The 71,821-nt window shown below is 48.2% G+C and overlaps 1 protein-coding gene and 2 non-coding genes across 4 annotated transcripts; 2 read left to right on the forward strand and 1 right to left on the reverse strand.

Annotated features, from left to right (window-relative positions):
* Positions 1-3,332: 3,332 nt before the first annotated feature.
* On the forward strand, positions 3,333-54,476 carry foxred2 (FAD-dependent oxidoreductase domain containing 2). 2 transcript variants are annotated; one of them, XM_078237562.1, is made up of 10 exons: positions 3,333-3,433; positions 5,616-5,759; positions 6,643-7,197; positions 9,861-10,112; positions 12,638-12,922; positions 16,983-17,149; positions 27,345-27,510; positions 29,537-29,778; positions 38,186-38,356; positions 40,500-43,491. In XM_078237562.1, the coding sequence occupies exons 3-10, from the start codon at positions 6,665-6,667 to the stop codon at positions 40,652-40,654; spliced, it is 1,971 nt and encodes a 656-aa protein (XP_078093688.1). In that variant the 5' UTR covers positions 3,333-3,433; positions 5,616-5,759; positions 6,643-6,664; the 3' UTR covers positions 40,655-43,491. The 2 variants fall into 2 exon arrangements, with proteins under 2 accessions (XP_078093688.1, XP_078093689.1); XM_078237563.1 differs by lacking the exon at positions 5,616-5,759 and adding an exon at positions 53,066-54,476 and having other exon boundaries at positions 3,354-3,433; positions 40,500-43,468.
* Positions 13,172-13,244, forward strand: trnar-ccu (transfer RNA arginine (anticodon CCU)). Its single transcript has one exon. It is a non-coding gene; the product is annotated as a tRNA-Arg (tRNA).
* A 4,953-nt stretch (positions 54,477-59,429) lies between the features above and the next one.
* Positions 59,430-59,502, reverse strand: trnar-ccu (transfer RNA arginine (anticodon CCU)). The gene has a single exon. It is a non-coding gene; the product is annotated as a tRNA-Arg (tRNA).
* Between the last annotated feature and the right edge of the window lie 12,319 nt (positions 59,503-71,821).

The following is a 71,821-nucleotide window of genomic DNA, read 5'->3' on the forward strand; positions in this document are numbered from 1 at the left end:
GTTTTGCTGATTCAACATTTGATTAACCGTCAGTTCAATCTAGTTCTTACTCTGCTGAGTCAATAGAGGCCAAGCAAACTTTGCTGTGTCACGATAGACCGAGGTTCCAACAACAGGGGAACTGCTGACTAACCCTTGGCTCTGGTTTTGTGCTGAGTCACGTTGTGAGCTCAGATTTTATTACTGTTCCAATCACGAGCTGCTGCTGGCCAATTTCAACAGAGGTTGGATCATATTACAGGCACTAACTCTCCCCAACGCTCTCACTACTACAACAACAACATTTAAATAGTAGCTTTAACGCAGCAACAAGTCTCAAAGCATTTCTCAGGGGAGGGAGAAAATACAATCTGAGATTGTAATGTGCTCATCAAATTCTTCATCAAAGACGTGGGTTTTAAGTTTAAAGTTTATTTATTAGTGTCACAAGTAGGCGTACATTAACACTGCAACGAAGGTGCAAAGGTAAAGGTAGGGGAGTCTAATACGAGAGGGCATAGGTTTAAGGTGAGAGGGGAGAGATCAAAAGGGTCTAGAGAGGGGCAATTTTTTCACACAGAGGGTGGTGAGTGTCTGGAACAAGCTGCCAGAGATAGTAGTAGAGGAAGGTACAATTTTGTCTTTTAAAAAGACAAAAAAAGGTTGATTGGCCATGCCATGATAAATTGACCCTAGTGTCAGGGGGATTAATCGGGTGGGGTTACGGGATAGGGCCTGGGTGGGATTGCAGCCAGTACAGACTTGATGGGCCGAATGGCCTTCTTCTGTACTGTCGAGATTCTATGAAAAAGTATTTGGACAGTTACATGGGTAAGATGGGTATAGAGGGATATGGGCCAAGCGCGGGCAATTGGGACAAACTTAGTGGTTTAAAAAAGGGCGGCATGGACAAGTTGGGCCGAAGGGCCTGTTTCCATGCTGTAAATCTCTATACTCTGAATCTAAGTTACTGTGAAAATCCCTTAGTCGCCACACTCCGGCGCCTGTTCGGGGACACTGAGGGAGAATTTAGCATGGTCAATGCACCCTAACCAGCACGTCTTTCAGACTGCGGGAGGAAACTGGACCACCCGGAGGAAACCCATACAGACATGGGGAGAACGTGCAGGCTCCGCACAGTGACCCAAGCTGGGAATCGAACTCGGGTCCCTGGCGCTGTGAGGCAGCAGTGCTAACCATTGTGCCACCTATGTGCATGTATATATTAATATGTTTGTGCGTATAATAGTGTATGTGTTTGTACATACATCTGTACCAAACATGGACCCTCAGTAGGCAAATATCGAGTGCTGAGAATCTACTTGACCTCGGTGTAAGAAGAATGGGTCTGGCCAACTTACCACCAAATGCTCCAAGCAGTCGGTCCGTGCTGTACCACCTGTCTCTTGTGGAAAAGTTTGTGCAGAATAACGTCTTTGACCGCAAGCCCATCAGGAGATGGTCTGCATATAACATCCTCGATGCCCTGAGGGAAAAGGAGACGGCAGATTCTGTCGGATGGTTCCCTGAGCAGGCTGTCAAAGCCATTTGGCAGAATACTTAATCGCTGGAATTTTCAAACAAGCACCAAGATGTAACTCGGCTGGGGGGGAGAAAGGCACTCCCCATCAGATCCTTCCTACACGCCTGGAGTCTCCTTCATCCGCACGCTGCCCTCGTGGTGGCTGTGGTAGGGAAGAAACTGTTATCCACCTCTTTTCGGGAATGTACCTTTGCAAAGAAGTTCGGAAGAGAGATGCACGGGTTTTTGTCAAAATTCATCCTGAGCAGCTCTGTTGATGACCTTTCATCAGTTCTGAAACGTTAACTCTGTTTCTCTCTCCGCATGAACTCCCTGATCTGCTGATTATTTGCAGCATTTTCTGTTATAGTTCGGATTGACACCATTTGCAATATTCTGCTTCTGGATTGTATAAAATGTCTCAGCTGGAGGACTGCATCCAGTTCTGGGCACCACACTTTTGGAAAGATGTGAAGGTGTTAGAGAGAGCGCAGAAAAGATTAATCAGAATGGTCCCAGGGATCAGCTATGTAGATAGATTGCAGAGGTTGGGATATTTTTTCTCGGAGAAGACAAGGTCGGGAAGATATTTGATAGGGATATCCACAATCATAAGGGGTTGTAAATAATAATCCAGGAGAAATTGTTCCAATTAGCGAAAGAATTCCCCCACAGTCCAAAGATGTGCAGGTCAGATAGATTGGCCATGCTAAATTGCCCCTTAGTGTCCAAAAAATGTGTAGATTAGATGGATTAGCCATGAGAAATGTGTGGGATTACAGGGATACAGGGGAGAGGGCCTGAGTAAGATGCTCTGTTAGAGAGTCACTGCAGATGCGATGGGCCAAATGGCCTTCTGCACTGTGGAGAATCTATTATTCAATGAAGCAGAAGGCACAGATTTACCAAGCTGATTGAGGATAAGGGGTAGAACTGAGGTGAGGAGAAATTCTCTTCACCCAGAGGGTGTGGAATTCATTCCCACAGAAAGTAGTTGAGGCCAAAACATCGTCTGATTTCAAGAAGAAATTAGATATGGCTCTTGGGGCGAAAGGGAACAAGGAATATGGGAGAAAGGGGGAATCAGGATATTGAATTGGATGATCAGCCATGATCAAAATGACTGGCTGAGCAGGCTCGAAGGGCCGAATGGTCTACTCCCGCTTCTCGTTTCTGTGCTTCCCTCACAGAAAACATGCAACCATTCTGGTTCTCTGTCAGAGAGCTAGCATGGATGCGATGGGCCGAATGCTCTGTGATTCTCCAGTGGCTGCAATAACGACCCCGACACTAGGGGGCGCGCGAGGCCGCCATCCTGATGCACCACAACAGCCTGATACACATGATGGGAGACAGGGGCGGCGCCCTGGAGAGAGGGCGGAGCTCTGGGTGGAGAGGGCGGGGCCCAGGGGAAAAGAGGGCGTGGCCCAGGGGAAGAGGGCGGGGCCCGGGGGAAGGGGCGGGGCCAGGGGGGAGAGGGGCGGACCCGGGGGAGAGGGGAAGGGCCCGGGGGAAGAGGGGCGGGGCCCGGGGAGGGAGGGGCGGGGCCCGGGGAGGGAGGGGCGGGGCCCGGAGAGGGAGGGGCGGGGCCCGGGGGGAGGGGCGGGGCCCGGGGGGAGAGGGGCGGGGCCGGGGGGAGAGGGGCGGGGCCGGGGGGAGAGGGGCGGGGCCGGGGGGGAGAGGGGCGGGGCCGGGGGGGAGAGGGGCGGGGCCCGTGGGAGAGGGGTGGGGCCCGTGGGAGAGGGGTGGGGCCCGGGGGAGAGAGGCGGGGCCGGGGGAGAGGGGCGGGGCCGGGGGAGAGGGGCGGGGCCGGTGGTAGAGGGGCGGGGCCGGGGGGGAGAGGGGCGGTGATGGCGGCGGCTCCGGGGCCGATGAGTACCGGTGCCGAGAGCAAAGGCCGGGGACAGGAGTTGCGCTGCGGCCTGGAGTGTGGTATGGATTTTTACACGGGCAGCGCTGTAAATTTACACCCGGGATTCAGGGCCTGGATAAAGGCGGCGCTGACAGCAAATAATCCCCCCCATCCCCCCCTCGCCACCCCATCCCCCCCCCCGACCGCCCCATCCCCCCCCCCGACCGCCCCATCCCCCCCCCGACCGCCCCATCCCCCCCTCACCACCCCATCCCCCCCCCTCGCCACCCCATCCCCCCCCTCGCCACCCCATCCCCCCCCTCGCCACCCCATCCCCCCCTCGCCACCCCATCCCCCCCTCGCCACCCCATCCCCCCCTCGCCACCCCATCCCCCCCTCGCCACCCCATCCCCCCCTCGCCACCCCATCCCCCCCTCGCCACCCCACCCCCCCTCGCCACCCCACCCCCCCCTCGCCACTCCACCCCCCCCTCGCCACTCCACCCCCCCTCGCCACCCCACCCCCCCCCTCGCCACCCCACCCCCCCCTCGCCACCCCACCCCCCCCTCGCCACCCCACCCCCCCCTCGCCACCCCACCCCCCCTCGCCACCCCACCCCCCCCTCGCCACCCCACCCCCCCTCGCCACCCCACCCCCCCCTCGCCACCCCATCCCCCCCTCGCCACCCCATCCCCCCCATCGCCACCCCATCCCCCCCTCGCCACCCCATCCCCCCCTCGCCACCCCATAGATAGATTAGAGGGTAAAATATGTAGGGATATGGGGGTAGGGCCTGGGTGGGATTGTGGTCGGTGCAGATTCGATGGGCCGAATGGCCTCTTTCTGTACTGTAGGGTTTCTATGATTTCTATGATCGAGGGTTGTTTTTCAAACTGGAGGCCTGTGACCAGCGGTGTGCCTCAGGGATCCGTGCTGGGTCCACTGTTATTTGTCATTTATATTAATGATTTGGATGAGAATATAGGAGGCATGGTTAGTAAGTTTGCAGATGACACCAAGATTGGTGGCATAGTGGACAGTGAAGAAAGTTATCTCCAATTGCAACGGGATCTTGATCAATTGGGCCAGTGGGCTGATGAATGGCAGATGGAGTTTAATTTAGATAAATGTGAGGTGATGCATTTTGGTAGATTAACTGAGTAAGTCCTGCCCTGGTGCAATGTTAGGGTGTTGAGGAGAGTTACAGAACAAAGAGATCTAGGGGTACAAGTTCATAGCTTCTTGAACGTGGAGTCACAGGTGGACAGAGTGGTGAAGAAGGCATTCATCATGCTTGATTTCATCGGTCAGAACATTGAATACAGGAGTTGGGACATCTTGTTGAATTTGTACAAGACATTGGTAAGGCCACACTTGGAATACTGTTTACAGTTCTGGTCACCCTATTATAGAAAGGATATTATTAAACTAGAAAGAGTGCAGAAAAGATTTACTAGGATGCTACCGGGACTTGATGGTTTGAGTTATAAGGAGAGGCTGGCTCGACTGGGACTTTTTTCTCTGGAGCGTAGGAGGCTGAGGGCTGATCTTATAGAGGTCTATAAAATAATGAGGGGCATAGATCAGTAGATAGTCAATATATTTTCCCAAAGGTAAGGGAGTCTAAAATTAGAGGGCATAGGTTTAAGGTGAGAGGGGAGAGATACAAAAGGGTCCAGAGGGGGAAATCTTTTCACACAGAGGGTGGTGTGTCTGGAACAAGCTGCCAGAGGTAGTAGTAGAGGTGGGTACAATTTTGTCATTTAAAAAGCATTTAGACAGTTACGTGGGTAAGATGGGTATAGAGAGATATGGGCCAAATGTGGGCAATTATGATTAGCTTAGGGGTTTAAAATAAAAAAGGGCGGCATGGACAAGTTGGGCTGAAGGGCCTGTTTCCATGCTGTAAACCTCTATGACTCTATGATTCTATCTCTGGTTGCCTCAAGTGCGTGGTGGTGTGCCACCTTCCTCTATCGCTGCAGTCGTTCTGGTATGCATCCACAGTGCTGCTAAGTAGGGAATTCCAGGACTTGGGCCCAGAGACAGTGAAGGCACAGTGATACAGTTCCAAGTTAAGATATGTGACTTGCAGGAGAGCTTGCAGGTGTTGTGTTTCCGCTGCCCTTGTCCTCCTCGGTGGTAGAGGTCGTAGGTTTGAAGGTTGAGATCCCCGCAAGTTTTAACGTGTTGTGATAGAACATTTGGAAATCCTAAGTGAAAAGAGATCGAGGTCCATCATTTTTATTTCTCTTCTTACAGGGGATGTGGGTGTCACTGGCTGGCCAGCATCTGTTGCCCATCCTGAATTGCCCTTGAACAAAATGGCTTGCTGGGTCATTTCAGAGGACAATTAAGAGTCAACCACGTTGCTGTGGATCTGGAGTCACATGTAGGCCTGACTGGGTAAGGAGAGCACTAAATGACATTAGTGAACCAGATCGGTTTTTATGCGATCAATGATAACTTCATTGTGTTCATTCGGGAGACTGGCTGCCATGGTGGGATTTGAACCCAACTTCCCAGACCATTAGCATGGATCACTGGTGTACTCGTCCAATGACCCTATCATTACGTTACCATTATGGGGAGGCCTCACAGTGTCAGGGACCTGGGTTCAATTCTAGCCTCAGGTGGCTGTCTGTGTGGAGTTTGCACGTTCTCCCTGTGTCTGTGCGAGTTTCCTCCGGGTGCTCCGGTTTCCTCCCATACTCCAAAGATGTACAAGTTAGGTGCATTGGCCACAGTAAATTGCCCCTTAGTTTATAAAGATGTGTAAATTAGGGGAAAGGGCGGGGGAGAGGGCCTGGGTAAGATACTCTGTCAGAGATTCGGTGCAGACCAAATGCACTGTAGGGATTCTATGATTTCCCCCATCTCCTTTGTCTTGTATCATTCTAGAAGTTACAAAACACAGAAATAATACAGTTGTTGAATAGTTGTGGCAATCAACCACTTGTGATTTGTCTACAACAGGCCCAGACATGAAGTGAGAAATAGCTGTGGTGCAAAGCTTCATTCCAATGTCACCTGTTTCCCTCGAACACATTACCCCCTTCACAGGGCGTGCCTCAAATTAATCTCATCCTCCGACAGCTGTGCTCTCTCTGAACTGCCCCTCCGTCGGAACTATGTTCCCTCTGAACTGCTGCTCCGACAGAGCTGTACTCCAACAGAGCAACGGTCCCTCTCAGCAACCTTCCCAACAGAGTGCCACTCCTTGTGAACTGCCCTGGGAGTACAATTATATTGCTTCACAGTGAATATTTATCTCTATTTATTTGGCTAGGGATCGATGTTCCGGGAGCAACATGCCAAAACCATCAGTGGGTTGTACCTTCGCCACACTTGTGGCATGGATCACCTTTACCTCTGCCTATGGAGCTGTGCCAACGGACTACCTGCACCTTGACTACTGTGTAATTGGAGCGGGTCCAGGCGGCCTGCAGATTGCTTACTTCCTGCAGCGATCCCAGAGACACTACCTGGTCTTTGAGCGCAGCAACCTCTCCGGCAGTTTCTTTGTTCATTATCCTCGCCATCGGAAGCTCATCAGCATTAACAAGCGATTCACTGGGAAGCAGAACAAAGAGTTCAACCTCCGCCACGACTGGAACTCGCTCCTCAGCCACGACGACGAGCTGCTCTACAAAAACTACGCCAAAGATTTCTTTCCTCACGCTGACACCATGGTGCACTACTTAAACAACTTCACAAAGAGGTTTGATCTGAAGATTCGGTACAACACTGCGATAATGTGGATCGAAGCCGAGAGGGACCCCGCAGCCTGGAGTGGGCACTATTTCTTCCTGGCAGATCAGAATGACAACCATTACAGATGTAGGTACGTCCCATAGCCTTACCCCTGCTGATACCCGTTCATGCTGCTAGCAGTCAGTTTCAGGAAGGCGATGGAGTGTGACGATACTGTGCCTTTGAGAAATGTATTTCTGCACAGGATGTTTCTAGCAGTCCCTTCCATTTTATCGGAGCCGTTGTGTCGACGGGCATCCTGTATTGTTGCTGCAGCAGCATAATTGCTTCTATTGTCTAGAATGTTGGTTTCAATCTGAACTAATGCTGTTTTGCTGTTTTCCCCAGGGCTTTTGCAGAGTGGGGCTTGATTGGGATAATTGGCAGGTACAGCCATGTGACGGGGAAGCTGGGCTTACACAGAATATTCAAGCTTAGATGCTGCTTTTGGAGTTGAGGGGGAGCAGTTACTCTCTTTTTCCCTCTCTGATGTTGGAAACTGGAATCTGCCAAGAGATAAACGTCTTTCTTGGAGATTCAGCTGTATGAAAGTGGATCTTTCTCTGAGAGTTGCTGTTGTGGAATCTGCAGAGAGAGAGGTAGCCTTTTCCGTCTCGGGTCTGGGAGCTGCTGGAGGTTGGATTCACTTCTCTGAGGTTTTGGTAGTTTGAAGATATATCCCTCCCTGAAGATTGCTGTTTGGATCTCTGTCCAGAAGTGTCGAGGAGTTGAGAGTCTGGCATCATGTGGGCAGCTTTGGTTTCTGTGCTGACTGGTTCTACAGAAGGGACTTATGTGTATACCTATTGCTTTAAATTGGATCAACAGAGAAGCTAGCTGTTAAGGATTATACTTTGCCAGGTCTAAATATTATAATCAGTAAAAATTATGCTAATTTTTGCTATACTCTAAGCGCGTTCTTGAATAAAGTTTGTTTTGATAAAAGCTTCACTTGAATCATACCTGGAGTGAAACACCTTGTGCTCACCCTAATGCCAAAATCAAATGTAAAAGTTAAGGTCTAGGCTAACTGCATAATATACCTTGGAGATTCTGGTCTGGGCCTGCATTGGAGAGGATGCAGAACAGCTTCACAAGAATGCTTCCAGGGATTGAAGGGGCGTAAGTTAGGCAAAAAGATTGGAAAAGCTCGGATTGTTCGTGTGAAGAGAAGGTTTAGGGCGGACATGATTGAGCTGTTGGAAAGTGTGGGGTGTATGGACAGAGCAGGAAGGGAGAACCTGTTCCCATTGGGGGAGGGAGGGGGGTGGGGGGAGCTGGAGAACCAGAGTATACTGGTTTATGATGAATGGCAAAAAGAACCAAAGGGGATGTGAGGAAAAACTGCTTTATTGCAACAAAAATGTTAGGATCTAGTCTGCACGTTCTCCCCGTGTCTGCGTAGGTTTCCTCCCACAGTCCAAAGATGCGTGGGTTAGGTTAATTGGCCATGCTAAATTGCCCCTTAGTGCCCAAAAGATGTGTAGGTATGGGGGATTAGCAGGGTAAATACATAATGTTATGGGGTTGGGGCCTGGATGGGATGCTCTGTTGGAGAGTAGTGTGTACTCGATGGGCCGAATGGCCTCTTGCTGGCCTGTAAGGATTCTATGATTGGAAACACTTCTTAATGAAAAAGATGGTGGAAATTTGGAACACATTCCTAGAAAGAGCAGTGGATGACAACTCAAAATCTGTCCTGGAGGAAGAGAGAATGTCCAGGGTGCGTGGGATCCTTAATTATGCTGGCTGTTTTTCCGAGGCAGCGGGAAGTGTAGATAGAGTCAATGGATGGGAGGTTGGTTTGCGTGATGGATTGGGCTACATTCACAAACTTTTGTAGTTTCTTGCAGTCTTGGGCAGAGCAGGAGCCATACCAAGCTGTGATACAACCAGAAAGAATGCTTTCTATGGTGTATCTGTAAAAGCTGGTGAGAGTCGTAGCTGACATGCCAAATTTCCTTAGTCTTCTGAGAAGGTAGAAGCATTGGTGGGCTTTCTTAACTATAGTGTCGGCATAGAGGGACCAGGACAGGCTCTTGGTGATCTGGACAACTGAAAGCTTGAAGCTTTTGACCATTTCTACTTTGTCCCCGTTGATGTAGACAGGGACATGTTCTCCACTACGCTTCCTGAAGTTGATGACAATCTCCTTCGTTTTGTTAACATTGAGGGAGAGATTACTGCCGTTGCACCAGTTCACCAGATTCTCTGTCTCATTCCTGTACTCTGCCTCATTACGGGCTGTTGAATCAAAGCAGCTCCAAGTGTTCCACAAATTGAATAGTACTGAGTGTTTTAAAAAAACAGCTTTCATATCTGTGGTTCATGTACCGACTCGTAATGTGCAGGCTATGTTCAAAGCCGAAAAATCCCACCCAAGGTCAACAGACCTTGCCCCCCCCCCCCCCACGCCCCTGCCCGCTACGATTCCCATGACGGGTGGGACAGGAAAATTTCCCCCCCCAAGTGTCTGCTAACCTGACCTCATTAAAATAAAATAAAAATACTGTGGATGCTGGAATCTGAAACAAAAACAGAAAATGTTGAAAAATCTCAGCAGGTCTGACAGCATCTGTGGGGAGAGAATAAAGCCTATGTTTCGAGTCTGGCTGACCCTTTGACATTTTCCAGCATTTTCTGACCTGATTTCATTGTTTGCCTGCTCTGGTAACACTGGGCAGAGGATTAAAGAGCCCCTTAGAGGTTAATGGCGAGCTGACTTTCTGTTTTTCTCTCTCTCTCTCCCTCCAGTGTCCTGTTAGTTGCGACTGGGATCTGGGTGCCCAACGTGCCTGATTTTCCAGGTTCAGAGCACACCGAGGGCTACGAGAGCATCTCCGTGGACCCTGACCACTTTGTCGGACAGACGGTCCTCATCCTGGGCCGGGGCAATGCAGCGTTTGAGACAGCTGACAATATTGTTGGAGTGACAAACTTCATCCACATGCTGAGTCGGTCCCGGGTGCGGCTGGCATGGGCCACTCACTATGTTGGAGACATCCGGTAAGTCAGGTGTGGCCTTCAACCCGGCCACTTGTGATTAGCTTCAACAGTGCAGGGTGACGGGGTTGAGATCCCCAGGAATCCCTTTCTGCTTTCGGTGCTGAGCATTTTCACCACCGGTAACAGTTCAACTGAGACCAGCACCTTTAGCAAAAAGATAGATAACCACAGGGAAATGATTATCTCTCTAACCTCTTCCAGCCTTTACAACTCAGTGATTCCTCTAACTTGTGTTTGCTGTGTGCAGCCTGCTTATGGCATAACTCCTTAAAGATTGCCGTGCGACTGTGTGTCTTAAAAGGAACAGTAGCTGTGTATGTCATAGAATTGTAGAATCCTTGCAGATTCAGGCCATTTGGCCCACCAGTCTGCACCGATTCTCCGAAAGAGCATTTTACCCAGGCCTACTCCTTGCTCTATCCCCCATAAACCCGTGCATTTTACCATGGCCAACCCACCTAACCTGCACATCCAGTGCAGCGTGTCCCAGTTGCAGTCCTGCAGTGCACTCGTACACCTTAGTAACATTCAACCCTTCAAGATCTCGATATTCTTCCAATTCTGGTGTCTTGCCCACCCCCGATATTTACCATTCTACCATCGGTGATTCTGCCTTTTGTTGTGTAGCCTCAGCTTTGAAACTGTCTCCTTAAACCTCGCTGCCTCTCTACCTGCCTCCCTCCAGACTCTCAAAGCCCACAATCCTTGACCGAGCTTTTGGCTCTTGATATAAGACCCTGTGCCAAATGTTGGGCCATGAGATGTTTTACTAGGTTGAGGATGCCATTTGTCCCAGCATTCACAGCCTTTAAGGGGGAGCAAGCTTAAGATTTCCACTACCCTTTATGTGAAGGATTGCTTCACTCTGCAATGACTGAGTGCGAATTGTTAGATGGTATTCCCCATCTTATGGATTCTCCCACCAGCTAAAAGCAGTATTTACTCTATTGAATCCTATTTAACATTTTAAACACCTCGATTAGATTAGCCTCTCACCCTGCTAAATTCAAAGGAACGCAAGTCAAGTGTTTCTGCAGTAACTGTTTATATAGATGAATATTTTTGTTTAAAGTTTATTTTAAAATTTATTTATTAGTATCACAAGTAGGCTTACATTAACACTGCAATGGAGTCACTGTGAAAATCCCCTAGTCGCCACACTCCAGTTGCCTGTTCGGGTGCACTGAGGGAGAATTTAGCATGGACAATGCACCTAACCAACACGTCTTTCAGACTGTGCAAGGAAAACGGAGCACCTGGAGGAAACCCACGCAGACACGGGGAGAACGTGCAGTCTCGGCACAGTCAGTGACCCAAGCTGGGAACTGAACCCGGGTCTCTGGCACTGTGAGGCACAGTAAGAAGTCTCACAACACCAGGTTAAAGTCCAACAGATTTATTTGGTAGCACGAGCTTTCAGAGTGTCACTCCTTCAGGTGTGTGAAGAGTTGTGTTCACAAACAGGGCACACATAGATACAGACTCAATTTACAAGATAATGGTTGGAATGCAAGTCTTTACAGGTAATCAAGTCTTAAAGGTAAGGCACCGATGCTAACCACTGTGCCACCATTTGAGTTTAAAGAGGATTTTACCCCATTAGCCCATTATTTCTTAAGCACACTAGTTTTTCCAAGTTCTCTACCCACTGATCTTCGAGGAATGGTACAGATAATAACCGGCTCTGTTTCACAAGTCTTGGTGAAGTTGTCTGCCTGTCCTGACCGATACCTTTGGTGTTAACTCTTTCCATCCCATGCTCCGCCTCCTTGAAGCCTGCAGGTTTGGAAGTTGCTGAGCGGTTAACCACACTTTAGCACTGGTTGGTCAAGGGAAGCGGTTGCTTGGAGGCAGTAAAGAAGCTAAATGGTATGTTGGCCTTCATCGTGAGAGGATTTGAGTATAGAGATAGGGATGTTTTGCTGCAATTGTATAGAGAGTTGGTGAGGCCACACCTGGAGTATTGTGTGCAATTCTGGTGTCCTCATCTGAGGAAGGAAATCCTTGCTATAGAGGGAGTACAGTGAAGGTTTACCAGGCTGATTCCTGGGATGGCAGGTCTGTCATGACGAGAGACTTCAGTTGGTTAGGATTGTATTCATTGGAGTTTAGAAGAGTGAGAGGGGATCTCATGGAAACTTATACAATTCTAACATGGTAGATTCAGAAAGAATGTTCCCAATGGTGGGGGGAGTCCAGAACTAGGGGTCATAGTTTAAAGATAAAGAGTAAACCTTTTAGGACTGAGGTGAGGGGAAATTTCTTCACCCAGAGGGTGGTGAATGTGTGGAATTCACTACCACAGAAAGTAGTTGAGGCCAAAACGTTGTCTGATTTCAAGAAGGAATTAGATATCGCTCTTGGCGCTAAAGGGATCAAGGGATGGGGGGGGGAAGAGCAGGATCAGGATGTTGAGTTTGATGATCAGCCATGATCAAAATGAATGGCGGAGCAGGGTGGAAGGGCCGAATGGCCTCCTCCTCCTATTCTCTATGTTAGCTCATGTTTCTGTTCATTCTCCTCAGGGCTGTGAACAATGCTATGCTGGACACCTACCAGCTGAAATCACTGGACGGCCTGCTGGAAGGAGACCTGGAGAACATCGCCATCATCCAAGACAAAAAGGGAAAGCTGCACCTAAGACTGAGGTACCAGTTTAACGAGAGCAAAGCCTCCCAGGACGGGTGGTCAAACGGTACCAATCAGCACCTCCTGTATGAAGATGAGATTGATAACTTTTCTGTGCGTGAGCCTTACGACCGTGTCATCCGTTGCTTGGGATGGAAATTCGACTTTTCCATTTTTAACAAGTAAGCGCAGTCACACTGCCCTTTGAACTGTCAGACTGTGTTGAGTGGTAGCTTTCGCGCTGCCTCCCACTTCTCGCTTTTGCCGACCACTTGTGAAACGTTCTGGGATATTATGTGAAGAGGATGGTTTTCCTTTCCAAAAGCCACCTTCAACCTTTCTGTTCAGCAGCATTACTCTCCTTTATTTCAGAGCTTTCTTGATCTTCTGTTCCATTTCACCCTTTGCCTTGTCCGACACTTTAACATTTAGCCCCAGTGGCCGAATGGATAAGGCACTGGCCTCCTAAGCCAGGGATTGTGGGTTCGAGTCCCATCTGGGGTGATGTGTATTTTTTAACCTTCATGCTGATTGGGTTAATCAAGTTGGAAAGGGTAGCTACAACAAACTCATGGAGTGCACTAGTGATAGTTTCCATAAGATATAGGAGCAGAATTAGGCCATTTGGCCCATCGAGTCTGCTCTGCCATTCAATCATGGCTGATATATTTCTCAACCCCATTCTCTCGCTTTTTCCCCATAACCTTTGATCCCCTTACCAATCAAGAACCTCTGTCTTAAATACACTCAATGACCTGCCCTCCCCAGCCTTCTGTGGCAATGAATCCACAGATTCACCACCCTCTGGCTGAAGAAATTCCTCCTCATCTCGGTTCTAAAGGATCATCTCTTTATTCTGAGGCTGTGCCCTTGGATCCTAGTCTCTCCCACTAATGGAAACATCTTCCCCACGTCCACTCTATCCAGGCATTTCAATATTCTGTAAGTTTCAATGAGATCCCCCCCCCCCCCTCATCCTTCTAAACTCCATCGAGTACAGACCCAGAATCCTCAAACGCTGCTCATATGTCAAGCCATTCATCCCCGGGATCATTCTCGTGAACCTCCTCTGGACCCTCTCCAAGGCCAGCACATCCTTCCTTCGATACAGGGCCCAAAATTGCTCACAATATTCCAAATGTAGTCTCACCAGAACCTTTTAAAGCCTCAGCAGTCCTGCTTTTGTATTCTAGTCCTCTTGAAATTGCATTTGCCTTTTAACTACCAACTCAATCTGCAAGTTAACCTTAAAAGAACTGAACTAGGACTCCCAAGTCCCTTTGTGCTTCCGATTTCTGAATTCTCTCCCATTTAGAAAATAGTCTGCGCCTCTATTCTTCCTACCAAAGTGCATAACCTCACACTTTTCCATGTTGTATTCCATCTGCCACTTCCTTGCCCACTCTCTTAACCTGTCCAAGTCCTTCTGCAGCCTCCCTGCCTCCTCAAGACGAAATGTTCCTTTACCTATCTTTTGTATCATCTGCAAACTTAGCCACAATGCCCTCAGTTCCTTCATCTGGATCATTGATGTATAAAGTGAAAAGTTGTAGTCCCAATGCTGTGCTATTCCTAGGGCAATATGTTATCAAGCCAACCAGGGAACAGGCTATCTTGGATCTGACAATGGGTAATGAGACAGGTTTAATAAATGAACTCCGAGTGAAAGATCCCCTAGGAAGTAGTGATCATAACAGGATAGAATTTAATATTCAGTTTGAGAGTGAGAAACGTGGGTTGGAAACAACTGTGTTAACTTAAATAAAGGGAATTACAATGGAATGAGGATAGTGTTAGCTAAATTGAACTGGGTGGATAGATTAGCAAGAAAGACAGTAAACAAGCAGTAGCAGACATTTAAGGAGGTAACTATGACTCCCAGCAAAAATATATCCCAGTAAGGAGGAAAGAATCTAAGAGAAGGATAAACCAACCATGACTAACCAACGAAGTTAAAGAGGGTATTAAGTTGAAAGAAAAAACATATAATGAGACAGAAGTTAGTGATAGCCTGAACACTGATAAATTTAGAATCTAGCAAAGAAGGACTAAAAAGGTAAATAAAGAAAATAAAGAGGGCAAACTAACGAGGAACTGACAAGAACTTCTTTAAATATATAAAAAAGAAGAGAGAGGTCAAAGTGAACATAGGCCCCTTAGAAAATGAATCAGGGGAGATAGTTATGGGGAACAAGGACATGGCAGAGGACTTAAACATGTTTTTTTGATTTGATTTGATTTATTATTGTCACGTATTAACATACAGTGAAAAGTATTGTTTCTTGCGCGCTATACAGACAAAACATACTGTTCATAGAGAAGGAAACGAGAGAGTGCAGAAAGTAGTGTTGCAGTCATAGCTAAGGTATAGAGAAAGATCAGCTTAATGCAAGGTAAGTCCATTCAAAAGTCTGACAGCAGCAGACACTGTATTGACTGGAAGAAACTGTTCTTGACTCGGTTGGTACGTGACCTCAGACTTTTGTATCTTTTTCCAGAAGGAAGAAGGTGGAAGAGAGAATTTCCGGGGTGCGTGGGGTGCTTAATTATGCTGGCTGCTTTGCCGAGGCAGCGGGAAGTGTAGATAGAGTCAATGGATGGGAGGCTGGTTTGCGTGATGGATTGGGCTACATTCACGACCTTTTGATTCCGTCTTTATGGTGAAAGATACTTAGAACATTACATTAATGCTAAAGAATACAAGCGAGAAATTAAGTATCATCACCATCACTGGAGAAGTAGTATGAGACAAACTAATGGGGCTAAAGGCAGACAAGTCCCCTGGCCCTGATGGCTTGTATCCTGGGATCCTAAAAGAAGTAGATACAGAGACAGTGGATGCATCGGTTGTAACTTTTCAAAACCCTTGGATTTTGGCCAAGTACCGAAGGATTGGAAAACTGCCAATGTGATATCTCTATTCAAAAAGGGAGGGAAGCAAAAAATGTGTAACTATTAGGCTCATTAGCCTAACATCTATTGTTGGAAACATTTTGGAATCAATTATTAGGGAAGTAATGGCAGCTGTTAGGATCCTGGACCAGAACCCAAGGCACTGTGGTCTGGATAGCATGGTAGCACTGCTGCCTTAGAGCGCCACGGACCCAGGTTCGATTCTTGGATTGGATCACCGTCGGTGCAAAATTTGCTCATCCTCCCTTGTCTGCGTTGGTTTCCTCCGGGTGCTCCGGTTTCCTCCTACATTCTGAAAGACCTGCTGGTTAGGTGTATTGACCCGGACTGTGGCGACTAAGGGAATTTCACAGTAACTTCATTGTAGTGTTGATGTAAGCCTTACTTGTGACTAATAAATAAACTTTAGATATTTCTATCGCTCCTGTCTATGATTCAGCTATATCGTTACCCAGGATAAACTGTACCCTTGGAAAAGGCAATTTCTCTGATACCTCTACCACCACTTGTCACCGGACTCATTAACTTTACCTTACGTGATGGAACACGACTCCCTTCACGATTAATTGATGGGTGGGTGGAGGGGGGAATGTGTGTGGGGGGGAGGGGGGGGGGGGTTGTTGGTGGGACAGCAGGTGCCATCAGCCAGGACCTCTGCTCCTCGTCGCTCTTCCAGCAGTCATTGGATCCTACAGTGCAGAAGGAGGCCATTCAGCCCATCGAGTCTGCACCGACCAAAACCCCACCCAGGTCCTATTCCCATAACCCCGTGCATCTACCCTAGCTTGTACCTTTGACACAAAGGGGCAATTTAGCATCATCAATCCACCTAACCCGCGTATCTTTGGACTGTGGGAGGACCCGGCGGAAACCCACACGGGGAGAATGTGCAAACTGCACACACACACTGACCTGAAGCCGGAATTGAATCCGGGTTCCTAGCACTGTGAGGCAGCAGTGCTAACCACTGTGCCACCCAGTCCTAGCGAGAAAGTGATTCGAATGAACATTGGCTATGTGAGTGATGCCCTCCCTGCCCAAGCGACTAGGGGGATTAGCAGGGTAAATGTGTGGTGTTACAGGAATAGAGCCTGGGTGGTCGGTACAGACTCGATGGGCTGAATGGTCTCCTGTACTGTAGGGATTCTATGACTTGCCAAGGCATCCTCTCAATGGCTCCCTGCTGGAGAGCTGCGGATGCCCACTGGGCGCAACTCCAGCGAGCGGTCACCACCTTCAGGCTGGGGGGCGGGACAAAAATAAACTGTTGCGGAGGAGGATAAAAGCATGCCTTCCTTCATCCCCCTCTCTCTCTTTTTAATTCAACAGTATTACCAAACCTCTGAGGAACCGAGGCCGTATGAGTAAGTACCCACTGGTCAAAGCCACGTATGAATCAGCGAGCCTGCCTGGGATGTTTATCATTGGGGCAGCCAGTCATTCTGTCGATTACAGGAAATCAGCTGGTGGATTCATTCACGGATTCCGCTATACAGGTGAGCATCAGGACTAATCAGACACCCGACAGACAAATCATAGGTAGAATTGCAATGAACTTTCAACAGAGAAACAAGACATTCGACCCACTGATCTATTCCAGGTATTTATGCTCCACACGAACCCCTTTCACCTCACTTAATCTCACATGTTAATACATCCTCCTATTCCATATGGGAGTCAGATTTGATTTGATTTATTATTGTCACGTATTTGTATACAGTGAAAAGTATTGTTTCTCGCGCGCTATACAGACAAAGCATACCATTCGTAGAGAAGGAAATGAGAGAGTGCAGAATGTAGTGTTACAGTCATAGCAAGGGTGTAGAGAAAGATCAACTTAACGCAAGGTAGGTCCATTTATCATTGGGGCATCTGTAGGTCCATTCAAAAGTCTGACAGCAGCAGGGAAGAGGCTGTTCTTAAGTCGGTTGGTATGTGGCCTTAGACTTTTGTATCTCTTTCCCGACGGAAGAAGGTGGAAGAGAGAATGTCCGGGGTGCATAGGGGCCTTAATTATGCTGGCTGCTTTGCCGAGGCAGTGGGAAGTGTAGACAGAGTCAATGGATGGGAGGCTGATTTGCATGACGGATTGGGCTACATTCATGACCTTTTGTAGTTTCTTGCGGTCTTGAGCAGAGCAGGAGCCATACCAAGCTGTGATACAACCAGAAAGAATGCTTTCTATGGTGCACGATGGTGAGAGTCTTAGCTGACATGTCAAATTTCCTTAGTCTTCTGAGAATATCAGGATAACAAGTGAAAATGCGCGAGCAGGTGCACACATAGGATTGTCCCTATTAATATGATAAATCACATATAGGATCAATTAAGAGATGAAATTGCAGGAGATACATTCAAGGAACAGGATAATCAGCAAAATTTGCTTCGGAGCTCAGTACAGTATTGCGCTTATCAATATGCAAAAAGTACAATCCAGGATGAATGCAAGAATATAGTTTTAGGGGGTAGAATCCAGGATTAACACAGTGTTAGAGAATAATAGACGACAAATGCTTCTGTGCTCATATATTATACACCCTTGTCAAGATAAAAGGATAATCACAAAATCAGGAGTGTAATCACAAGGGAACAAAGTTCCGGCTTCATGATGAACTGCAGAGGAATATCACCATCTACTGAGCTTGAAAAGTCATGACAGTAACATACAGAGTTTCACCAAAGCCTTTGCACCTCTGCCAGGTCATCGCCCTGAAGCCCTGGTAAAGAAAAACCTAGGCCCCGGTGGGTGATCATAGGAACCCTACAGGGCAGAAGGAGGCCATTCAGCCAATCGAGCCTGCACCAACAACAATCCCATCCAGTCCCTATCCCCATAACCCCATGTATTTACCATGTTAGTCCCCCTGACACTAAGGGTCAATTTAGCATGGACAATCCACCTAACCCACACATCTTTGGACTGTGGGAGGAAACTGGAGCACCCAGAGGAAACCCACGCAGATAATGGGAGAACGTGCAGACTCCACACAGACAGTCATTGAGGCTGGAATCAAACCTGGGTCACTGGCGCTGTGAGGCCACCCTGCCACCGGGTGGTGAAGACCCACTGCACCGGGTGGTGAAGACCCACTGCACCCAGCTGCCTCCTGCCCTTCTTGACAAACACCGAGGACAGGACACCGTGAGACCAGTGTTGGAGTCTTCGACCGACCCCTGGCCTTGAAGACAGGACACAATGTGCCCCATTGAACTCGAAACAACCAGCCTTCAAACTGAGATTGTGAAAGCATGGCGGCCGGGATTTCATCCTTGGTTCCCTTCGGGAGACTGGGCGCACGGATACTCCTCCTCTGGCCACGTTCACATACCACACAACAGGATTTCCAAGGATGGAAGACGTACCCTGACGAGGAAACTGCCGTCCCGACTGACAGGATTCTCCTCTCCGTTTCATCCGTTCTCTTTAGGATATCTCACAGTTCATCACTGTGAGCACCAATAGCCTGTGCCGGAATGCAGAGACCATCATCCACAACTTCATTCACAAGGGCAGCCATCGTCTCGATGCCCACAGCACTGCCGAAGCATAGGCCCACTCACCAGAGAAACCGCCATGGCAAACTAGGCTCCACCCAGGCTGTCTCCCACTGCCTCAATCAAACGAGGATTTTCTTGACTTAACCCCGCCACCAAAGTTTAGCCAGGATCGTTCAGGAACATGGCACAGTTTTGATACATCAAGATTAAATGTTTATAGGTTATGCATCAGGATTTTAAAAAAAGGGTTAAAATATGAGTAGCGCCAGTGCTTGCGAAAACACTGCTGCTCCCGTGTTTAAATCACGTAACCACCCCCCCCCCCCTCCCCCAAAACCAATTTTTAAAATCCAATTCTGCCCACTCTTTGGATAAAGACGTTTCTCCTGAATTTCTTATTGGTGATTTTCTTATATTATTCCTTAGCTTTGGTCTCCCCAAAGTGGAAACATCTCTACTTTCTTTAAACTAAAATTAAATTGATCTAAAGAGATGAGATTTTGGGACAGATGGCAGCAGCAGTAGTTTTCCACAGGGGGTTGTGAGGCTTTCCAAACCCACGACCCCTACCATCTAGAAAGACAAGAGTAGCCATAGAACCATAGAACCATAGAAAATTACAGCTCAGAAACAGGCCTTTTGGCCCTTCTTGTCTGTGCCGAACCATTTTATGCCTAGTCCCACTGACCTGCACTTGGACCATATCCCTCCACACCCCTCTCATCCATGAACCCGTCCAAGTTTTTCTTAAATGTTAAAAGTGACCCCGCATTTACCACTTTATCCGGCAGCTCATTCCACACTCCCACCACTCTCTGCGTGAAGAAGCCCCCCCTAATATTCCCTTTAAACTTTTCTCCTTTCACCCTTAACCCATGCCCTCTGGTTTTTTTTCCCCTAGCCTCAGCGGAAAAAGCCTGCTTGCATTCACTCTATCTATACCCATCAAAATCTTATACACCTCTATCAAATCTCCCCTCAATCTTCTACGCTCCAGGGAATAAAGTCCCAACCTATTCAATCTCTCTCTGTAACTCAGCTTCTCAAGTCCCGGCAACATCCTGGTGAACCTTCTCTGCGCTCTTTCAATCTTATTTACATCCTTCCTGTAACTAGGTGACCAAAACTGTACACAATACTCCAAATTCGGCTTCACCAATGCCTTATATAACCTTACCATAACACTCCAACTTTTATACTCGATACTCCGATTTATAAAGGCCAGTGTACCAAAGGCACTCTTTACGACCCTATCCACCTGTGACGTCACTTTTAGGGAATTCTGTACCTGTATTCCCAGATCTCTCTGTTCAACTGCACTCTTCAGAGTCCTACCATTTACCCTGTACGTTCTACTTTGATTTGTCCTTCCAAAGTGCAATATCTCACACTTGTCTGCGTTAAATTCCATTTGCCATTTTTCAGCCCATTTTTCTAGTTGGTCCAAATCCCTCTGCAAGCTTTGAAAACCTTCCTCACTGTCCACTACACCTCCAATCTTTGTATCATCAGCAAACTTGCTGATCCAATTGACCACATTATCATCCAGATCATTGACATAGATGACAAACAACAATGGACCCAACACCGATCCCTGCGGCACACCACTAGTCACAGGCCTCCACTCAGAGAAGCAATCCCCCACAACCACTCTCTGGCTTCTTCCATTGAGCCAGTGTCTTATCCAATTTACTACCTCCCCATGTATACCTAGCGACTGAACCTTCCTAACTAACCTCCCATGAGGGACCTTGTCAAAGGCCTTGCTGAAATCCAGGTAGACAACATCCACCGCCTTCCCTTCATCCACTTTCCTGGTAACCTCCTCGAAAAACTCTTAATAGATTGGTCAAACATGACCTACCACGCACAAAGCCATGTTGACTCTCCCTAATAAGTCCCTGTCTATCCAAATATTTGTAGATCCTATCCCGTATCACACCTTCCAATAACTTGCCCACCACCGACGTCAAACTTACTGGCCGATAATTTCCCGGATTTCTTTTGGAACCTTTTTTAAACAACGGAACAACATGAGCCACCCTCCAATCATCCGGCACCTCCCCCGTGAATACTGACATTTTAAATATGTCTGCCAGGGCCCCTGCAAGTTCAACACTAGCTTCCCTCAAGGTCCGTGGGAATACCCTGTCCGGTCCTGGGGATTTATCCACTCTGATTTGCCTCAAGACAGCGAGTACCTCCTCCCCTTTAATCTGTAAAGGTTCCATGGCCTCCCTACCAGTTTGCCCTATTTCCGTAGACTCCATGCCCGTTTCCTCAGTAAATACGGATGCAAAAAAACCATTTAGTATCTCCCCCATCTCTTTTGGTTCCATACACAGTGTACCACTCTGGTCTTCAAGAGGACCAATTTTATCCCTCACTATCCTTTTGCTCCTAACATACCTATAGAAGCTCTTTGGATTTTCCTTCACTCTGTCTGCCAAAGCAACCTCATGTCTTCTTTTAGCCCTCCTGATTTCCCTCTTAAGTAGCTTCTTGCACTTTTTATACTCCTCGAGCATCTGATGTGTTCCTTGCTGCCTGTACATTTCATACAACTCTCTCTTCCTCTTAATCAGTGTTACAATCTCCCTTGAGAACCAAGGTTCCTTATTCCTATTTACTTTGCCTTTAATCCTGACAGGAACATACAAACTCTGCACTCTCAAAATTTCTCCTTTGAAGGCCTCCCACTTTCCATTTACATCCTTACCAGAGAACAGCCTGTGCCAATCCACACTTCCCAGATCCCTTCTCATTTCATCAAATTTGGCCTTTTTCCAGTTCAGAACTTCAACCCGAGGACCAGATCTATCCTTATCCACGATCAGGTTGAAACTAATGGCATTATGATCACTGGATCCAAAGTGTTCCCTCACACTCACATCCATCACCTGCCCTAACTCATTTCCCAATAGGAGATCCAATATCGCATCCTCTCTAGTTGGCACCTCTATATACTGATGTAGAAAATTCTCCTGAACACATTTTACAAACTCTACCCCGTCTAAACCTTTAACAGTATGCGAGTCCCAATCTATATGTGGAAAATTAAAATCCCCTACTATCACAACTTTGTGTTTCTTGCAGTTGTCAGCTATCTCTCCGCTGATTTGCTCCTCCAATTCTCGCTGACTATTGGGTGGTCTATAATACAAGCCCATTAATGTGGTCATACCTTTCCTGTTTCTCAGCTCCACCCATAGGGCCTCTGTAGACAAGCTCCCTAATCTATCCTGCCTGAGTACCGCTGTAACATTTTCCCTGACCAACAATGCCACCCCCCCACCTTTTATCCCTCTGCCTCTATCCCGCCTGAAACATTGGAACCCTGGAACATTGAGCTGCCAGTCCTGCCCCTCCTGTAGCCAAGTTTCACTAATGGCTATAATGTCATATTTCCACGTGTCTATCCACGCCTTCAGCTCATCTGCCTTCCCCACAATACTCCTGGCATTGAAATAGACACACCTCAAAAAATTATTTCCACCACACTCTACCCTTCCATTTGTGATTTTGCTTGAACTAACCTGTCTTTTTACCCCTGCTCCACTATCTGCTCTGGCACTCTGGTTCCCACCCCCCTGCAAATCTAGTTTAAACGCTCCCCAATAACACTAGCAAATCTCCCTGCAAGTATATTGGTCCCCTTGTAGTTTAGGTGTAACCCGTCTCTCTTGTACAGGTCCCACCTGCCCCAAAAGAGGTCCCAATGATCCAAGAATTGGAAACCCTGCCCCAGTTCCTCAGCCATGTGTTTATCCGTCCAAGCATCCTACTCCTGCCCTCACTGGCATGTGGCTCAGGTAGCAATCCTGAGATTACTACCCTCGGGGTCCTGCTTTTTAACTTCCTTCCAAGCTCTTTGTACTCACTCTTTAGGACCTCCTCACTCTTCCTTCCCACGTCATTGGTACCGACGTGTACCATGACATCTGGCTGATCACCTTCCCACTTTAGAACGCTGTGCACGCGATCAGAGACATCGCTGACCTTGGCACCTGGGAGGCAACAAACCATGCGGGAGTCTCTGTCCCGACCACAGAACCTCCGGTCTGTACCTCTGACCATTGAGTCCCCTATCACTACTGCTCTCCTCTTCTTCATCCCACCCTTTTGCGCTGTAGAACCAGACGCAGTATCAGAGTTCCGGCTGTCGCAGCTTGTCCCAGGTAAAGCATCTCCCACAACAGTATCCAATTCAGTATACCTGTTGTGGAGGGGTATGGCCACAGGGGAACCCTGCTCTGCCTGTCCTTTCACACTGCCATTTCCTCTCCTTACAGTAACCCAATTTCCTGTGCTCTGCTGCTTAGGTGTAACTATCTCCCTAAAGCTACTGTCTATAAACTTCTCATTCTCCCGAATTAGATGGAGGTCATCAAGCTCCTTCTCCAGTTCCCTAACACGCTTTGCTAGCAGCTGCAGCTGAATGCATCTTTTGCAGGTGCTGTCGTCAGGGATACCGGAGGTCTCCCTGATCTCCCACATCCTGCAAGAGGGGCATTCCAACATCCTGCCTGGCATTTTCTTTTTAGTCTGGGGAAAAACAAGAATAAACTTTCTGGGAAAGAAAAAACCTACTCTCACCTCTGCCTGTTCTCGCCAAAGCCCGTTTTGAGCCGAAGCCCTTCAGCTCTCACTCTGCCCCCTGCTCACTCTGCTGCCCGCTCAAAGGTGCGGCCTACTTTTAAACCCTCCAAAACCTTCCCAGGCTGCTGCTGGGCCTACTTCCTGTTTTGAAAAAAACCTCCGATTTTTTTCACTAATTTAACTGAAAAATAAATAAATAAATAAAATGCACAAACAGCTCCCTTGCCCTCAGCCTGCTCCTGTGGAACAAAGAGCCGACACATAGGAATATCACCACCTACCAGGAAGTTTCCCTCGAAGCCACTCACCATCCTGACTTGGAAATATATCCACCATCCTTCACTGTCGCAGGATCAAATTCCTGCATCTCTCTCCATGACAACACTGTGGGTGTACCTATGTCACATGGATTGCAGCGGTTCAAGAAGGCAGCTCTGAAGGGGGAATTAGGGATAGGCAATAAGTGTTGACCTAGCCAGCGACACCCCACATCCTATGAATGAATAAACAAAATGCACGTAATTGTCAGGCGAGTGTAGAATCAGCTTTGGGCATGATGCCCCATGTAGCCGAATAGCTATCTGATTCTCACTGTACAGGACCGTCCAGAACAATGTGAGGATATGATGTTTAACTCCAGGCGCGATTTTAACTCTCGCACTGGGAAACTTTTAAGAAAACAAATTTTATTTAACAACATAGTTTAACTATAACAAATGAATTAGCTTAACTTTTAACATTTGCACAATACTTAAATATGACTAGGTACAATTCTTAACTTAGGATTTCAATGTTGTCTCGAAACAAGTCTAGAAAATCTCACAGATGTGGTGGTTAGGTGCATTGGCCATGCTAAATTCTCCCTCAGTGTACCCGAACAGGTGCCGGAGTGTGGCGACTAGGGGATTTTCACACTAACTTCATTGCAGTGTTAATGTGAGCCTACTTGTGACATTAATAAATAAACTTAAACTATCCTTGTGATAACCTTTCCAATGGTAGTAAGCTTAAGATCAGAGAAGACTTTGTGATATAGGGTAGCGGGATGCAGAGGAGCAAAAGACAGATAATCTCCCTCATTGAGAGCCCTGTGTTTGATCAATTTAGCTACCTTGGAACATTTGGCTGAGGCACATGGTAATGAAGACTAGGAACCTGACCTCGGCCTTCAGCAGTCTCCAGATTCATAGAACCCCAATAGTGCTGGAGGAGGCTATTAAGTCCATCGAGGCTGCACCGACCACAATCCCACCCAGGCCCTATCCCTGTAACCCCACATATTTACCCTGCTAATCCCCTGACACTAGGATCAATTTAGCACGGCCAATCCACCTAACCCGCACATCTTTGGACTGTGGGAGGAAACGGGAGCACCCGGAGGAAACCCACGCAGACACGGGGAGAATGTGCAAACCCCACACAGACAGTGACCCAAGGCCGGGACTCGAACCCGGGTCCCTGGCGCTGTGAGGCAGCAGTGCTAACCACTGTGCCACCGTGCCGCCGCTGCAGTCCACAAGAGATATTTCTCTTGATTGGAGCTGAATCGGTGTGCTTCTAACTAGCACTAATTCTGCTCTGTACTTCATTTCCTGTGGCTGCTGCAGCTCTCAAAGCTCCTGAAACTGCCCTGTTTGTAATTCTCAAGAACTTAGGTGAAGCTGAGGACATTTCATGTTGCTGTCTTGGCCTAACTTTTACTCTCTGCAAACTTGAGCTGATTGAAAGCTCTGCTGCCCGTATCCTAACAAGTCAACTGTGCTTGTTGACTTAAATTGATTCCCAGTCTGGGAAAATCTAATTTTCAAATTCTCATCCTTGTGTACATGACCTTGCCCCTCTCTCTCTCCCTCTGTAACCACTTCATGCCCTGCAAACCATAATATTTTTTCATGTGAAAGTACAGAGGACAAAGAACAAAGAAAATTACAGAACAGGAACAGGCCCTTCGGCCCTCCAAGCCTGCACCGACCATGCTGCCCGATTGAACTAAAACCCTCTACCCTTCTGGGGACCACATCCCTCTATTCCCATCCTATGAGAATTAAGAACTTAAGCAATAGGAGTAGGCCATACGGGCCCTTGAGCCCACTGCACCATCATGGGCGGCACGGTAGGTAGCACAGTGGTTAGCACTGTTGCCTCACAGCGCCAGGAACCCGGGTTCAATTCCGGCCTCGGGTCACTGTCTGTGTGGAGTTTGCACGTTCTCCCTATGTCTGCATGGGTTTCCTCCGGTATCCTCCCACAGTCCAAAGATGTGCGGGTTAGGTGGATTGGCTGTGCTAAATTGCCCCTTAGTGTCAGGAGGATTAACAGGGTAAATATATGGGGTTACGGGAATAGGGTCTGGGTGGGATTGTGGTTGGTGCAGACTCGATGGGCCGAATGGCCTCCTTCTGCACTGTAGGGATTCTGTGATGATTCAGTACGTTCATGGTGATACTCAACCTATCCCTGGCAATTAGTCTTGCTGTGGAGATGCCATCGTTGGACTGGGGTAAACACAGTAAGAGTTTTAACAGCACCAGGTTAAAGTCCCAACAGGTTTATTTGGTAGCAAATGCCATTAGCTTTCGGAGCGCTGCCCCTTCGACAGATTGAGTGGACACGAAGGGGCAGCGCTCCGAAAGCTAATGGCATTTGCTACCAAATAAACCTGTTGGACTTTAACCTGGTGTTGTTAAAACTCTTACTGAATTAGTCTTGCTCCAGACTGTACCTATCAAGTGAATATCGCCAGCTTTCTGTGGCAGAGAAGCCCAAAGATTCACAACCGCATAACTTTCACACCTCAGTCCCTAAAGTTCGACTGTTTATTCTGACACTGTCATCCCTAGGTTTGGACTCCAGTCAGGGGTGGGGGTGAATTTCAACATGTAGCATAAGATTTGGGAGCCATTTAGCCCCTCGAGCCTGCTCCACTGTTCAATATGATGATGGCTGATCTGCTATTCTTCAAGCCCACTTTCCTGCCCTTTCCCTGTAATGGTGGTTAGCACTGCTGCCTCGCAGCGCCAGGGACCCGGGTTCGATTCCCGGCTTGGGTCACTGCCTGTGCGCAGTCTGCACATCCTCCGGTTTTCTCCCACAGTCTGAAAGACGTGCTGGTTAGATGCATTGGCTGTGCTAAATTCTCCCTCAGTGTATCCGAACAGGTGCCGGAGTGTGGCGACTAGGGGATTATCACAGTAAGTTCATTGCAGTGTTAATGTAAGCCTACTTGTGACTAATAGATAAACTTTAAACTTTGAAGGCTCAGCAGAATGATTAAAAGTGGGAACCTACAAACGATTAGAATTGGCAAAGAGCTGATATCTCTGTGGGATGGAAATGATTGTAGAGATAGGAAAGAGCGAGGTGATGGAGGGATTTGTTAACAGGAGTGAGAGTTTTTAAATCAAGTCTTTGTCAGATCAGGAGCCAGTGTGAATGGGTGAATAGGAGACAGGCAGCTGGTCCGGGTGAGTTTCAGTTTCCAGGAGAGTGGAGGATAGGAGGCCAGCCATGTCCGACCCCAGATATCATGTTTGACTTGTGCATGGTTTGCTACACCGCTGTTGTAACCAGCGGTTTCTGGTTGTCTCTTACCAGCCCGTGCTGTTCACCGCCTGATGGAGCGTCGCTACCACGGCATTCCCTGGCCGGCCACCACCCTGCCCATCACTCATTTGACCAACGCGATAATCAAGCGCATCAACGAGGCCTCTGGTCTTTATCAGATGTTCACTGTCCTCGCTGACGTTGTACTGCTGAGGAAGTGAGTGAACCTCCACTGTAAGAAATGCAATGTGGCGCGGGGCAGTCTTCACAACCTCCAACACCCACAGCAAGTTGTTTCCTTAATGCCCAATAAAAGCTCCTGTCACTGTCGCTTCGATCACCCTGGATGACCTTCGCTTGTGATCTGATGCCCTTCTAAAGTTAAAGTTTATTTATTAGTGTCACGTGTAAGGCTTGCATTAACACTGCAATGAAGTTACTGTGAAATTCCCCGAGCCGGCGCCTGTTCGGGTCAATGCACCCTGATCACGCCTTTCAGAATGTGGGGGGAAACCGGAGCACCCGGAGGAAACCCACGTAGACACGGGGAGAACGTGCAAGCTCCGCACAGACAGTGACCCGAGGCTGGAATTGAACCCAGGTCTCTGGAACTGTGAGGCAGCAGCGCTAACCACTGTGCCACCATGCCGCACCGTGCCGCCCCTTCTTTAAGTTGAACCTAACCCACTGTTTCTTCCCCCCCCACTGCCATGTACTTTCTTCATATATTCCTGATCCTGGAGTGCCGGAGTGTGGCGACTAGGAGATTTTCACTGTAACTTCATTGCGGTGTTAATGTAAACCTACTTGTGACACTAATAAATAAACTTTTAAAAAACTGATCGTAGAATCCCTACAGTGCAGAAGGAGCCCATTGAGTCTACATCGACTATCCGACAGAGCATCTTACCCAGGCCTTGTTCCCGTAATCCCACGTATTTATCCGTCTAAACCCCCTAACCTACACATCTTTAAACACTTAAGGGGCAATTTAGCGTGGCCAATCCACCTAACCCACATATTTTTGGTCTGTGGGAGGAAACCGGAGCACCCAGAGGAAACCCACGCAGACACGGGGAGAACGTGCAAACTCCACACAGACAGTGACCCGAGACCGGAATTGAACCCGGGTCCCTGGTGCTGAGAGGCAGCAGTGCTAACCACAGTGTTGCCCAGAGCAAAAACTGGCTGATGTTAACCTAATGATACTGAGTTCTCTACAGCTTCTAGGCTGAGATCAGTAATGTGACACAAGCACAGCTAATAATTGAGCTGTTGAGCTCAATTCCCCAAAGCATCTGGATCTGTTGGGTTCAGTATTAAAATAAGCACATTTACCGGCCATTTATATTCTCTCTGAGTTGGATATTATTATTGTCCCACGGGCTATTGTATCAGTGATCTCAATGCTGTAGTGTGAAGCTAAGACAGGTGTTACTGCAGCCAGTGGGCAGCTCCCACGGAGGAGTAGAGTCACAGAGGTTTACAGCATGGAAACAGGCCCTTCGGCCCAACTTGTCCATGCCACCTTTTTTTTTACCACTAAGCTGGTCCCAATTGCCCGTGTTTGACCCATATCCCTCTATACCCATCTTACCCATGTAACTGTCCAAATGCTTTTCAAAAGACAAAATTGTACCCGCCTCTACTACTACCTCTGGCAGTTCCAAACACTCATCACCCTCTGTGTGAAAAAGTTGCCCCTTTGGACCCTTTTGTATCTCTCCCCTCTCACCTTATCCTATGCCCTCCAGTTTTAGACTCCCCTACCTTTGGGAAAAGATATTGACTATCTAGCTGATCTATGCCCCTCATTATTTTATAGACCCCCTATACTAGTCCCCCTGTGTTAAATTGTCCATTCATGTCAGTGTCAGCATACGCCAACGTGAATCACGACAGGTTCCCCCACGATGTGCGCTTGGCGAGCAGAACCTACCGGAGGCGCACAAGTGAGTACAGCCTCCAAGGGGAGAGGGTCATGCCTGAGAAGTATCCTGGCACTGCCCCTTGGCATTACGTGGGTACTGCCAGGAGGCAATGCCGAGATGGGGGTGTGGTGGGGGGGGGGGGTAGTTCCATTGTGTGGGGGGGGGTTTCACTTTTTATTCATTTAATAGCCTAAGTTGCTGTTGGGATGGCTTCAATTCGAGCCCACTCTGAGGAGCAGAGTCTGTATCCCGAATGGGGAAGGGTTTCCTGTGCCCTGTAGTTGCTAACGTAATGCTGATGTGTATTTGCAGAAACGCCACAGAGTTTGAATACCTGGAAGAGTATCCCGTTGGAGCACTGCCACACCTTCAGGAAAACACGGGGAAAAATGTGACTGACGGTCTATTTGTTATTGACCTGGAATATGGGAGCAACTTTTCCAGACCGGAATCTGATGTTTTCCATCCGAGCCGTTCGGTGGGAGAACCCAAACACGCGTGGCTCTCGAACTTCCTCCACCCCGTCATCTACTTCTACAAACACCTCCCAACAGGTCAGTGTCTTTGCTCCATCCTGCCTTGCACCCTCCCACCCTCCTGCTACCCTCAGCCAGGGATCTGTTTGTCGGAGCTCTTACTGATTGCTGATCCAATGAGCGGATCAGTTGTATACATCACAGAATGGTTACAGTGCAGAAGGAGGCCATTCGGCCCATCCGCCTCCACCGGCTCTCCAAATGAGCATTATGATTAAGTGCGAGTCCCCTGCCTTTTCCCCGTATCCCTGCACATTGTTTCTATTTAAATAATCACCGAATGCCCTCTGGAATGCCTCGATTGAACCTGCCTCCACCACACTTCTGTGCACGTGTACATCCAGATCCCTCTGCTCTGCATCCCCTAAAGAATTTTACCCACATATTTTATATCGTCACTCTATATTCTTCCTACCAAAATGCACCATCTTACATTTCTCCACATTGGGTTTTTATTTTAACTTTAAAAGTCAGTTACCTGGGAGGATCCCCCTCATTGTTCCACTGGAGCAAGCAGAGAGGGAGTGATTGGAGGCAGGAGTGCTGGTGAGAGATTGATTGAATTATTTATTTATTTAATTAGTCAGTTAGTGTGTGGTATTTTTTGGCCTTTACTTTTGTCGTAGTATTTTTCTTAAGTTTAAAGTGAAAACCGGAAGTGGGCTGCTAAGGAGTCTGGGAAGGGTTTTTTAAGCGCGCGAAGTATAAAAGGTAAGCTGCAGTATACAGCGGGCAGCGTCGGGAGCCGGCAGCGGAGTGCGTGGGAAGCAGAGTGTGAGCTATAAGGGCTTTGGCTCACAGGGCTTCGGGGGACAGGGCGAGCAGGGGTGAGTTTAATTCATTTTTGCTGTTTCTACCTGGTACTGGCAAGGTACCTAGAGGGGATGGGTGTGCAGGCAGTGCTATGTTCCTCTTGCACTTTGTTTGAGGTGAGGGACGACGACAGTGTCCCTGCTGATTACACCTGTGGGAAGTGCACCCATGTGCAGCTCCTCCAAAACCGTGTTAGGGAACTGGAGCTAGAGTTGGATGAACTTAGGATCATTAGGGACGCAGAGGTGGCCATAGACAGAAGCTTTAGGGATACAGTTACTCCGAGGAATGAAAACAGATGGGTGACGGTGAGAGGGACTGGGAGGAAGCAGTCCGTGCAGGGATCCCCTGTGGTCGTTCCCCTTAGCAACAAGTATTCCGCTTTGGATACGGTTGAGGGGGACGACATACCAGTGGTGAGCCGCAGTGAGAGGATCTCCAGCACTGTGTCCGTCTCTGTGGCTCGGGAGGGTAAGGGGGAGAGCGGGAGGGCAATAGTTATTGGGGACTCGTTAGTTAGAGGGATAGATAGGAGGTTCTGTGGCAGCAAAAGAGACTCACGGATGGTATGTTGCCTACCGGATGCCAAGGTCCGTGACGTCTCGGACCGTGTTTTCCGGATTCTTAAGGGGGAGGGGAAACAGTCACAAGTCGTGGTACACATTGGTACCAACGACATAGGTAAGAGAAGGGACGGGGATTTAAAACAGGAATTTCGGGAGCTGGGCTGGAAGCTGAGAGCCAAGACAAAACATGTGGTCATCTCTGGTACGTTGCCGGTGCCACGTGATAGCGAGTTGAGGAACAGGGAGAGAGTGCAGTTAAACATGTGGTTGCAGGGATGGTGTAGGAGGGAGGGTTTCAGATACGTGGATAATTGGAACACATTCTGGGGAAGGTGGGACCTGTACAAACAGGACGGGGTGCACCTGAACCAGAGGGGCACCAATATCCTGGGAGGGAAATTTGATACGGCTCTTCAGGGGGGTTTAAACTAATTTGTCAGGGGAGTGGGAAAAGGAGTTGTAGTCCAGAAGTCAGTGTTGAGGGTGGTGAGGTATTGGGGAAGGTATCAGGGTCAAGGGTGGGTACCGGTAGACAGGAAGGTGGGTTGAAGTGTGTCTACTTCAATGCAAGGAGCATCCGGAACAAGGTAGATGAACTTGGGGCGTGGATTGGTACTTGGGACTACGATGTTGTGGCCATTACGGAGACGTGGGTAGAACAAGGACAGGAATGGTTGTTGGACGTTCCGGGGTATAGATGTTTCAGTAAGTGTAGAGAAGCTGGTAAAAGAGGTGGAGGAGTAGCATTGTTAATCAAGGATAGTTTAACGGCTGCGGAAAGGCACTTCGAGGGGGATCTGCACACTGAGGTAATATGGGCTGAGGTTAGAAATAGGAAAGGAGCGGTCACGTTGTTAGTTTACTATAGGCCCCCAAATAGTAATAGAGATATGGAGGAAGAAATTGCTAAGCAGATTATGGATATGTGTGGGGGTCACAGGGTAGTTGTCATGGGGGACTTCAACTTTCCAAATATTGATTGGAACCTTTGTAGGTCAAATAGTTCGGATGGGGCAGTTTTTGTGCAGTGTGTGCAGGAGGGTTTCCTGACACAATATGTGGATAGGCCGACAAGAGGTGAGGCCACATTGGATTTGGTACTGGGAAATGAACCGGGCCAAGCGTTAGATTTGGTTGTGGGAGAGCACTTTGGAGGTAGTGACCACAATTCGGTGTCTTTTGTTATTGCAATGAAGAGGGATAGGGCCGTACGGCAGGGCAAGGTTTACAATTGGGGGAGAGGTAATTATGATGCGATTAGGCAAGAATTAGGGGGCATAAGATGGGAACAGAAACTGTCAGGGAAAGGCACTAGTGAAAAGTGGAACTTTTTCAAGGAACAAATACTGGGTGTCCTTGATAGGTATGTCCCTGTCAGGCAGGGAGGAAATGGCCGAGTGAGGGAACCATGGTTCATGAAAGAGGTGAAATGTCTTGTGAAAAGGAAGAGGGAAGCTTATGTAGGGATGAGGAAACAAGGTTCAGATGGCTCGATTGAGGGTTACAAGTTAGCAAGGAACGAGCTGAAAAAGGGGCTTAGGAGAGCTCGGAGGGGACATGAGAAGTCCTTGGCGGGTCGGATCAAGGAAAACCCCAAGGCTTTTTACTCTTATGTGAGGAATAAAAGAATGACCAGGGTGAGGTTAGGGCCGGTCAAGGACAGTAGTGGGAACTTGTGTATGGAGTCAGTAGAGATAGGCGAGGTGATGAATGAATACTTTTCTTCAGTGTTCACCAAGGAGAGGGGCCATGTTTTTGAGGAAGAGAAGGTGTTACAGGCTAATAGGCTGGAGGAAATAGATGTTCGGAGGGAGGATGTCCTGGCAGTTTTGAATAAACTGAAGGTCGATAAGTCCCCTGGGCCTGATGAAATATATCCTAGGATTCTTTGGGAGGCAAGGGATGAGATTGCAGAGCCTTTGGCTTTGATCTTTGGGTCCTCTGTCCACGGGGATGGTGCCAGAGGACTGGAGAATGGCGAATGTTGTTCCTCTGTTTAAGAAAGGGAATAGAAATGACCCTGGTAATTATAGACCGGTTAGTCTTACTTCGGTGGTTGGTAAATTGATGGAAAAGGTCCTTAGGGATGGGATTTACGACCATTTAGAAAGATGCGGATTAATCCGGGATAGTCAGCACGGATTCGTGAAGGGCAAGTCGTGCCTCACAAATTTGATAGAATTATTTGAGGAGGTAACTAAGTGTGTTGATGAAGGTAGGGCAGTTGATGTCATATACATGGATTTTAGTAAGGCGTTTGATAAGGTCCCCCATGGTCGGCTTATGATGAAAGTGAGGAGGTGTGGGATAGAGGGAAAGTTGGCCGATTGGATAGGTAACTGGCTGTCTGATCGAAGACAGAGGGTGGTGGTGGATGGAAAATTTTCGGACTGGAGGCAGGTTGCTAGCGGAGTGCCACAGGGATCAGTGCTTGGTCCTCTGCTCTTTGTGATTTTTATTAATGACTTAGAGGAGGGGGCTGAAGGGTGGATCAGTAAATTTGCTGATGACACCAAGATTGGTGGAGTAGTGGATGAGGTGGAGGGCTGTTGTAGGCTGCAAAGAGACATAGATAGGATGCAAAGCTGGGCTGAAAAATGGCAAATGGAGTTTAACCCTGATAAATGTGAGGTGATTCATTTTGGTAGGACTAATTTAAATGTGGATTACAGGGTCAAAGGTAGGGTTCTGAAGACTGTGGAGGAACAGAGAGATCTTGGGGTCCATATCCACAGATCTCTAAAGGTTGCCACTCAAGTGGATAGAGCTGTGAAGAAGGCCTTACAGTGTGTTAGCTTTTATTAACAGGGGGTTGGAGTTTAAGAGCCGTGGGGTTATGCTGCAACTGTACAGGATCTTGGTGAGACCACATTTGGAATATTGTGTGCAGTTCTTACTAACCTTATTGAGTTTTTTGAGAAAGTGACCAAGGAGGTGGATGGGGGCAAGGCAGTGGACGTGGTATATATGGATTTTAGTAAGGCGTTTGATAAGGTTCACCATGGTAGGCTTCTGCAGAAAATGCAGATGTATGGGATTGGGGGTGATCTAGGAAATTGGATCAGGAATTGGCTAGCTGATAGGAAACAGAGGGTGGTGGTTGATAGTAAATATTCATCATGGAGTGCGGTTACAAGTGGTGTACCTCAGGGATCTGTTTTGGGGCCACTGCTGTTTGTAATATTTATTAATGATCTGGATGAGGGTATAGTTGGGTGGATTAGCAAATTTGCTGATGACACCAAAGTCGGTGGTGTGGTAGACAGTGAGGAAGGGTGTCGTAGTTTGCAGGAAGACTTAGACAGGTTGCAAAGTTGGGCCGAGAGGTGGCGGATGGAGTTTAATGCGGAGAAGTGTGAGGTAATTCACTTTGGTAGGAATAACAGATGTGTTGAGTATAGGGCTAACGGGAGGACTTTGAATAGTGTGGAGGAGCAGAGGGATCTAGGTGTATGTGTGCATAGATCCCTGAAAGTTGGGAATCAAGTAGATAAGGTTGTTAAGAAGGCATATGGTGTCTTGGCGTTTATTGGTAGGGGGATTGAATTTAGGAGTCGTAGCGTTATGTTGCAACTGTACACAACTCTGGTGCGGCCGCACTTGGAGTACTGTGTGCAGTTCTGGTCCCCACATTACAGGAAGGATGTGGAGGCTTTGGAGAGGGTGCAGAGGAGGTTTACCAGGATGTTGCCTGGTATGGAGGGGAGATCCTATGAGGAGAGGCTGAGGGATTTGGGATTGTTTTCGCTGGAAAGGCGGTGGCTAAGAGGGGATCTCATTGAAACATATAAGATGATTAGAGGTTTAGATAGGGTGGATAGTGATAGCCTTTTTCCTCTGATGGAGAAATCCAGCACGAGGGGGCATGGCTTTAAATTGAGGGGGGGTAGTTATAGAACCGATGTCAGGGGTAGGTTCTTTACCCAGAGGGTGGTGAGGGATTGGAATGCCCTGCCAGCATCAGTTGTAAATGCGCCTAGTTTGGGGGCGTTTAAGAGATCCGTAGATAGGTTCATGGACGAAAAGAAATTGGTTTAGGTTGGAGGGTCACATTTTTTTTTTTTTAACTGGTCGGTGCAACATCGTGGGCCGAAGGGCCTGTTCTGCGCTGTAATGTTCTATGTTCTATGTTCTGGTCACCTCACTATAAGAAGGATGTGGAAGCGCTGGAAAGAGTGCAGAGGAGATTTACCAGGATGCTGCCTGGTTTGGAGGGTAGGTCTTATGAGGAAAGGTTGAGGGAGCTAGGGCTGTTCTCTCTGGAGCGGAGGAGGCTGAGGGGAGACTTAATAGAGGTTTATAAAATGATGAAGGGGATAGAGTGAACGTTCAAAGACTATTTCCTCGGGTGGATGGAGCTATTACAAGGGGGCATAACTATAGGGTTCGTGGTGGGAGATATAGGAAGGATATCAGAGGTAGGTTCTTTACGCAGAGAGTGGTTGGGGTGTGGAATGGACTGCCTGCAGTGATAGTGGAGTCAGACACTTTAGGAACATTTAAGCGGTTATTGGATAGGCACATGGAGCACACCAGGATGATAGGGAGTGGGATAGCTTGATCTTGGTTTCAGATAAAGCTCGGCACAACATCGTGGGCCGAAGGGCCTGTTCTGTGCTGTACTGTTCTATGTTCTATGAACTTCCATCTGCCCCCTATCTGTCCTCTCCATCAACGTGCCCATGCCATAGAATCCTACAGTGCAGAAGGAGGCCATTCGACCCATCGAGTCTGCACCGACCCCACAATCCCACCCAGGCCCTATCCCCATAATCCCATGCATTTTACCCTAGCTAGTCCCCCTGACACTAAGGGGCAATTTAGCATGGCCAATCCACCTAACCCGCACATCTTTAGAGTGTGGGAGGAAACCGGAGCACCCAGAGGAAACCCACGCAGACACGAGGAGAATGTGCAGACTCCGCACAGACAGTGACCCAAGCCGGGAATTGAACACGGGTCCCTGGTGCTGTGAGGCAGCAATGCTAACCACTGTGCCACCGTGCCGCCCCAAATGCCCTTTTGAAATTCTACACTGCCCTCTTCATAGTTTACAATACTTCCAAGTTTCGAATCACCTGCAAATTCTGAAATTGTCCCCTGCACACCCAGAAGCAGATCATTAATATATATCAAGAAAAGCAAGGATCTGAACACGGACCCCTGGGGACCTCCACAACAAACGTTGTTAGTTTAAAGCCCTCAGAAAGCACCTTGCAAGTAACTCAGTCTGAGCTCTGTCAGGTGCAGCCCACCTGGCATGAACAGGTGCCCTTTCCCCCAGAGCCTGTCCCAGTGTCCCAGGAATCTAAAGCTCTCCCTCCTGCACCATTTTTCCAGCCACGCGTTTATCTGCCTTATTCTCCTATTTCTGTACTCACACACGGCGCTGGGAGTAATCTGGAGATTACTACAATTGAGGTCCTGCTTGCTAACTTTCTGCCTAGCTCTCTAAGTTCTGATTGTAGGTCCATATTCCCCCTTCCTACCTAAGTCGTTGGTACCAATGTGGACCATGAGCTCTGGCTGCCCACACCCCCCCAGAAGATCTGCAGCCGCTCTGTGACATCTTTGACCCTGGAATCAGGGAGGCAACACACCGTACTGGAGTCGTGTTTACAGCTACAGAAATGTCTGTTTGTTCCCCGAGCCTATTACTGTTGTTTGTCCTTTCTTCCTCCTCCTCCTGTCCAGTTGAGCTGCTCCTGTTGCCTCCAAGTTGGCCCTGCCTGCATTCCTGTGAGGACAGTAAGAAGTCTCACAACACCAGGTTAAAGTCCAACAGGTTTATTTGACCAAATAAACCTGTTGGACTTTAACCTGGTGTTGTGAGACTTCTTACTGTGTTTACCCCAGTCCAACGCCGGCATCTCCACATCTGTGAGGAACCAGCGGCCTCCAGCTTCCAAAACAGAAAACTGATCTCTATGTGGGGCCCCAGGGGGACCCCTGCGCTGGCCCCAGGGGGACCCCTGCGCTGGCCCCAGGGAGACCCCTGCGCTGGCCCCAGGGGGCCCCCCGCACTACCTGCCTAGTTCTTTAGGCTGCCTGGTGGTCATCCATTCCCCCTCTGCCTCTAAGCCCTGAAGTTGCGGTGTGCCCGCCTCTCTGAACGTGCTAGCCATGTAACACTCAGCCTCGTGATACGCCACAGTGACTCCAGCCGCCTTTCGAGCTCTGAAACCCGGAGCTTAAATTTCTGCAGCTGGCAGCACTTCCTGCGCACGTGGTCGCCTCGGATACTGGTAGCATCCGTGACTTCACACATATTACAGGACATGCACTCCACTCAACTGAGCTGCCCTGCCTTGCCTTGACTTTACCTCCCTTATGTTACCATATCATATTGACCCTAGCTTTCCCTTGCTCCTGGCACTTCCGAGTTAAATCCACGTTTATCTCTTTGTTTAGAATGATTATGATTTTCTAATTTACAGCAATGTGAAGACAGTCCCTAATAACCAACCAGCCAACTTGTGGTGTTTCTGTAATGTCACTATTTAAAAGTCTTGCCTTCCTCTCACTGCTCTTTATTGAAGGTTAGCCTCTCAATCAGCACACGTTATTGAAGTTCCCATCTCTCTGTGTTCCTTATTGAAGGCTCTACGCCCTCTCACTGCGCACTTTATTAAGTCTCATCTCAGTACTCTTTATTGAAGTCTCGCCTCTCTCTCCACATTAGTGTCGGGGGGGAATCTGAGAGAAATCCCAGTGAGCTGCGAACAAAATAGTCAGTATTTCAAAGGTTGGAGCTTCTTTCAGTTGTGTGTCGACTGTTCAGTATCTCGCTGTGCTCACACACCAGCTGGTTAGCTGGATCATGCCTCTGATTTCCCCAAGCGTGGGTTCAGTAGCAGATTCCTCCGGGTTGGCCAGTGTGTGGAGAGTAGCGTAGATTCACGCACAGGGAACCGCGCGCAGGTGGTGCGGGGAAACAATGTAGGGAGCAGTGTGGAGCTCAGTGCACGGAGAGCAGGGCACATGGTTTATGGGGAATAGCACCAGGAACACAGCTCATTAGGGGGTAATTTTCTGCTTGTTTTCAGAGGCTGAGATGATGCACAGACCGAAGTTCTGGCCGCTCCCCCGGCCGCACAACATCCACCACATTGTGGAAGATCTCCTGACGGACTGGACGGCTGCCAAAGCTCACATCCTGCCACTGCGCCGCTTCCTGGAGAACTGTCTGGGCACTGACCTCCGGAGCTTTTTTGCAGGTGTGACATCCTCTCATAATGAAATCCCGCTAACCCCACGCTTCCTGCTTTCCAGGTGCCTCTATCTCGAGCTGTTTTCCCTCTGGGTTGGGAGACTGTTCCTTTCTCTCTGATTGTTAGCTCAGGCAGCCTCTGCAGCGGGCTAACAGTGTCATGGAGCCCCACGGGGATGAGATAAGGACGGCACAGTGGTTAGCACTGCTGCCTCACAGCGCCAGGGACCCAGGTTCAATTCCCAGCTTGCGTCGCTGTCTGTGCGGAATCTGCACATTCTCCCCGTGGATTTAAAGTTTACAGTTTATTTATTAGTCACAAGTAAGGCTTATATTAACACTGAAGTTATATTAACAATGAAGTTACTGTGTAAATCTCCTAGTCGCCACACTCCAGCGCCTGTTCGGGTAACACTGAGAGAGAATTTAGCACGGCCAATGCACCCTAACCAGCACATCTTTCAGACTGTGGGGGGGGAAACTGGAGCACCCGGAGGAAACCCACGCAGACACGGGTAGAATGTACAGACTCCACACAGACAGTGACCCAAGCCGGGAATCGAACCCGGGTCCCTGGCGCTTTGAAGCAGAAGTGCTAACCACTGTGCCACCGTGCCGCCCTTCCGGGTGCTCCGGTTTCCTCCCACAGTCCAAAGATGTGTGGGTTTGGTGGATTGGCCGTGCTTGCTTGCCCCGTAGTGTCAGGGGGACTAGTTAGGGTAAATGCATGGGGTTACGGGAATAGGGTCTGGGTGGGATTGTGGTTGGTGCGGACTCGATGGGCTGAATGGCCTCCTGGACTGTAGGGATTCTATGATCATACCCCTCCACAGCTGCGACTCTTCACATCTTCCCAATTTCTCACTAATCCAGCGGTTTATTGTAGCCCTTCTCAGATAAGCTAACAGCACTGAACCTGAGCCCACGTGCTGTGTCACATTGTGGAGGTTCGAGCTTCTATATCATAGAATCCCATAGTGCCAAAGGAGGCCATTCGGCCCAGCGAGCCTGCACTGACCACAATTCCACCCAGGCCCTATCCCCATAACCCCATGCATTTACCCCAGCTAGTCCCCCTGACACTAAGGGGCAATTTAGCATGGCTAATCCACCTAACCTCTCATCTTTGGACTGTGGGGGGAAACCAGTGCACCCGAAGGAAACCCACTCAGACACGAGGAGAATGTGCAGACTCCACACAGTGACCCCAAGCCGGAAATCGAACCCAGGTCCCTGGCGGTGTGAGGCAGCAGTACTAACCACTGTGCCACCATGCTGAGGGACCTGTGCTCTGCTGTGCTGTGGAGATTGAAACCCACATAACTCCTGGAACCTCCCTGGGTGGCGTGGTGGCACAGTGGTTTAGCTCTGCTGCCTCACTGCGCCAGGGAGTCAGGTTCAATTCCGGCCTCGGGTGACTGTCTGTGTGGAGTTTGCACATTCTCCCAGTGTCTGTGTGGGTTTCCTCCCACAGTCCAAGGATGTTCCAGGTTGGGGGGATTGGCGGGATAAATGTATGGAGGATATGGGGATAGGGCAGAGGTGTGGGCCTAGGTAGGATGCTCTGTTGGAGAGTCGGTGCAGACCCAGTGCAGATATAATGGGCTGAATAGCCTCCTCCTGCAGTGTAGATATTCTATGAGCCACGCAGTTACCCACTATTTAGAGACGCTTCTTTGTTCATTTTGCTAACTCCTGCTGAGGTACAGTTCCACCCTCCAAGGCCTCCTGACAGTGCGTGTGCGCATGAGCGTGTGTGTGGCTGTTTGACCATGGAGGGCATCGCTGTCTCATCCAGAGCAGAAGCGGAAACCCATGGAGTTTGTTCACCTTCCCCTCCCCACTATCGAGCGCTCAACTCTTCCTTGGCTCCGCACAGCTTGGGGAGTGAGCTGCAATTCTTCCTACCTGTGTGGTCTGATCACACCAAGCCACGAATTCACCCAGGGAGGCTGAGGCTGCCACATTTCATACAGTAACCTCAAAATACTGCATCAGTTATGAAGCACATCTGGGCGTCTGAGGTTGTGAAAGACGCTATATAAATGAAAGTTTGTTCCTTAACGGACTGGGTATTTTGAGCAGTGTCGCTGTAGCAGTTGAATTTTATGGATGTATTTCATGTTCTAATGGGATTCCATTTCCTGCAGAATCCTGCTTCAAGTTCACTTTAACCAACCAGCACGTGCCGCCTTTCTGTCACCACGGTTACTTAAAGATGCAAGGGTTGCTGGATGAGGTGACCCCGTGGCTGGGCTCTTTGGACCATTCTCCCAGCGACATGGTCTCGATCGAGGTCCACTGACAGCAGCACCTGTCCATGACCAGGGCAGTTGGGCAGCAACCATCCTGAGGTGAAACTGTTTAGTGACTGATCACAGAACGGAAACTTGTGCACTTCAACCAAGTGAGGGCTGAGTGCGCACAATTTCACCATGCTGCAGGACTGAATCATTCAAGGACACGCACACGGGCACACTCGTGCATGCACACGCTCACACATGCTCACGCACACTCGCGTGCACACTCGCACGCACACACACTTGCACGCACACGCACACTCACTCTCACACACACACTAACACATCCCCCCCCCCCCCCCCCCCACACACACACACCCATACGGACACGCGCACACACACACATACTCCGACACCCCGACACACGCGTACCCCGGCACGCACCTGCGCGCGCACCCCAACTAATGCACACATATACATACACGCACACATACATACGCTCGCACATATACACATGCACTCATAGAAACATACATATGGACACAAATACTCAGAAACACATGCATGGGCGTACACACACACAGACACATGCACGCACAGACGCATACACACAGACATACACAGGCCTGCAGAGATGTGCATGCAGACACACGCAGCCACGCGTGCACATAGGCACGCAAGCGCACACGCGCAGACAGGCAGATGCAGACATGCACGCATGCAGACACACGCACACAGAGACACGTACGCATGCAGACACGCATACAGACACTTATATATTTAAAAAAGGGTTGCAGGTTGCTTTAAGAGCTGATCACATGATTTGATGGTGATGTCATTAGGGCGTGCGCTGTTTTGCTTTCAGTTTTGTATTCTGCAGTGCAGAGAGAGCAGCTCTTCAATAAAACCTGTTGTGTGTTAGTTTGAATCCATGTGTGCAAACCACGTTCTTTTCTTTCTGTTAAAACCCACAACCCCTAACACGGTTAGAGCACAGTTAGAACATTGCAGAAAGAAAATTGGCGGCAATTCGAGATTTTGTTTCATCGAGAAAAGATCCTGAGTAGCAAGAAAAATAAATTGTGGGTCCGCATTTCGAATATTAGAAGACCGGGGAACAGCAACAACAAGCTTAAAGTCCCAGTGCCTAGAAGACTCCAGTAAGAAAAAGCTCTCTGCATGGTTCTAAAAGAGGGAGGTTTTTCCAATCGGAGAAGGGTGTGATTCCAGGCAGTATCTGGCTTATTTTTAAAGAGTGGATGCTTTACTGTACAGTTAACCCCCTCGAGGAAAAAAAAATATAGTCAACGGTCTCTGGATTTAAAAAAAGTACTGGGAAGACAATTTAAAAATATATTCTGAGCAGTCTCGGGTCAACGGTACCTGCAAGAGAAATGGCGGATCAGTTGGGATCCATGGCTACTTTCAGTGAAGAAAATGAAGCTACTTGAATAACTTAAAAGCAACAATGGAACATCTTCAAGCACAATGTCCACGTATCAAGGAAGAAAAGTGTGACGTTCCAGCCGTTGCTCCAATATTTGTGTCACATTATTGATAGCAAAGACTCACATAAAGCACCTAAAAAGATAGAAAATACTTTAGAAGCACCACGTCTGACGAACGTGACGCAATTGAGGACCTTTCTGGGATGAGTAACTTATTATGGCAAATTTGTCCCCAACTTTGTTGCATTATTGAAGCCATTGCTTAATTTACTGTGTGTGAAACAGTCACGGGACTGGACGACAGAATGTGAGGAAGCCTACGAGGATGTCAAAGATGCTTTGCAGAAGTCTGAAGTACTGGTTCGTTCTATTCCGAAGCTATCATTACTGCTTGCTTGCAGACATTTCACCTTATGGAGTAGGGGCAGTCGCTTCACATATTATGCGTTTGGGAGAATGACCAATAGCTTCACGTACTCCAACTGGTGCTGAATCTAACTATGCTCAGCTGGGAAAAGAAGCATTGAGTATAATATTTGGCATACCGAGGTTTCATCATCATTGATGTGATCGTCTTTTCACATTATTGGCTGATCATAGATCCTTAACTATTATTTTTGGGCCGTATAAAGGTATACCTCCATTAGCTGCTAGCCAATTGCAAAGATGGTCACTGATCTAATCTGCATATTCTTTCGATAGAAAGCATTGTCAATCAGAGTGCCATGCTAATACTAGTGCATTATCATGTTTACCTTTACTTATTGAGCAGATACCACCAACTAGTTTTGCTAATGTTCTTTATTTTTCGCTGGTAGATCATTTGCATGCGACAGCTTTCTCAAGTTGAGAGACAGACCAGAAATGGTCTTGTGATGGGGATGTGGTACTGAAAGGAATGATAGCTGGAGTGCATTGTCTGCATCCTGATTTGAAACTATATGTGTCAAGGAAGCTTGAGCTGACCGTCCAAGACGGATGCCAATTGTGGGGAATCCGAGTGATCATTCCTCTTAGTCTGCGTGGAAGAGTTCTTGAACAACTACATGAAGGCTATCCTGATATAGTCCGGATAAAGGGATTGGCACGTAGTTACGTTTGGTGGCCGGGTCTGGATGCTCAGATTGAAGAGAAAGTGGGTCAGTGCCAATCTTGTGCACAAATAAGAAATACCCCACTCCTTTACATTCTTGGGATTGGCCTAAAATGCATTGGCAACGTTTACATCTCGATTTCGCTCTGTTACATGTTTTTAATCACAATTGATGCACACTGAGTGGCCAGAAGTTATCATGAGATCTACTACATCTGAGCAAACCATTGAAAAACTTGATGAAATGTTTGTGAGATTTGGTAAACCAGAACAAATTGTGAGCAATAATTGTTCACAGTTTACTTCACAAGAGTTTAAGAATTATCTCAAAGTAAATGGTATTTGTAGGCGGGCATAAATTTTGTGGGTATTAGGATTAGAATATTTCTTAAACTATAACTCGATAAATGAAGCAAAACAGGACAGCATTCAGCCAGAAAGGTGTGAGTAAGGCAAGCAGACATCTTTTAAACACAGAAACCAGGTTGACAAAGACTCAGGAACTCGCATCAATATGCTATTCAGAAAATACCATGAGACCTGGAAAACTTCCTGACATCCCATCAAACACCCATTGTCCAAAGGAATTCAGAGACATAAAGCAATTATCACACTCTTAAACCAAACTTTACATATTAAAACTCTAGACCAGAAAACCCATTAACGGGATAACTATAAAAGAAAACCATTTACACATCAAACTCCACACCCACAAACCTATTGAAACAGGATGATTATATCAGGAAACCACTCACAAACCATTTACATATCAAAACAGATCGTTACTATAACTGTACTCCGTTTTGGCAGGCAAGCAGAGTATTTTTCGGGACTGTCTTGTCTGTGTCCTGATTGTACCTCCGTCGACGTAAAACACTATAATAAACTGTGCTGCTATCAATCTTGGCTCTGGGTGCGAGTGGTGTGGTATCTGTTCACTCGCGCTAACAATTGGGGGCTCGTCCGGGATCGTGACCGCCGCTGGAACATCGCCTCTCAAACACTGGGTGAGTATCTTTACTCATTTAAAGTCCGCGGGAATTCCCAGTGCCAGCGGTGTTCCACGGCTGCCGCGATCTGAACTTGTGAACAGAGCCCGATCGAGAGCTGCACAGCGGGGTAGGTTCTTCTTTGGGCGGGTGAGCGGGGTCGCGAATTGTAATTGATTGTGTACTGTTGCATTCCGTGTATCCCTGACAGCGGACCCGACCAGACATTAGCTGACCCAAAAGGTACCTAAGGAAGACAAGGGTTAAGTGGCCGGGAGGCCGGGAGGACGTCCAGGGTTAGGGCCAATGAACGCGGACTCACGAAGTTCGGTTTAAGTCCGGGCGCTGCAAGTCGGGTAGGACCTCTGCAGGCGCGAAAGTCTGGGCCACTGGAAACAGATCCGCGAGGAGTCTGCTACATGTCCGGGCGCTACTAAGTCTGGAGCCTCTGTGAGTGCTTCGGGCACTACAAGCAGGAGACCTCTGGTAGCGCGAAAGAACGGCTACACGCCAGGGGAACTCCTACCTGCGGTCAATCCCACGCTTGTCCGCACCCAGGTCAGGGTGATTCCCGGGGAGATAGGGAAACGGCGAGCCTCTGTGGATTGATTTAGCGGTAGGATTTGGTCAGGAAAGAGTGGCCCCCGGCCCCTGTAGTCGTGGTCAGAGCCCCCCCCTGTCTCTGTGAGCGGTGATCTCCCCGTTACATGCAGGACGGGCTCTGCGTGTTACTGCTGAAGGTTTAAAGGTACTGACAGTGGAAACACCAAACCAGGAACCCCAGGGATACCTACACAAGTATCTGTGGAAAGCACCAAACCAGGATTAGTACACCACTGATCTTAGCTAAGAGATTCGACATGGATAGCATTGAGACCATTTTTGAATGGGGGCCGGAAGGGTCCCTCACCCGCTATCTAGCAGATAAAAACAAGAACCTAATTAAAAGCATGATTAAAACAGGGTGGAAACCCCAAGACCCCCTTGAGAGCCAACGGGAATGGTGGGCAACGGAAAAGAGGAACAAGGATGATAAGGCTTGGATCCTCATACTAAAGGCACACCTCACCCTAGCAGGGCGAGTCCATAAGTACGTTCAGGATAAACAAGAAAAGGCTGAACAGAAAAAGCATGCTGCTGTGATGGCTATTAACCCCGTGTTGCCGGCACTGACCGACTTCTCCCGTGAAGCCCCATACGAGGAATGTCCCGATTGGGAGTGCTTAATAGACGAGACAAGTCCTCGGTGCCCAACAGGGGGGAGTCCCCCGGTAACCACCGATCCCCCAAACGCCAAAGCAGCACCTCTTAAGATCGAATGTATCCCAGGGGGACAAGGGAGAGACGGGCGAGGAAGGCAGGCCCAAATTAAAATGACTTATGTGTCACTCTCGCCAGGGGACACTATGAAATTACTAGAAAAGCTCCCAACCCTGCAGCCCAGGCACAGTAACGCAATTTTTTGGCAAAAGATGAAAGAGATGCAACTGTGCCACAACTTACACAACCGAGATATAGCAGGGTTAGTAAGAGCCAAGATGCCCGAGAATCACTGGGCTCGGCTCCGGGCAGAACACCAGAATGGGACTTGGTGTGCAGACCTAGACGGGAGCCGCCGGGAGCAGGAACAGGCTCTGACAGGCTTTAAAAACGATATTATCCTGACCATGGGGGAGGTCCCCGTGAGTTGGAGTGTAATAGTAGGAGTAACGCAGAAAAAGGAGGAAGGGGCTCAGGAATATGGGCGACGAAAATTCGATGCCTTTGTAGCCCACGGAGGAATGCCAGATGCAGATAGACAGAACCCGGCATTCCTCCAGTTATATAGGGATGGGCTGAGCCCAGCACACCAAGCTATCCTAAAGACAGGATTGGTAAACTTTAACACCTTCGATGAATTAGAAAACTGGGCTGTCACTGTAGACAACCAGCAAAGGAAAACACAGGGCGCCAGAGCAGGGATATCAGCGGTAGGAACTGAAGGAGGACATTGCTACAGGTGCGGGGAATTAGGCCATTTCAAAAGGGAATGCCAAGCTATAATCCCGCACCCTCCTAATACATGTAATAAGTGCGGCAGAATCGGACACACCGAATCTACCTGCAAAGACAGAAGGATCCCCAGGAGAAAGGGAGCGCCCCCGAAGAGACTGGAGAAAACCCCGGCAAGCGCCCCAGATATAAGGGAGAATGAGGTGGTTTCGGACCCAGCGCACCTCAGCCACCAGCAGCTGCTGGACATTATACAAACCTTGGCGGCACAAAAATCTGCATGAGTGGCATCGGCCCCCGCCCCGGGAACGGACCCCCGTATCTGGGTGAATGCATCGTTAGGGGGCCGGCGATGCAAAATATTAATAGATACGGGGGCTTCGATATCCCTCACCAACATGGCACTACCCACCACCCACCGTTCCATAGTAGTAGTAGGAATAGGGGGGGATAGGACTATAGCATATCAGAGCGAAGCAGTGTTACTTGAGGTAGAGGGGATCATACTCCCCGTACACTTCTGGGTGGGCCCAAATGAAGAAGGGACAATTTTGGGAATAGACCTCCTGGGAGAGTTAGGAGCAGTGGTGGACGCTTTCAATAAGCGCCTGCTGTGGACGGCAAGGAAAGAACACAAGAGCGGGATCCAAGGATACTGGGTCCCTAATAAGAACGTAGCAGCCATAGGCATGGGGGCTCCGGCTCCGACGGCCCGAGACTGGAAGAAGGAGGGACTAGTGGGACTCTTATGTCAAGCACTACCCCGGGTCTGGGCTACAGGCAAGCAAGACTGCGGTCTCGTCACAATCCTTCCTTTACAAATACAAGGACCAGCCCATGCCCCTCATAAACAATATCCCATAAAACCCGAGGCGTTACAGGCAACCGAAACAATCGTCCAGGCTTTGGTTAAACGGGGCATCCTGAGACCCACCGTGTCCCACACAAATTCCCCGATGTGGCCCGTCCGTAAGCCAGACGGGAACTACCGACTAACCATCGACTATACCGCCCTGAATAAGGTCACCCCAAAGGAACACCCTATCATTGCGAGCCCGGCCACTATATTTAACGGACTGCGACCTGAATATTGTATCTTCTCCGTGCTAGACATAGCAAACGGATTCTGGTCAATTCCACTCCACCCAGACTCCCAGGAGAAGTTTGCCTTCACCTGTGGAGGTAGACAGTACACCTGGACCCGTCTCCCCCAGGGATTCCACAATAGCCCCAACATATTCCACCGGGTTATGAGCAAAGCCCTCGAAAATTGTAACTTATCCCCCTATGAGAGCGCTTTTCTCCAATATGTGGATGACATCTTGATCGCCTCCACTAACCCGACGGGGCATTTGGGAGCCCTGTCAGTAATCCTGCGGGGCTTACAAACAGCAGGATTTAAGGTTAACCCAACCAAAGCACAACTCGCAAAACCAGAGGTCCGATATCTGGGGCATTACATAAGTCAGGGAAAGAAAACCCTTCCCACGGACCGAAAAACAGCAATTGCCAACATGACCCGTCCGAACACAGTTAGGGGGGTGCGTAGGGTAATGGGACTCTTTAATTACTGTCGGAATTTCATCGATCAGTTTGCATCCATAGCAGAACCTATCCAGCGATTGGTAAAAGGGGGGAGGCCGGGGGCAGAAATCATTGAATGGGGACCCGAACAAGAAACAGCATACTCCCACCTGAAATCAGAATTATTAGCGGCCCCAGCCTTATGCCTGCCCAACATAGCGAAACCGTTCCATCTTTTTTATAATGCGGAGGACGGATTCTATAGCTCCGTTGTGACTCAAGAAAGTGGGGGCACCATGAGACCTGTAGCATATTATTCGGTGCGGCAGTCCCCGATAGCCAAAGGACTACACAAATGTGTGGCAGCCCTGGACTGTGCCGCATGGGCAGTCAGGGTGTGCGAACCCATTACTATGTTAGGACAGATCATCCTGCACACAAAACATACAATAGTAGAATTATTAAACACAGGTCGACTCCGAACTGTTTCAGATGCTCGAAGGGCAACTTGGGAGGCAGTGCTCCTTCCTCAGGACCAATCTATTAAAATCGTACGAGATACCGGAAGAAACCCAGCAGAGGGGTTCCTTCCAGACGGCAGTCCACATCACTGTCCGATTAACCCAGACATGGATACAGAGGATGGGATTAGTGATCAGCCACTGGAGAACCCCGATATAACACTATACGTAGACGGGTCCCGAAGGCAGGTGGAGGGACAGTACCGCACAGGATGGGCAGTGGTAGATCAGGAAGGAACACTAATAGCAAAGGGCACCATGGGGGGGGGAGACCTCTGCTCAAGTGGCCGAGCTTATAGCATTAACAAAGGCCCTTAGCGCAGGAAGGGACAAAAGGGTAAACATATACACGGACAGTCAATATGCGTTCGGGGTGGTTCACGACTATATGATAGCATGGAATAGGCGCGGATTCATTACCGCAGCGGGGGGACACATAAAACATGAAAATATAATTCGAGACCTGGCCACAGCATCCAGACTACCCTCAGAAGCAGCCGTAATTAAAATAAAAGCCCATCAAAAGACAAGGACTGTAGAGCAGAAGGGGAACCAACTAGCAGATGCCGCTGCTAAAGCTGCAGCAGGGGAAGCCCTCCCACAGGTAGCTGCCATCATCTCTTCCCCCATGGAAGAGATGGATGTTCATAAACTACAGGGTAGCGCTGACCCAGACGAGGTGGCGCGATGGAAACAGACCGGGGCGTCCTTAGACGAAGATGGTATATGGAGGAAAGGACATCAAGTAGTCGCCCCCTCATTCATACAGGCGGAACTACTTCGACTCCACCACGAACCAAACCACTCCGGACGGGATGGGACCCTAGCTCGTTTATCAGGAGATTGGTGGTGGCCAGGGATGGGGCGGGATGTAGCTAAACACTGCCAAAGATGCATCATATGCGCACAGCATAACCCTGGCCGGCCCCTGAAGGTTAAACTAGCAAACCAACCCAGGCCAAAGGGACCTTGGGAAAACCTCCAAATTGACTTCATCGGCCCTCTACCCACCAGTCGTGGGAAGAAGTACTGCCTGGTCCTCATTGACCAGTTCACCCGATGGGTAGAAGCCTTCCCAACCCGGAATTGCGGGGCAACCACTGTAGCCCACATCTTAGCATATGAGATAATACCCAGATGGGGAGTCCCGTTACAACTGGACTCCGACCAGGGGACACACTTCACAGGCAAGGTAATGAAACACGCATGTAAAACCTTAGGGATCCGACAGCGGTTCCATATACCATACCACCCCCAGAGTGCTGGAATGGTAGAGAGAATGAATCGCACCCTCAAGAACACGATAGCAAAAACTATCGCAGAAACAGGTCAGGGGTGGGTAGATGTCCTTCCCTGTATCCTGATGCGCCTACGGGCCACCCCAGGTCGAACCATAGGGCTCACCCCGTTCGAACTAATGACCGGGAGAGCAATGCGACTCCCCGAAAACATCGCCGTGGGAGGGGAAGAAATGACACCCCTCCGGGACAAGCTCAACACTTAGATTCACAACTCCGAGACCTGCACCACACAGCCAGGGACCAGCAAGCCATTAGAGACCAGGCTAAAAAGGAAAATGTCAGTCATACCCCCACCCTCCCTCGAGTAGGGGATAGGGTTTTGATTCGGATTGCCCCAGACCGACCCGGGTTTGCACCGAAATGGATGGGACCCCACGAGGTTATCCTTACCAGCGATACATGTGCGTGTGTCGATGTGAAAGGAAAAGGCCGATGGAAACATTGGTCGCAATTAAAATCCTATCACCACGGGGAAAGAGGACAGAGCAGACTGACTGAAAGGACAGAGGATGCTCCGTCCACTCCACGTATTGGCCCTTAACCATCTTTGTCCTTACAGCGGAAATCGAAATAACAACCTTTATTTTCCAACACTAAAGGAACTATATGCCAACCGAGGCATGAATGTATATATGTAAATAGAAATAAGAATAAGATAAGTAAGACAAGTTCATCACCTAATATGAACCTAACGACTGGCGGCCACCAGGTTTTATATATCCTCCCCCAACCCCTCTCCAGAACCATGTGGACCACTTGGAGGATGATCCTCGCGGCGACCTTCCTGACGAGTGTGGCACCCGAAGAACACCCCATCTACCCGCGATTCCACGGGGTAGCCTTCAACACATCCGAGGCACTATGTGTGCCAGCTGGACCGGACCCTATGAACAGTAGAACTTATCTTAACGCATGGCTACAAGTTTACCCGGGTATCAACGAGATCTGCTTCACTTGCACTTTAGAAGGACTCCGAACATGCATTCAACAGCGGGACCTCCAGAACAGAGACCAGTGCGTTTTTGGGACTCTCTGCGCCCTCCCCGACAACCCACAAGAGGCCCGACCACAGGACACTTTGAATTCAAACATGGACATTTGCGGCTATTACGGACTTGTTGAGGCTCCCGCAGTCTCATTGTATGTATGTTTTGCACCGCTTCCAACGCGGGCCCCCACGACCACAAGGCCCGAAATCTTACCCTGTCCCTTGCAAAGCAGGGGACCGGAGGGAGGACTGGTGTTGTGGAACGAGGGGGAAATTGTGTACGACAACGTAAAACATGAGGTGGTACCTGTCCTGATCGACATTTCAGGAATCCAGGTACCCAGGCATTGCTCAGAACGGGTACAGAACTTGTATCAGATGTTAGAGAGAGAGACCATAAAACGGGCCATTGACGCAATGGGGGCCACACACTACAGGGGAAACATAAACACCAACACATACCGAAGCAAACGGGGTATTATCAATGATATGCTCACAGGGCTGAATACAGGAGACACAATGATTAACTCCATTGACATCCAGGGCCTCAACAGTAAAATTGAACAGCTGAAAGGGGTAATGAAAAACATATTACAGCGGTCATTAGACCAGCAGGCGGAACAAGCATTCTTAGGGGAAGTGGGCGCCCATATCCAACTAGATGGGATTGCAGTGTTAGAAGCACATGCCCGAACTATCAATCGCCTCATAGACAGGGAAAGGGAAGACACTGCCCGGGTACAACAGGGACAGTTATGCCATGCATATGGTCAGTGGATGGTGGCACAAATACGACACAATTTGGACCAGGTACACAGGGGGGAAGTGCCCGATTGGATCGACAGCGCCCAACTAGCGCAACTCGCAGATCAGAAGGGGGTGCTGGATGACCGGACCCTGAAGGGGATGACACGAGTATATCCAGTAATCCCCGACTGCGAGGTTAGTGAGGGCACCGGGATAGGAATGGTTCTGCTAATTCCAACGGTCACACAGGACGCTGGACCATTCCCCATCTTCCGAATTGAAAATATTGGTGTTGTTAGGGGCAATGCTTCCCTCCGCTACCACATAACCGAAAACATGGCCATCTCCAAACATGGCATAATGTCCAGTGTTTCTCTCGCAGGGTGCAAGCAGAGGGGAGAGGTCACCATCTGTCCTCACCCACTGAGACAAGGAGAGGCAGCAGAATGTGGGTTTAACCGAACACAGGACTGCACCTTAGAGATTATACCCGTAGACCCACATTTCGCCCGGGCAGGATACGGGGGGCGGGGTAGATACTGTGTAGCTACCACACGTACATCATTCACATATAACGGATTAACATGCCCAATCCCCGACCCTAACTTCTGTTTTACCCCTCGCAAGCCAGTCACTATAGGTCAAGCTCACATCACCAATATCCGAAATAGGCAGACCATAGCCTTTAATGCCACTGACCCCCTAAAAGACAACCTAAGAGACTACCAAGAACCCGAGCAAGCCCCCATCCCACACCTGACCGAAGTCCTAAGGGAGCTCCGACTTAAAGTAGGACACTCCGTCCGATTATACCACCGGTTACAGTCACACATCAAAACCTTGGAACAAGATACCGAGACGGCGTTACGAAGTCAAACATGGGTACAGAAGGTGTGGGACTGGGGTCTAAATGTAAACATCCACCCCTGGGTCCGAATTACATCGCACACACTGGTGGTCATCCAACTCATCTTAGCCCTTTCCTGGGGATTGGCTACATGTTACACCTACCGCCAGCGGAAGAGAATGAAAGCACATAAGAACTTAGTTAGAACAATTGGTATGATGGGGCAGGTAACCAAGCGGGATGATTACTCCCGCCTACACATGATTTGACAAACTCCGGGACTTCCCTAAACTGTACGACTGCAGCGTACGGAGGCAGGAAGCACCGGACACAAAATATAATAAAGGGGAGAAAGATCGGTTAGAAAAGTGAAAAGGAAATAAACAACAAAAATTCACTTTTGACCGACAGGGGGGACTGTAGGCGGGCATAAATTTTGTGGGTATTAGGATTAGAATATTTCTTAAACTATAACTCGATAAATGAAGCAAAACAGGACAGCATTCAGCCAGAAAGGTGTGAGTAAGGCAAGCAGACATCTTTTAAACACAGAAACCAGGTTGACAAAGACTCAGGAACTCGCATCAATATGCTATTCAGAAAATACCATGAGACCTGGAAAACTTCCTGACATCCCATCAAACACCCATTGTCCAAAGGAATTCAGAGACATAAAGCAATTATCACACTCTTAAACCAAACTTTACATATTAAAACTCTAGACCAGAAAACCCATTAACGGGATAACTATAAAAGAAAACCATTTACACATCAAACTCCACACCCACAAACCTATTGAAACAGGATGATTATATCAGGAAACCACTCACAAACCATTTACATATCAAAACAGATCGTTACTATAACTGTACTCCGTTTTGGCAGGCAAGCAGAGTATTTTTCGGGACTGTCTTGTCTGTGTCCTGATTGTACCTCCGTCGACGTAAAACACTATAATAAACTGTGCTGCTATCAATCTTGGCTCTGGGTGCGAGTGGTGTGGTATCTGTTCACTCGCGCTAACAGTATTCAACAAATAAAATCTGAACCTTATAGAAACATAGAAGAAAGGAACAGGAGGAGGCCATTTGGATCTTCGAGCCTGTTCCGCCATTCACCACGATCATGGCTGATCGTCCAACTCAATAGCCTAATCCTGCTTTCTCCCCATAACCTTTGATCCCATTCGCCCCAAGTGCTATATCCAGCCGCCTCTTGAATACATCCATCCTCCATCAGCTAAAGGATTTGCTGAAGTATTTGTACAATCCTTGAAACATTCTTTAAAAGCTTCAAAAGAGCAAGGTTTGTTATCAAGTCGTGTGAATAGCTTTTTGGCATCTTATAGAAACAGTACTCATACGATTACCCAAAGTTCACCTGCACTATTACTCTTAAAGAGAAAGTCGAGAACTACATTTGATTTATTAGCTCCAGAAACTTCAGAGATAGAGCGTCGTCAACAATCTCAAGTTACTAGAGAAGTGAGGGCAAAACAATGCTCGTTTCAACCAGGAGATCGAGTGTCAGTGTGTAATTATGCCACGAGTGAGAAATGGGTACCAGCCATTGTTTTAGCAAAAAACAGATCCAATTTCTTACACGGTTCAAACTGAGGATGAACTAGTTTGGCGACACCATGCTGACCAATTGTTATCATCTCAGAACAATTTCTCACAATCATCCCCAGAAGTACCAACTCCTTTAGTCCCGAGTGTTCTGAATACTATCACAGAAGACCGAGTCAAATCCTGATTGTATCTCTGCTACTATACCACGTGAGAATGATACAGAATTGGTTCCAAGAGAAGAAGTGTCTACTGAAGTTCCAAATCATACTTCTAGGGTCAAGAACAGACCAATTCCAGAATGTTGTACCCAAAGAGAAAATGCTGGAAAATCTCAGCAGGTCTGGCAGCATCTGTAAGGAGAGAAAAGAGCTGACGTTTCGAGTCTAGATGACCCTTTGTCAAAGCTGACAAAGCCCAGTTTTGACAAAGGGTCACCTGGACTCGAAACGTCAGCTCTTTTCTCTCCTTCCAGATGCTGCCAGACCTGCTGAGATTTTCCAGCGTTTTCTCTTTTGGTTTCAGATTTCAGCATCCGCAGTAATTTGCTTTTATCCAGAATGTCATAAACAACCAAAGGGGAGTAGACGTCCTCCTGATTGACTTTCTCATTGTGTATAATTAATGGTGTTGTGTCTAGCGTATTATTGATCCTATGTATAACATTGTAGTCATTTGTTGTCATTACCACAGGTAAAGATGGAGGGATGTTATATATTTTAAAAAGGTTGCAGGTTGCTTTAAGAGCTGAACAAAATTGATGCTGATGTCATTAGGGTGCGTGCTTAGGCTGCTGTTTTACTTTGTTTTGTATTCTGCAGTGCAGAAAGAGCAGCTCTTCAATAAAACCTGTTGTGTGTTTGTCTGAATCCATGTGTGCAAACCATGTCCTTTTTTTCTGTTAAAACCTACAACTCTGAACATAGAACATTACACATGCGCAGACACACATCGTAGACACATGCGCAGATACACAGGACATTCATCATTGACACAGACACATATCTGCAGAAACGCATGCGGACGAGTGTATGCGGACACGCACTATGGATATACAAAGACACAGATGCACATGCACACACAAAGGGACACACATACATGGACAAACACACAGGCACACACATGAACAGAGACAGCCAAGTACACGCAGGTGCGCACACGCAGGCACAAACATGTAGGCACAAACACATGCAGATACGGACGCGCACACATGCAGACACGCACACAGACAGAGACACGGACAGATACAGACCAACAGGCATTCGCACGCATGTGCGCACGCACACACACGTAGGCATACAGACACGTGCACACACAAAGACATGCACAGACATACAGACTGTGTGCACAATCACATTATACAAATTTCTTTTCCGAATTCTGTGTAATTTTTATTCATGTGAAGAAAAGCCTAAAATATGTAAGTAGCAAGTAGATTATTTTTGCATTGTTCAGTTTGGTACATGGCGGGGTAGTTGGGGACACATTTTTAAATGTTTGCTATCTTATGTTTGAAAACGAAATTTGATGTTTGGCGACACCAGGTGACGCTCGGAGCTTCCCTGCCAGTTCCCGGCCTTGCTTCACAAAGCAGCTGACTAAATCTCTGAAGATCCAGTCACCCCTTGCACTTGCATCGAAACCTAACCTGCTGAGCACGGACAGCAGGTTTTCTGCAATTCGGCAAAGACTAATTGTAATATTTCAGGTTTAAATACAACATTGCCACAAACAGGTGCCTTTGTTATCACTGTGCTGATTGTGGGATCTTGCTGTGTTGTCATGGCCACCGAGCTTCCCACATTACAACAGCGTCTACACTGGCAAACTTGCAGAAGTGGCATGCTGAACCTTAATTTATTCACTCTTAAGGTTTCGTGTGCCAGTAATACGTTTTAATATTGAGAAGGACTCTGTATAATTAATTATTGTCGCATGTAAAGTAAATAAGGATTTTGAAATGCTTAAGAAGCTTCATTTAAAATTATATGAAAACGCAGTTTAGTGTTATCCTTGCCCTAGTCCATTCCTTACCATGAATGTCCTGAAAGGTGCAACGGGAAATGTCTTCCCTCTTTATCCCCTCTCTTTTTAGTTTGTACTGGCCTTTGTTTCTCGAGAGCGGTTCTGCTGAATGAACTCGAGCCAGCTCCGCCATTCAATAAGATCATAGCTGATCTGTGGCCTAACCCCATGTACCTGTCCTAGGCCCATATCCCTCGCTACCCCTGCTCAATAGTAATGTGTCTATCTCAGACTTAAACCGAACAATGGAACCAGCATCCATCTGGGGAAGAGAGTTCCAGGAAGAACAAAGAACAATACAGCACAGGAACAGGCCCTTCGGCCCTCCAAGCCCGCGCCGCTCCCCGGTCCAGGATTGAATCCAGGATCCCTGCCCAATTTTCCAGCCTATCTACATACCAATATCCTATCCACCGAGCTGTCCCTCACAGCTACGATGCTTTGTTCATTACAACCTATTAACTCACCCCCACCCCCCCATTCCAGACCATGTGATCTCCAGGGAGAGGCGAAAACCCAGAGTGAAAAACCCCAGGGCCAATATGGGGAAAAAAATTCTGGGAAATTCCTCTCCGACCCCCTGAGGCGATCGAAACGAGTCCAGGAGATCACAATGGCCCTGATCGGAAAATGCTTCCCAACCCTAGTCATTTCCACTTCCACGAACACCAAGAGTGTTGTATAAAGCGTCGGTTCGGCCACATTTGGAATACTGTATCCAATTCTGGTCACCACACGACCAGAAGGATGTGGAGGCTTTGGAGAGAATACAGAAAAGGTTTACCAGGATGTTGCCTGGTATGGAGGGTATTAGCTATGAGGAGAGATTGAATAAACTGGGATTGTTCTCCCTGGAAGACGGAGGCTGGAGGCGACCTGTTAGAAGTTTATAAAATTATGAGAGGCATAGATAGGGTGAACAGTTGGAAGCTTTTTCCCAGGGCAGAAATGACAATTACAAGGGGGCACAAGTTCAAGATAAAGGGGGAAAGGTTCAATGGAGATGTGCGGGGGGAACCTTTTTAACAGAGGGTGATGGGCCTGAAATGCACTGCCAAGTGAGGTGGTTGAGGCAGTTGTGTTAGCCACATTTAAGACTTATCGTGACAGGTATATGAACAGACGGGGAATAGAGGGATATAAACGGTTAGTTAGATAGGTAAACATGATCGATACAGGCTTGGTGGGCCGAAGGGCCTGTGCTGTACTGTTCTTTGTTCAAACCTCCGTCACTCTCTGTGTGTGGAAGTGTTTTCGAACATCTCTCCTGAATGGCTTGGCCCTAATTTTTAGCTTGTGGCCCCTGGTTCTAGAGCCTTCAACTAGTTGAAACATTATATCCTGATCCACCCTGTCCTTCCCTATAAATATTTTATCTATCAGATCACTCCTCAACCATATAGCTGGCTGGAGCTGTGCCCACTGCTCCTCTCCACTGGACCTCATAGAAATGATAGAAACCCTACAGTACAGAAAGAGGCCATTCGGCCCATCGAGTCTGCACCGACCACAATCCCACCCAGGCCCTACCCCCATATCCCTACATATTTTACCCACTAATCCCTCTAACCTATGCATCTCAGGGGCAATTTTAGCATAGCCAATCAACCTAACCCGCACATCTTTCGCCTGTGGGAGGAAATCGGAGCACCCGGAGGAAACCCACGCAGACATGAGGAGAATGTGCAAACTCCACACAGACAGTGACCCAAGCCGGGAATCGAACCCAGGTCCCTGGAGCTGTGAAGCAGCAGTGCTAACCGCTGTGCTACCGTGCCGCCCACCTCCAGGAGGGAAGGTGTCAGCAGATTGATGATGTTTTCCTGCCCATCACCCCCCCTGCCCCAACCCCGCCCCACCCCTCTCCCTGGCCAGTAAAGCCAGAGCCCAGACCGATGAATGAGAGGTCAGAGTTTTGCAGGACCTCCGGCGGTTGTTAAGAAAGCTGCTTCCCAGCTCAGGGCTACTCTGTAAACATTGAATGATGCAGAATGACTATTCTTTGAAAGAGTTATCCGATTGTTGCCACTTCCCTGTTCTTGCCCGAACCCTGAAAATTGTTCCTTTTCAAGCATTTAAATCTGGGACTCTCTTTCCCCCAACAAGGCTGTGAGAGAGTCATAAAATCCCCACAGTGCAGGAGGGGGCCATTCGGCCCACCTAACCCGCACATCTTTGGACTGTGGAAGGAAACTGGAACACCCGGAGGAAACCCACGCAGACATGGGGTGAAGGTGCAAACTCCGCACAGACAGTCACCCGAGGCCGGAATTGAACCCAGGTCCCTGACGCTGTGCCACCATGCTACCCCAAAATCGAAATCATCGGAGCTTTCGAGACTGAGATTGATAGATCGTTGCTGGGTAAAGGATACCAAGGGCTATGGAGCCATGGCAGCGAGATAGTAATCGGGTGCAGGTCAGTACAACTTCATTGAATGGACAGATGCGGGTCGAATGGCCCTCTTAATGCTAATATAGATTATATAAGCAACTGTAATGCCATTAGGTTCCTGCAGGAGATGCTACTGAGCTGTTGATATTGGCCAAACCTCAATATGAGCAGGAAATGAATCATCACTAATTTGACAAACTGAGGAAGTGTAAAAGACTTCAGGTAGCCATGGAGGTTAGAGAAATAGACACGATACCAGCAGAACAACATAAGGAAGTGCCAATCAAGCAGAGGGCCGCTTTGTCCTGGATGGTGTCAAGCTTCTTGAGTGTTGTTGGAGCTGCACCCATCCAGGCAAGTGGAGAGTGTTCCATCACAATCTGCCAAATCTTACTTTTGCACACATCCGCCTGAATGCAAGCTTTACTTTCTCTGATCAAGCTGTGCACAGTCTCGGTTCTTTTCAGTAGAGATCTGTTCATTTGTAATAATAATGGGCTCGACCTGTGTAAATGTATGATGTAATTACAGCTTCACACCAGCGGGATCTCCGTGCTGCCTCCCCTGATGCCCCAGGCTGTACTGCAGACAAAACCCCTCTGCTTCAGTCAACATTACTTACACTCAACAAATGACTCCGTGAAGATATTAAATGAACATGACGATGGGCGGCGGCACGGTGGTTAGCACTGCTGCCTCACAGCGCCAGGGACCCGGGTTCGATTCCAGCCTCAGGTAACTGTCTGTGTGGAGTTTGCACATTCTCCCCGTGTCTGCGTGGGTTTCCTCCGGGTGCTCCGGTTTCCTCCCACAGTCCAAAGATTGCAGGTTAGGGGGATTGGCCGTGCTAAATGTGGGGTTATGAGATAGGGCAGGTGGAAAGGGTACGGGGTAAGGTACTCTGTCAGAGGCAGTAGGTGCGGCCTCAATGGGCCGAACGGCTTCCTTCTGCACTGTAGGGATTCTATTCTATGATTCTATGAAATGTGCACCTTTAAAATGGGGGATATATTTTGACTTTCTATCCTGGCTCAATTATTCTTCCAACCCACTCTCTCCCCAAGTCGGACATTCAGAACATCATCACAGAACGCCTGCAGTGCAGAAGGAGGCCATTCGGCCCATCGAGTCTGCACCGACCACAATCCCACCCAGGCCCTATCCCCATAACTCCACGTATTTACCCTAGCTAGTCCCCCGACACTAAGGGTCAATTTAGCATAGCCAATCAACCTAACCCGCACATCTTTTAGACTGTGGGAGGAAACCGGAGCACTCGGAGGAAACCCACGCAGACACAGGGAGAATATGCAGACAGGTGACCCGAGGCCAGAATTGAACCTGGGTCCCTGGTGCTGTGAGGCAATAGGGCTAACCACCGTGCCACTCAAAATACACACACACACCCCAGATGGGACTCGAACCCACAATCCCTGGCTTAGGAGGCCAGTGCCTTACCCATTAGGCCACTGGGGCGACACTAATTAATCAATGAATGATCCTGTCATATCTCTTCCCCAATCCAACCCCCACATCATAAAACTCCACCAACCACAAACCTACCCTCCCCCTCACATCTGTACAGTTTACCACCATAGCAAATAGCAAAAGAACCATAGGGGAGATTAATTTTGTTTTCAGGGTGTTGTGACGCGCTGCCTGGCAGGATGCTGGAAACAGACTCAGTGGTAAACGGAATCGGATGAGGAGCTGGAGGGGAAAAGTTAACCATTCTGCAGGGAAAGACCAGGGGTCGTGGAGCCGATCGGATAGCTCTCTCAAGGAGGCTGGCACTGGCACGATGGGCTGAAAGGCCTCTGTTTCTGCTGCATGTTTCTGTCATTCAGACCAGGTGATGAATTTGCCATCAGTGAGTGGGGGAGTACAGGCAGATTAATCAGAGCCTGCAGCAGAGGACACTATCGATTAACCTGCAAATTAATGGAGGGAAAGTCGACCAGACTGTTAAATCTATTAATCCGATTTTCCACTATTGTTCCACGTGGTTTACCAATCTGTGTTTGTTAATAGTCCTGGTTTGCAGAGGTCACTGGGGGAGGAGGCAGCCCTGGCGAAGAGCTGACTTTAATGCCTACTCACCCTAAAGCCACAATCGGAGTGAGTTCGAATCCTGACAGTGCAGAAAGAGGCCGTTTAGCCCATCGAGTCTGCACCCAACCCAGGCCCTATCCCCGTAACCCCACACATTTACCCTGCTAATCCCCCAAACCAACACTAAGGGACAATCTAGCATTTACCTAACCCGCACATCTTTGGACTGTGGGAGGAAACCGGAGCACCCGGAGGAAACCCACGCAGACACGGGGAGAACGTGCAAACTCCACACAGACAGTAACTGAAGGCTGGAATCAAACCCGGGTCCTCGGCGCTGTGAGGCAGCAATGCTAACTACAGTGCCTTTACTTTTTGATACATTCTACACTAATTTCTAAGTTAAAATGTTGAATATTTTAATTGCTTAATTTTTTAGGGTGAAGGTGGATGCTTGAATCACAGCAATAATGCAATCTAATCCCGCTCCTTAGTAACCAGTGATCAAAGGGCAGACAGGTGGCTGTAGATTTCACTCCATCCCGCACTGAATTTGTTGAAGTGTTTTTTTTAAACAATGCTTCTAGAATGGGAATCTCTGGGGCAATGTTATCCTGTGTCGGAAGGAATGCCTGGAACCTGCTTTACTGCAGACATTCCGGTGAGACTTGAACCTTGTTTTCAAAGTGTTGGGGTAAATTGAGAGGCTGATAATGGAGACAATCGCCTATTGTCTGATGCCTGTTCCTGCCTCTGTAATGCTCCACACCCAAAGATTCGAACAGGGTAAATAAGGAGGAATTATTTCTGTTGGCCAAGTGGGTTGGTAAGCACAGGACACTGATCAAAGCAAAAAGACCCAAAAAAGGAAGGTCAGAATTTTTATTTAATGCAGTGATCTAGAACAGATAGACCGAGAGGCTGGAGCATGAAACAATTTACATTTAGAATGGAGAGGGTACGGAAAAGATTTACCAGGATGTTGCCTGGTATGAAGGGCATTAGCTATGAGGAGAGGTTGGAGAAACTCGGTTTGTTCTCACTGGAATGACGGAGGTTGAGGGGCGACCTGATAGAAGTCTACAAGATTATGAGAGGCATGGACAGAGTGGATAGTCAGAAGCTTTTGCCCAGGGTGGAAGAGTCAATTACTAGGGGGCACAGGTTTAAGGTGCGAGGGGCAAGGTTTAAAGGAGATGTACGAGGCAAGTTTTTTACACAGAGGGTGGTGGGTGCCTGGAACTCGCTGCTGGGGGAGGTAGTGGAAGCAGATATGGTAGTGATTTTTAAGGGGTGTCTTGACAAATACATGAATAGGATGGGAATAGAGGGATATGGTCCCCGGAAGGGTAGGGAATTTTAGTTAAGTCATTCAGCATGGTCAGTGCAGGCTTGGAGGGCCGAAAGGCCTGTTCCTGTGCTGTAATTTTCTTTGTTCTAATGATAGAATCCCTACAGCGCAGAAGGAGGCCATTTGGCCAGAAAAAAACATAAGAACTAGGAACAGGAGTAGGCCATCTGGCCCCTCGAGCCTGCTCCACCATTCAATAAAATCATGGCTGATCTTTTCGTGGACTCAGCTCCACTCCCCCCCCCCCCCCCCCCCGATCAACATGAACCCTTAATTCCTTTACTGTTCAAAAATTTATCTATCCTTGCCTTAAAAACGTTCAGTGAGGTAGCCTCAATTGCTTTGTTTTATCTGCTGCTGGTTTTGCAAATAACCTTGAATACAAGCACCAGTTTGAATGTGTTACAGTTCACTGGATGTCTGGGAGGCTGCTTTACAGCCCCACCTAGCTCACTACTCTTGTACCAAACAGCCTGGGCCAGGTTCAGTGCTCAAGGTCGGAACTCAGTCTGTGTATATTACAGATGGTGTGTGTACAGTCAGTTATTAAGGGTGTGTGTACAGTCACTTATTAAGGGTGTGTGTGTACAGTCAGTTATTGAGGGTGTGTGTACAGTCACTTATTAAGGGTGTGTGTGTACAGTCAGTTATTGAGGGTGTGTGTGTACAGTCAGTTATTGAGGGTGTGTGTGTGTACAGTCACTTATTAAGGGTGTGTGTGTACAGTCAGTTATTGAGGGTGTGTGTGTACAGTCAGTTATTGAGGGTGTGTGTGTGTACAGTCACTTATTAAGGGTGTGTGTGTACAGTCAGTTATTGAGGGTGTGTGTGTGTACAGTCACTTATTAAGGGTGTGTGTGTACAGTCAGTTATTGAGGGTGTGTGTGTGTACAGTCACTTATTAAGGGTGTGTGTGTACAGTCAGTTATTAAGGGTGTGTGTGTACAGTCAGTTATTGAGGGTGTGTGTGTACAGTCAGTTATTGAGGGTGTGTGTACAGTCAGTTATTGAGGGTGTGTGTACAGTCAGTTATTGAGGGTGTGTGTACAGTCAGTTATTGAGGGTGTGTGTGTGTACAGTCAGTTATTGAGGGTGTGTGTGTACAGTCAGTTATTGAGGGTGTGTGTGTACAGTCAGTTATTGAGGGTGTGTGTACAGTCAGTTATTGAGGGTGTGTGTACAGTCAGTTATTGAGGGTGTGTGTGTGTACAGTCAGTTATTGAGGGTGTGTGTGTACAGTCAGTTATTGAGGGTGTGTGTGTACAGTCAGTTATTGAGGGTGTGTGTGTGTACAGTCAGTTATTGAGGGTGTGTGTGTACAGTCAGTTATTGAGGGTGTGTGTACAGTCAGTTATTGAGGGTGTGTGTACAGTCAGTTATTGAGGGTGTGTGTGTGTACAGTCAGTTATTGAGGGTGTGTGTGTACAGTCAGTTATTGAGGGTGTGTGTACAGTCAGTTATTGAGGGTGTGTGTACAGTCAGTTATTGAGGGTGTGTGTGTGTACAGTCAGTTATTGAGGGTGTGTGTGTACAGTCAGTTATTGAGGGTGTGTGTGTACAGTCAGTTATTGAGGGTGTGTGTGTACAGTCAGTTATTGAGGGTGTGTGTGTACAGTCAGTTATTGAGGGTGTGTGTACAGTCAGTTATTGAGGGTGTGTGTACAGTCAGTTATTGAGGGTGTGTGTACAGTCAGTTATTGAGGGTGTGTGTGTGTACAGTCAGTTATTGAGGGTGTGTGTGTACAGTCAGTTATTGAGGGTGTGTGTGTACAGTCAGTTATTGAGGGTGTGTGTGTAGTCAGTTATTGAGGGTGTGTGTGTACAGTCAGTTATTGAGGGTGTGTGTGTGTACAGTCAGTTATTGAGGGTGTGTGTGTGTACAGTCAGTTATTGAGGGTGTGTGTACAGTCAGTTATTGAGGGTGTGTGTACAGTCAGTTATTGAGGGTGTGTGTACAGTCAGTTATTGAGGGTGTGTGTGTGTACAGTCAGTTATTGAGGGTGTGTGTGTACAGTCAGTTATTGAGGGTGTGTGTACAGTCAGTTATTGAGGGTGTGTGTACAGTCAGTTATTGAGGGTGTGTGTACAGTCAGTTATTGAGGGTGTGTGTGTGTACAGTCAGTTATTGAGGGTGTGTGTGTACAGTCAGTTATTGAGGGTGTGTGTGTACAGTCAGTTATTGAGGGTGTGTGTGTAGTCAGTTATTGAGGGTGTGTGTGTACAGTCAGTTATTGAGGGTGTGTGTACAGTCAGTTATTGAGGGTGTGTGTGTGTACAGTCAGTTATTGAGGGTGTGTGTGTACAGTCAGTTATTGAGGGTGTGTGTGTACAGTCAGTTATTGAGGGTGTGTGTACAGTCAGTTATTGAGGGTGTGTGTACAGTCAGTTATTGAGGGTGTGTGTGTGTACAGTCAGTTATTGAGGGTGTGTGTGTACAGTCAGTTATTGAGGGTGTGTGTGTACAGTCAGTTATTGAGGGTGTGTGTGTGTACAGTCAGTTATTGAGGGTGTGTGTGTACAGTCAGTTATTGAGGGTGTGTGTACAGTCAGTTATTGAGGGTGTGTGTACAGTCAGTTATTGAGGGTGTGTGTGTGTACAGTCAGTTATTGAGGGTGTGTGTGTACAGTCAGTTATTGAGGGTGTGTGTACAGTCAGTTATTGAGGGTGTGTGTGTGTACAGTCAGTTATTGAGGGTGTGTGTGTACAGTCAGTTATTGAGGGTGTGTGTGTACAGTCAGTTATTGAGGGTGTGTGTGTACAGTCAGTTATTGAGGGTGTGTGTGTACAGTCAGTTATTGAGGGTGTGTGTACAGTCAGTTATTGAGGGTGTGTGTACAGTCAGTTATTGAGGGTGTGTGTACAGTCAGTTATTGAGGGTGTGTGTGTGTACAGTCAGTTATTGAGGGTGTGTGTGTACAGTCAGTTATTGAGGGTGTGTGTGTACAGTCAGTTATTGAGGGTGTGTGTGTAGTCAGTTATTGAGGGTGTGTGTGTACAGTCAGTTATTGAGGGTGTGTGTGTGTACAGTCAGTTATTGAGGGTGTGTGTGTGTACAGTCAGTTATTGAGGGTGTGTGTACAGTCAGTTATTGAGGGTGTGTGTACAGTCAGTTATTGAGGGTGTGTGTACAGTCAGTTATTGAGGGTGTGTGTGTGTACAGTCAGTTATTGAGGGTGTGTGTGTACAGTCAGTTATTGAGGGTGTGTGTACAGTCAGTTATTGAGGGTGTGTGTACAGTCAGTTATTGAGGGTGTGTGTACAGTCAGTTATTGAGGGTGTGTGTGTGTACAGTCAGTTATTGAGGGTGTGTGTGTACAGTCAGTTATTGAGGGTGTGTGTGTACAGTCAGTTATTGAGGGTGTGTGTGTAGTCAGTTATTGAGGGTGTGTGTGTACAGTCAGTTATTGAGGGTGTGTGTGTGTACAGTCAGTTATTGAGGGTGTGTGTGTACAGTCAGTTATTGAGGGTGTGTGTACAGTCAGTTATTGAGGGTGTGTGTGTGTACAGTCAGTTATTGAGGGTGTGTGTGTACAGTCAGTTATTGAGGGTGTGTGTGTACAGTCAGTTATTGAGGGTGTGTGTACAGTCAGTTATTGAGGGTGTGTGTACAGTCAGTTATTGAGGGTGTGTGTGTGTACAGTCAGTTATTGAGGGTGTGTGTGTACAGTCAGTTATTGAGGGTGTGTGTGTACAGTCAGTTATTGAGGGTGTGTGTGTGTACAGTCAGTTATTGAGGGTGTGTGTGTACAGTCAGTTATTGAGGGTGTGTGTACAGTCAGTTATTGAGGGTGTGTGTACAGTCAGTTATTGAGGGTGTGTGTGTGTACAGTCAGTTATTGAGGGTGTGTGTGTACAGTCAGTTATTGAGGGTGTGTGTACAGTCAGTTATTGAGGGTGTGTGTGTGTACAGTCAGTTATTGAGGGTGTGTGTGTACAGTCAGTTATTGAGGGTGTGTGTGTACAGTCAGTTATTGAGGGTGTGTGTGTACAGTCAGTTATTGAGGGTGTGTGTGTACAGTCAGTTATTGAGGGTGTGTGTACAGTCAGTTATTGAGGGTGTGTGTACAGTCAGTTATTGAGGGTGTGTGTACAGTCAGTTATTGAGGGTGTGTGTGTGTACAGTCAGTTATTGAGGGTGTGTGTGTACAGTCAGTTATTGAGGGTGTGTGTGTACAGTCAGTTATTGAGGGTGTGTGTGTAGTCAGTTATTGAGGGTGTGTGTGTACAGTCAGTTATTGAGGGTGTGTGTGTGTACAGTCAGTTATTGAGGGTGTGTGTGTGTACAGTCAGTTATTGAGGGTGTGTGTACAGTCAGTTATTGAGGGTGTGTGTACAGTCAGTTATTGAGGGTGTGTGTACAGTCAGTTATTGAGGGTGTGTGTGTGTACAGTCAGTTATTGAGGGTGTGTGTGTACAGTCAGTTATTGAGGGTGTGTGTACAGTCAGTTATTGAGGGTGTGTGTACAGTCAGTTATTGAGGGTGTGTGTACAGTCAGTTATTGAGGGTGTGTGTGTGTACAGTCAGTTATTGAGGGTGTGTGTGTACAGTCAGTTATTGAGGGTGTGTGTGTACAGTCAGTTATTGAGGGTGTGTGTGTAGTCAGTTATTGAGGGTGTGTGTGTACAGTCAGTTATTGAGGGTGTGTGTGTGTACAGTCAGTTATTGAGGGTGTGTGTGTGTACAGTCAGTTATTGAGGGTGTGTGTACAGTCAGTTATTGAGGGTGTGTGTACAGTCAGTTATTGAGGGTGTGTGTGTACAGTCAGTTATTGAGGGTGTGTGTGTACAGTCAGTTATTGAGGGTGTGTGTACAGTCAGTTATTGAGGGTGTGTGTACAGTCAGTTATTGAGGGTGTGTGTGTGTACAGTCAGTTATTGAGGGTGTGTGTGTACAGTCAGTTATTGAGGGTGTGTGTGTACAGTCAGTTATTGAGGGTGTGTGTGTGTACAGTCAGTTATTGAGGGTGTGTGTGTACAGTCAGTTATTGAGGGTGTGTGTACAGTCAGTTATTGAGGGTGTGTGTACAGTCAGTTATTGAGGGTGTGTGTGTGTACAGTCAGTTATTGAGGGTGTGTGTGTACAGTCAGTTATTGAGGGTGTGTGTACAGTCAGTTATTGAGGGTGTGTGTGTGTACAGTCAGTTATTGAGGGTGTGTGTGTACAGTCAGTTATTGAGGGTGTGTGTGTACAGTCAGTTATTGAGGGTGTGTGTGTACAGTCAGTTATTGAGGGTGTGTGTGTACAGTCAGTTATTGAGGGTGTGTGTACAGTCAGTTATTGAGGGTGTGTGTACAGTCAGTTATTGAGGGTGTGTGTACAGTCAGTTATTGAGGGTGTGTGTGTGTACAGTCAGTTATTGAGGGTGTGTGTGTACAGTCAGTTATTGAGGGTGTGTGTGTACAGTCAGTTATTGAGGGTGTGTGTGTAGTCAGTTATTGAGGGTGTGTGTGTACAGTCAGTTATTGAGGGTGTGTGTGTGTACAGTCAGTTATTGAGGGTGTGTGTGTGTACAGTCAGTTATTGAGGGTGTGTGTACAGTCAGTTATTGAGGGTGTGTGTACAGTCAGTTATTGAGGGTGTGTGTACAGTCAGTTATTGAGGGTGTGTGTGTGTACAGTCAGTTATTGAGGGTGTGTGTGTACAGTCAGTTATTGAGGGTGTGTGTACAGTCAGTTATTGAGGGTGTGTGTACAGTCAGTTATTGAGGGTGTGTGTACAGTCAGTTATTGAGGGTGTGTGTGTGTACAGTCAGTTATTGAGGGTGTGTGTGTACAGTCAGTTATTGAGGGTGTGTGTGTACAGTCAGTTATTGAGGGTGTGTGTGTAGTCAGTTATTGAGGGTGTGTGTGTACAGTCAGTTATTGAGGGTGTGTGTGTGTACAGTCAGTTATTGAGGGTGTGTGTGTGTACAGTCAGTTATTGAGGGTGTGTGTACAGTCAGTTATTGAGGGTGTGTGTACAGTCAGTTATTGAGGGTGTGTGTGTACAGTCAGTTATTGAGGGTGTGTGTACAGTCAGTTATTGAGGGTGTGTGTACAGTCAGTTATTGAGGGTGTGTGTGTGTACAGTCAGTTATTGAGGGTGTGTGTGTACAGTCAGTTATTGAGGGTGTGTGTGTACAGTCAGTTATTGAGGGTGTGTGTGTAGTCAGTTATTGAGGGTGTGTGTGTACAGTCAGTTATTGAGGGTGTGTGTGTGTACAGTCAGTTATTGAGGGTGTGTGTACAGTCAGTTATTGAGGGTGTGTGTACAGTCAGTTATTGAGGGTGTGTGTACAGTCAGTTATTGAGGGTGTGTGTACAGTCAGTTATTGAGGGTGTGTGTACAGTCAGTTATTGAGGGTGTGTGTACAGTCAGTTATTGAGGGTGTGTGTACAGTCAGTTATTGAGGGTGTGTGTACAGTCAGTTATTGAGGGTGTGTGTGTACAGTCAGTTATTGTAGCCACAGTATATTCACTGCAGGTTGGTGTGACAGGTCCCTGGTTTGCTGTTGCTGTCAGGTCAATGCCGGCGGTGCAGTCAGCACTTTGTCTGCCAGGCGCAGATGAATGTTACACCCAGGGTGCGGGGGACGGAGGCTGGGTTGTGGTTTTTCCCTTACATGTGGATAATTTTCTTTATCTGTCCGACACTGATTGTCAATTGCTCAACAGGAATAATCCTGCATGGGGAGCAGCAAAACGATCGTCCCACCTCACTCTGCCTGGTGACCTCCCATTGGACAGTGTGGAAGACTATGATGCCCTCTGCAGTTGAATAGCATCCACGGGAGGCTTCAGTGTCCGGGTGAGTAATGGGCACTGATCCAGTAAAGGATGACGCGGTGGGTGAAGGAGAGAATACATGGCTGGGGAGGCGCAATACTTGCCTCGACTCCATTAACATTGCTGGCCAGAAACAGAGTTTCCTCCTTGTGTCCTGACATGTCCAGCAGTAAACGCCGTTAATTACAGCGGCTGCTCTGTGGCTGGTGTGTGGGCTTATTTCTTTCACTGCTCCTTGCCCCCGAGGCGCTGAGGCCTGCTGCTGCACAGCTCCACTGCTGGAGTGAGAGTAAGAGTGAGCCTGCAACAGGAGTTCTGGCTGACAGCCTCACCCGTAGCCCCCAACCCCCTTCCAACTGCAGTTTCCCCCGTTAAAATGGGCCTAGATTAGCACAGAGCAGGGCACAGAGACCTTGCGCTTCCAGGTGCTGGGTTTGGTACCCCAGCATTGTCAATTTTTAACACCCCCCTCTCCCCCGCCGCCCCTCCACCATGGTAGTCACAGTGGTCAGCGCTGCGGCCTCACAGCGCCAGGGACCCGGGTTCAATTCCGGGCTTGGGTCACTGTCTGTGTGGAGTCTACACATTCTCTACGTGGGTTTCCCCCGGGTGCTCCGGTTTCCTCCCACAGTCTGAAAGACATGCTGACACTGATAGATAAACTTTTTTTAAAAAAGGGAAGGTATGAAAGAGAATCTAATAAACCCGACGTGATGCCAGACATGTAATCACTCAAGCTGCTGGATTGTCCTAGAAACTCAACTAGGTTACTCATGTCCTTCAACGACTCACCAGTCACTGACGCTGCGATTATTCCCCTCTGCACTGTGTCACAAAGTCGCCTCGGTACAATTCTCTAATGACCCTTTAAAATCTATGCCAACTTAAAGTAAAGTTTTTTTTAAAGTTTATTTATTAGTCACAAGTAGGCTTACATTAACACCACAATGAAGTTACTGTGAAAACCCCCTAGTCGCCATACTCTGGCGCCTGTTCGGATACACTGAGGGAGAATTTAGCGCGGCCAATGCACCTAACCAGCACGTCTTTTGAACTGCGGGAGGAAACCCATGCAGACATGAGGAGAATGTGCAGACTCTGCACAGACAGCGACCCAAGCCGGGAATTGAACCCAGGTTCCTGGCGCTGTGAGGCAGCAGCGCTAACCACTGTGCCACCGTGCCGCCCCTTCTGCCAGGGGGGTGACAGCTGTAGCTTGTACTCACACACTTAGCAGTGACTGAGGTTGGGGCCAGCGAACCTTATCAGTCTCGCTGTCACAGAATCATAGAATCCCTACAGTGCAGAAGAGGCCATTCAGCCCATCGAGCCTGCACCAAATCTCCGTAAATGCATCTTTCCCATGCCCACCCACTGCACTTTCCCTGTAACCCCACACATTTACCCCGCTAATCCCCCTAACCTACACATTTGATCTGATTTATTGTCACATATATTAGTATACAGTGAAAAGTATTGTTTCTTGCGCGCTATACAGACAAAGCATACCGTTCATAGAGAAGGAAAGGCGAGCAGAATGTAGTGTTACAGTCATAGCTAGGGTGTAGAGAAAGATCAACTTAGTGTGAGGTAGATCCATTCAAAAGTCTGATGGCAGCAGGGAAGAAGCTGTTCTTGAGTCGGTTGGTACATGACCTCAGACTTTTGTATCTTTTCCCCGATGGAAGGGGGTGGAAGAGAGAATGTCCGGGGTGCGTGGGGTCCTTGATTATGCTGGCTGCTTTGCCGAGGCAGCAGGAAGTATTGACAGAGTGAATGGATGGGAGGCTGGTTTGCATGATGGACTGAGCTACATTCACGATATCATGGCCAATCCACCTGACGCGCACATCTTTGGAGTGTGGGAGGAAACGGTAGGGCGGCATGGTAGCACAGTCGTTAGCACTGCTGCTTCACAGCTCCAGGGTCCTGGGTTCGATTCCCAGCTCGGGTCACTGTCTGTGTGGAGTTTGCACATTCTCCTCGTGTCTGCGTGGGTTTCCTCCGGGTGCTCCGGTTTCCTCCCACAGTCCAAAGATGTGCGGGTTAGGTTGATTGGCCAGGTTAAAAATTGTCCCTGAGATGTGTAGTTAGAGGGATTAGCGGGTAAAATATGTGGGGGTAGGGCCTGGGTGGGATTGTGGTCAGTGCAGACTCGATGGGCCGAATGGCCTCCTTCTGCACTGTAGGGTTTCTATGTTCTAAACCAGAGCACCCGGAGGAAACCCACGCAGTCACGGGGAGAATGTGCAAACTCCAGACAGTAACCTGAAATCGAACCCAGAATCGAACCCGGGCTCCCTGGCATTGAGAGGCAGCAGTGCTAACCACTGTGCCACCGTGCCGCCCCATAGCTCGTGTGTGTGTATCCTCGTGTTAGTTGTACCCCAGTGAGATGAGTCAGTGCCTGAATCTCCACGTGGAAGAAAGAACATTGGAGCCTCCACCATCACTGTTCATAGTTCCAGATGTGTGGAAAAGTACACATAAAAACAGCAAGCGCTGGAAAAACTCAGCAGGTCTGGCAGCATCTGTGGAGAAAGAGAAACAGAATTAACAGAGCTTCGGAGCTCTGAAGAAGTCGAAACATTAACTCTGTCCCTCTCACCACAGACGCTGCCAGACCAGCTGAGTCTTTTTCTGTTTTTATTTCAGATTTACAACATCCGCAGTATTTTGCTTTTATTTTTACGTAAAAATGCACGTTGCCACCATACTCTCTCATGTTTAGAAGAATCAGCAGTGATCTTTGAAAAAAGGTCCCGAGAGTGTTTGATACTCAGGGTCGGCGCTGAGAGGCCGCAGAAGCTCCGAGAGACTATTTCCAACTGAGATGAGAAATTTCTTCACCGAGAAGCCTGTGAATCTCTGAATTTCTCACGCCTCCTCCAGGGAACTGAGGATCCTCTGTTGTTCAGTTGAGTGTATTAAAGGCTGAGACTGATAGATTTTTGGATTCTTTAAAGAAGAGTACAGTTGAAGTCAAAAAACAGCCTTGGGCTTTGTAAATGTGAAGCAAGCTGTGGGGTTATAATCCCACTCTGCTTTCTAATATTCCTATCTGCCTCCAGACAACCCACAAAGCTCCACTGATGGTGCAGTGTGCATCCCATAAGAACATTCAGCCTGAAACTGAATTGGGCAGGACGTTGCTACCTAGGATGCACACACGCCAGCTATGGGGCGACACGGTGGCACAGTGGTTAGCACCGTTGCCTCACAGCGCCAGGGACCTGGGTTCAATTCCCGGCTTGAGGGTCACTGTCTGTGCAGAGTCTGCACGTGTTCCCCATGTCTGCATGGGTTTCCTCTGGGTGCTCCAGTTTTCTCCCAAAGATGGGATTGTCCATGGGAAACTGCTCTTTAGTGTCCATAGGTGTGTAGGCTAGGTGGATTAGCGGGCTGCAGGAAATAGGGCCTGGGTGGGATGCTCTGTTGGGGAGTCAGTGCAGACTGGATGGGCCGAATGGTCTCCCTCTGCACTGTAGGGATTCTGTGATTCTACCAGGCAGCTGCCTGCTAGTCTGTCCAGGCTACTGATGGAGATGAGAAGCCACAGATAAGGGTGGAGAAAGTGAAGTGAGGATAGAAGGGATCATTTCTGAAGACAGACAACGGCAGGTTT

The sequence above is a fragment of the Mustelus asterias genome, chromosome 21 (genome assembly GCF_964213995.1).
Source record: "Mustelus asterias chromosome 21, sMusAst1.hap1.1, whole genome shotgun sequence".
NCBI classification, from domain to species: domain Eukaryota; kingdom Metazoa; phylum Chordata; class Chondrichthyes; order Carcharhiniformes; family Triakidae; genus Mustelus; species Mustelus asterias.

What these genes read in the sequence shown, in the direction of transcription:
- foxred2 (XM_078237562.1), top strand. Translation starts at nt 6,665, where the DNA reads ATGCCAAAACCATCAGTGGGTTGTACCTTCGCCACACTTGTGGCATGG. An exon ending in GACAACCATTACAGATGTAG is followed by an intron (nt 7,198 to 9,860) that starts GTACGTCCCATA and finishes CTCTCCCTCCAG; the next exon opens with TGTCCTGTTAGTTGCGACTG. An exon ending in CACTATGTTGGAGACATCCG is followed by an intron (nt 10,113 to 12,637) that starts GTAAGTCAGGTG and finishes CATTCTCCTCAG; the next exon opens with GGCTGTGAACAATGCTATGC.